We start from the raw sequence: 71180 nt of genomic DNA, 5'->3' as shown, positions 1-71180 counted from the left end.
TCCCCTACTTCATTTTAAGAATAACGGCTTTATTGTGATAACATTCACACACCACATAACTCACCTATTTAAAGCATGCAATTCAATGACTTTTATTATATTCAGACTGTGCAACCAGCGCCACAATGCATTTTAGAGAATTTTAATCACTCCAAAAAGAATGAGCAGTGGATGAGGGGAGAGTATCTCACACAAATAAATCTGAAAACAACACACAAATATTTTAACACAATAAAACCCAGTGAGCCCTGTTTCAAATCGGTAGAGCACTAATCTACGTGAAGAAAGCAGCATAGCATTTCTTTTGACAAATAATGCCATTATCACATTATCATTCTGCTTGGCAATTATCATAAAGCATTCATTATTCTTGATTTAATAATGTTCTTCTGGGAAATACATCTTTAGGAAATCATTCAAACTAGCCAAAACAATTTTTTAAATATATATTTGTATTGAAGGGAGAGGGTGAGATAGAAACATCAAGGATGAGAGAGAATCATGGATCGGCTGCCTCCTGCACATCCCACACTGGGGATGGAGCCTGCAACCTGGGCATGTGCCCTGACCGGCAATCGAACCGTGACCTCATGATTCATAGGTCGACGCTCAACCACTGAGCCATTTTTTTGGGAAGAGTTCTGCTTACGGTTAGGATGTAAAAGACCACGACCGATTTTCACTCCCCCTGACTCATAAGTTACCCAATACACCGGACATTCACACTTTTGTTTAAAACCATCATTTGGGGACAACTCTGTTTCACAGGTACAAGTCCATGGAAAAGAACGAACCTACCCCGAGAGACAGACTCCCAGAGAGATGAATGGAACACTGTTACCGGGTGCAGTTGCTGAGCCTGGGACAAGGCCAGGGGAGGAGCAAACCTCAGGACCAGGACCCTCTTGCTCAAAGGAAGAGAACCCTGCCAGCCTCTGTTGAACCTGTGGGCTGAGGTGCGGCTTTGAGTCTGGGGAAGCCTCATTGAAAAAAATGCTTTCTCCAGCCACGTATTTCACTGAGGAACGGAGCCTCGGGTCAGGCCCAGAGGTGGACAGAGAGAGCTTACCTTGCGACCTCCCGGTTTAGAAGTCTCCTCTCACTGCGCTCTGAGCTCAGACATCCTGCCCTCTCCCAGGCGGAAGCTGCGTGGTCCCCTGGTCCCCAGACTAGACGGCGTGACAGCGTGGACAAGGAGGTGGAGCTGCTGGGATGCTCACGCACTGCTGGTGGTAACAGAAATGGTACAGTCACTTTGGAAAGTGGTGAGCAATTCCCAATAAAATGAGTCACGTCTACCCTCTGGCCAGCAATTCCGCTCCGAAGGAAAACGAAAACTTCTGTCCACAGAGACTTGGTAAGAATGCTGATAACAGTTTTACTCATAACCTCCCACAACTGGAAATAACCCAAATGCCCTTCAACACACGAACGGCTAAGCAAAGTCATGCAGTGAAATATTGCCCAGCCCTAGCCGGTTGGGCTCAGTGGATAGAGTGCCGGCCTGCAGACCGGAGGGCCCCGCGTTCGATTCCGGTCAAGGGCACGTGCCTGGGTTACAGGCTTGATCGCCAGTAGGCGGGGTGCTACAGGCAACCGATCAATGAGTCTCATCATTGATGTTTCTCTCCCTCTCCCTTCCTCTCTGATATCAATAAAAAATATTTTTTTAAAAAAAGAAATACTGCCTAGTGATGAAGAGCAAACTACAGATACGGACAATGTGGATAAATGTAAGAAATATTATGCTGGGCCAAAAAAGCTGGACACAGGAATCCATGCTGCAGGATTAGTTTATAGCTCATTCTGGAACAAACCAAAGTAACGTATGGTGATGAGAAGTGGACCAGTGGCCGTGGGCAGGCAGAGGGGCGGGAGGAAGGTGGGGCTGACGGCAAAGGCGCTCCGGGAACCTGCTCAGGAGATGAACATGTTCTGTGTTTGTATTGGTGACTGTGTGGAAGCGTGCATTTGTCAAGACTCATTGGTCTGTGTAATTAAAATGTGTGCCTTTTATTAGATGTCAATTATAGCTCAATAAAATTGATTTCAAAAGGAAAAATTTACTTACAAGCTTAAATAGATCCTCTAAAGAGTTCTTTGCTGGCCCGAGCTGGTTTGGCTCAGTGCATAGAGCGTCAGCCTGTGGACCGAAGGTTCGATTCAGGTCAAGAGCACGTATCTCGATTGCAGTCTCGCCCTGGCCTGGGCCCAGGTCAGGGTGCGTGCAGGAGGCAACCAATCGATGTGTCTCTCTCACATCGATATTTCTCTCTGTCTTTCCCTCTCTCTTCCACTCTCTCTAAAAAGCAATGGAAAAATGTCCTTGGGTAAGGATTTTTTTTTTTAATTTAAAGAGTTATTTGCTGGGAAATATTCATTTTGGTGTTTCCTAGTACAGCAAAACAAAGAACTGAAACATACTATATAACTAGCAGTTGGGCTATGGCCGTGGTCGGCAAACTGCGGCTCGCGAGCCACATGCGGCTCTTTGGCCCCTTGAGTGTGGCTCTTCCACAAAATACCATGGCCTGGGCGAGTCTATTTTGAAGAAGTGGCGTTAGAAGAAGTTTAAGTTTAAAAAAATTGGCTCTCAAAAGGAATTTCAATCGTTGTCCTGTTGATACTTGGCTCTGTTGACTAATGAGTTTGCCGACCACTGGGCTATGGTGAAGTCAAGTTCAGGTGCCTCAGTGGCGAATAGCACGGGTGCTCAGGGCCGTTACCATTTCTGATCATTAAGACCAAGGAGCCCTGGCCGGGAGCTCAGGGGGTTAGAGCGTGTCCCGACATGCTAAGGCTGCAGGCCCCATCCCTGGTCAGGGCACATTCCAGAATCAACCAATGGACGCATCAATAAGTGGAACAACAAATGGAGGTTTCTTTCTCCCTCCCCCCGCCCTTTCTCTTTAAAAAATTAACAAAATAAAAAATATATTCTCTTTAAAAGGAAGACCATGCAGCAGCATGACAGATGGTTAGGGGATAAACAGGAACACTGAACTGGAAGACTCACGAAGACACTGGCATGTTGTGGAATGTTGGCATCGAGATTAACGGGACTCATAAACCCAAGCTTTACAATCCTGGAAAAAAGTCCCAGTTGTCTGTGATTTTTAGCTGATTCCATACTTCACCAATAATGTGCAAACAAAATAACCATAATAATAAAATTATTCTGCCAGCAGAACGAAGGTAGTCAAGTAGATCTAGCGTAAGTGATTACATTTGTGAAAGTTTATCATCATTTTTTCTCAATATGAGTAATAAAAGCTTTTATGGAAACTTGGCCTACTGAGTAAACTTTTTCATTTCTAGACTTACAAATATTAATATTTGCTAAATGTTTTCCTACTCTACTGTATTACTAACTAAAGCAAGTAGCATAAAATTTACATTCCTGTGCATTATTCTTTACATAAGTATTTTTTTAATGTGTAGCAAACTCTTCAAATCATGTATTTTGTTACTATATCGTTTATTTTCAAGTGTAGCACTAGCCAATATTTGTGAAGAAATGTCTTAATATATTATTACTTCTCAAGTTTTCTTAATATCTAATATCACAATAAAACTTCAGAAAGATTGAGCCAGCATTCTACAACTTGCAGTAAATTCATGTCTGTTATAAACTATTTCTACGTTACAAATCCCCCCAACCAAAACATTTTTAAGAGAAATTTAGAAAATACATGTGAGGTTAAGGTTCCTAGTACTTTATTGTCATAAAACCCAACTTCTTGGTACAAAAACATAAATTCAATATACCAACCTGCACTGTCAGCCTGCTCGCCAGAAAACAAAACAATCAGAAAGACAACAGTAGCGTCTGCGCGGGTTTGGGCCTGGGAAGTGCTCAGCCCAGCTCACCTGCTGAGGGTGTTCGAGTCCCCAGAGCTAGAGCAGACGCTGGGTCCCTCGTTTCTGGACCTGCAGCAGGTACGGTACAGGGACTCTGGGCCGCGCTGAGACGTGGTGCACACGAGTCTGGTTGCATTTGGGGTTCAAGGGCAGAGCTAAAGGCACCGGCTGCGAGCTCCTGTGGGAGCCCCAGCGTGAGGCTCACAGCTCTCCCTTTCGCCGGGAAGGGGCCGCTGGTCCGGCCGGCAGCGGCTGTTAAAGGTGAAGGTGGTTAGAGGGTAATAGAATCAGACGGCAGGTGGCCCCTGCCATGGAGAGAGAGAAAGGTCAAGCTTCCTCCCCCAAACCAGAGCTTTCTCAAACCTGAGGTTGTTTCTAAATGTGGCCATGGATGTATCTAGAACCTTCCCGTTCGGTAAACAGATGGGGCCAGTTGTTCTGTTTCTTCTAATGACACACTCAGGCTCAGCGGAGTCCCACAGCGTCCCCCACGGTGAACGTCTCGGCACGTGAAGGAGCACTGCCTTTGACCCCGGATGCCTTTGACCCCAGATGCCTTTGACCCCGGATGCCTTTAACCCCGGATGCCTTTAACCCCATCCTCAGCTGCCAGTGCGACCTGCGAGGGCCCTGATAACAGAGGTTTCCCACGCCTACATTTACTTCTGAACGTCAAAGCAAAAGGCAGCAGTTAATAACAAGATGTATGGAACCTATATAGATTTATTTTTTTATAGGCAGACTTTCATAAAGAACTGAAGTGTTAAAATTAAGCTTTCAAAGTGGGTGGAGCCCTTATTTCCATTTGTTACCTGTGACTTCATACGCGGTTCCCAGAAAGCAGATGAGGATTTCAGACATGAGTTTGTTTGCATCGGCAGAGTTCCTGTGCGTGCCGCAGTGGGCAGAGAAAGAGTGTTAGTTAATTTGGAGAAATTTAGGTAGGTGCAGCCCAGTGGCTTTTTTTTTTTTCTAATTTAACTTAAAAATTCCAGGGGTGGTGGAGAGCACAGAGCACACGCTCCCGCCGTTTTCAGGAGATTTAACCTGATGCTCCTTGTGAACAGGATGGGGCTCAGACTCACCGTGTAAATTACACGCGATGGGAGTTCTGTTTGCTGGTGATTGTAACATATTTTCCGTCGGCATAACGAAAGCTATAACTGCCGTGCCGCGTATTCATTCAGTTCAGTCAAAACTATTTATTGAGCACCTACTCGATCCCACGTTCACGGCGAGGTTGCGAGGACAACACGGTGACTGGTAAGTGTAATCTACAACGGGGGTTGTTCATTCATCCTCACTCGATGCCAAGCTGTGACAAATGGTACGAAACCCAGCACCGGGACCTCGGTGAGCGTTCATCCAGGCTGGAGGTCTTAGCTGGGAGGGTGGCGGGCACGTTTCAGCAAAAAGCAGGCGACGCAAAGGGGCCGGGGACCTGGGCTTGTGGAGCTTGGAAAGAACTAGAAGATGGCCGCAGGCTGGTGGAGAGGGCTTTGTTACGGTTCTGCTCGGGAAGTTAGCCTTGGGAAGCCATTAGAGGATGTAGGCTGGGAAGTAAAGAAGATTTATATTTTCCAACAACCACGCTAGACACTGTTTGGGAAGACAGCACAGGTGACTTCGATGTCCGAGTAATCTGTGCCAAGGCCTACAGCTCAAGTCTAAGTCCCTGGGAATGCCAAGCTGCTTTTAAGTATGTTGAGTGTTTGATAATACGTTGAGATTGCGAAGTGTTTCAAATGCTTACTGGAGAGTAGTTACAAAAGCATGAAATGAGGAGTCTGTCACAACGTCAGGATCACTCTTTGTTTCAAATTCAAAGGCACCCCATTTGCATGCAAGCATATCTGGTACGTATGTGCTTACAGCGCTAGCCAGCAGCTTCTCCGTCAACAAAAGAGAGAGCCAAGTCCAAGACAGAGGTGCATAATGGCTTCCACATTCGCCACAGGCTTTGTTCTTTTTATTTTATTTACTTATGTATTTATTTATTTAAAATATATTTTATTGATTTCAGAGAGAGGAAGGGAGAGGAGAGAGAGAGAGAGAAACATCCATGATGAGAGAGAATCATTGATCAGCTGCCTCCTGCACAACAGCCCCCATTGGAGATGGAGCCCGCAACCCGGGCAGGTGCCCAGACGAGTCATCGAACCTTGACCTCCTGGTTCATAGGTCGACGCTCAACCTCTGAGCCGTGCCGGCTGGGCCCCCAGGCTTTGTGCTTTCTGTTGAAAACAACCTGGAAGAGGTGAAGTATGATTCTTTCCCACGTGGATTACAAAGCTATCATTTTGTTGACGTTACGATGACATGCGTTCTGAGAGAGAGCCCGAGCAGCTGAAAGAAACCCTGTGATACAATTTAAAGGTTTTATGTGGAATCGCCAGTTCCCCTTCTGTGCTCCCCTTCTTCCTCTTCTCTTTTCTCCCTCCTTTAGCCTCTAGGCATTTTCGTGGCGTAATTTTTCCATCGAGCAAAGCAATGTGGATCCGGCCCGACTTTCAGGACCATGACTCTGTGTGCTTGTGTTTTCCTCTTCCGCCCTGACCACAGCCTCACGTGGAGGCTAGGACCCACAGGACAATGAAGCTCTGTTCGAGGGTGCCGCGTGTGTCCTTGTCCTCACAGATGTCAAGAGAAACCCATTAGGAATAACACCATGATATTGTCAAACAATCACGAATGCATTGTTAGAAAAAATTATTACGGGCAAAAAACAGCAATGCATTCAGAAGTCATACTCATCTGGGAGCAAATCCACACTCTGGATGTACCACAAGTGAAGCTGCTCTACCATCACATCTTTTCATCTGGAGCTCCGAAGGCATTCAATAAATAGGAAGGTAATTTCAATGAATACGCTTTGTAATAGAAAATGACAAAGACTGTGAACAGTTTAAGATCAAAAAGAGTCAATGACACCATTGGAAGAGACTGAATATATTCTAATATATAACCAAAGTACTTCTTTTTATTGCACATTGCAAATGATAACCATTTTCACTGAAAATGAAAACAGGGACATAAACTAAAGCTATATTAGAAAATTTAAAAAGAACTTAATGACTAAGTACCTGCCATTTAAATTTGAACACCTAAAACGTAACAATATTCTCAAGAGAATAAATTAAGCCCTGGCCAGTTTGGCTCAGTGGATAGAGCGCCGGCCTGAGGACTGAGGGGTCACGGGTTCGATTCCCGTCAAGGGCATGTACGTCGGTTGCGGCACATCCCCAGTGGGGGGTGTGCAGGAGGTGGCTGATCGATGTTTCTCATCGATGCTTCTAACTCTATCCCTCTCCCTTCCTCTCTGTAAAAAAATCAATAAAATATATATTTTTTTAAAAGTGAATAAATTAAGATAATTAAGCCATGACAAAATGTTAAAAATTAAAAAACAATTAGAAAACACATGTAGACCAATAATACCTTCATCAGGTGACTTAATGGTAATATCAATTAATAACATTGTTTTGCTATAGAAAATTTAGATTGACTTCAAGGCCAAGTGTCAAAGAAATACGTGCTAAAGAACAGACCTTTCTGTCCCAAATGATCAAGTCGCTGAATCACACAATACATTTTTAAATGTGTGTAAATCTGAGTTGAAAATACAATAAACACAAGCTATGCTGTTTAAATAACTATATACTGTAAACATAAATAAACTATTTATTTTACCTCTTTAAAAATCAACTTCAGTTATATTTGGGATAACAATTGTAGTCTTGATGAGAAAAGGAAACATATTACTTATCATTTGAAGCCAGACAATAGAATATAGATTCTATAGAATAGCATTCTATAGAACAGATTCTATAGACAATAGAATATAGATTCTATAGAATAGGATTCCATAGAACAGATTCTCTAGTCTAGACAATAGAATATAGACCATTTGACAATAGAATATAGATTCTATAGAATAGGATTTCATAGAACAGATTCTATAGACAATAGAATATAGACCATTTGACAATAGAATATAGATTCTATAGAATAGAATTCCATAGAACAGATTCTATAGACAATAGAATATAGACCATTTGACAATAGAATATAGATTTTTTGGCATATATGTGAAGATTTACTTTATATATTATTCATAGTATATTATGTAAAATTCTGGGAAATGTTATGTAAGAAAATGCATTTGAATAAAGTTTGCTTTATTCGATGGTACTGCAAAACCTGCTTTATTTAATTTCTTTTGTTTTGCTTTACTTAGTTATCTCAATTTTCTAAACTACACAGATAGCATTCTTGGCACTGTATGCAGATATGGGAATTTTTTTAAATGAGAAATGCAGTTGGATGGATTCCTAAAATTTTCTAGATGATTCATGCATGACAGTATAAAGGGGGCTAGGTTATGGTAACTTTTTCTCTTCCTGAAAATGACTATAATATTTAAGTGCTGTAAAATGAAACCCTATATTATAATCTAGATGGCAAAGAAAGACAATCTGTCAAAACACATTCAAAATTGTTAGCGATATAAGGTGCTGTGTCTAGCTGAAGGAGATTTAGAACTCCTTAAGCCTTTTTCATTAGAGAAAGAAAAAAGAGCTTAAATTTTAACATCTCAATAGAATGACACAGAAAACAGCCTCTCCACCATTAGGTATCCTTAGGTATCCTCTCCATCCATATCCTTTATCCAATCAAGTTTATACAATTTTAATAGGAAGAAATAAATTTTACTGAGACAGGGTAATAAATTTTACTAATTGAGAAAACTTAAACTAAACAGACCTCAGAAATAAACACTTTGTTTGGATACTATAATTAACAATGATGATAGCAATACATAAAGCAAATTATGAGAGTAAGTGATTTTTCTTCCTGCTTGGCTATAAAAGGTGCTTTTGTAAAGGCACATTGATACCATCCCTTCTCAATGCAGGCTGGGCATCCGCCCGGTGCGAGTGCTAACAGGCCTAAGCCTCCGACAAGGCCCCTCACAGAACCACATCGGTGGTATCGCTGGGGCGAGGGGGGCGGAGGGCAGCCACGCATTCCCAGTGAAACAACAGTCATCATCAGCTCCTTTTATAGAAATCTTTTGGGCGACTTTCACATGCGAGCGATGAGACTATTCACTCAATTGCTCAGGAAAATTGATCCCAAATGAAAGAATTGCATTTGCAATTCAAGAAATTGAATGGAAATGCCAATTAATCACATTTTCTATTTAAGAATCAGTTAGATAGACTTCAAGGTCAAGATGGCAGATGCGTGTACAATTTTGTTAACCAGTGTCACCCCAATAAATTCAATAAAAAAGAAACAAAACCACAGTAATTTTGGAAATAAAATATCACATTGCTAAATAACACATATTGCTAAATAACAATGAAGATTTAATAATGTTTAAAACTGCCAAAACCGGTTTGGCTCAGTGGATAGAGCATCGGCCTGCGGACTGAAAGGTCCCAGGTTCGATTCCGGTCAAGGGCATGTACCTTGGTTGCGGGCACATCCCCAGTAGGGGGTGTGCAGGAGGCAGCTGATCGATGATTCTCTCTCATCGATGTTTCTAACTCTCTATCCCTCTCTCTTCCTCTCTGTAAAAATCAATAAAATATATTTTTTAAAAAAATGTTTAAAACTAATAAACCAAAAAGGCACATTATGTCCCAACTGGTGGTCCTAAATCAATATTTGGATGTAAATGTATAATTTCATATCCATTAATTAAAAGAAAAGGCAAATTGAGAATAAATGAATTTGGCAACTATCTCAAAAAGTTACAAATGTAGCAAGAGATTGTAGAGGAAGAACTACTAAAGGTAAAAGTAGAAATTAATAAAATAGAAAAACCACAAAAGTAACTAAAACAATTATAACCCAAAATCAGAAATAATGATCAACAGAACTAAAAGATAATTCATTGAAAAGAAAAATAAATTAGATATTCCTATAAGCGTAGTAAATAAAACCTGGAGAATGAAGTAAAAAATAGTACAGTATTAGGAATGAAAACAAAGAACCTACATTAGAAACTTTTTAATTTGTAAGAGAACATAATGCACAAATATTTATCAGCAAATTTGCAAGGACAAATGAAATTATAATGTTCTCAAGAGATTCAAGTATGCAAATCAAACCAAGGCTAAAGGAAAAGATAAACAAACAAAATATATAGAAAACCTATCCATTTTCCTCAGAAGCAGACCCCAATACAAGTATTTGGGTGTGAGCAGTTTATTTTTTTATTATTTTTTTTATTGATTTCAGAGAGAGAGAAACACCAATGATAAGAGAGAATCATCAATTAGCTGCCTCCTGCATGCCCCATTGGGGATCGAGCACGCGCGGTGCCAGCGAGTGGTGGGCAGGGCCCCACAGCCTGGGCCGGGCACCCCTCCTGGCTCTTTGGAAACATTTCAGCAGGACCGAGGGAGCCAGGGCGGGGGACCCTCCCCGCAAGGCGGCCTCTGTCTCCCCGAGGCCTGGCGGCCCGACATGAACACTCGGGTCTCCTCTGTGAGTGAGGCTCGGCTGCAGGGACCGTGCTTGCTTTGGGGTCCCCGGATAGACTCTCTGAGGATGTGAAGTATGAGAGGGAGCAGGCACCGGGAGGGCGTGCAGCTAGAGAGGCCCACGGACACGACACGGCCACAGGGGCCAGGAGGGCGTGCAGTTAGAGAGGCCCACGGACAGGACACGGCCACAGGGGCCAGGAGGGCGTGCAGTTAGAGAGGCCCACGGACAGGACACGGCCACAGGGGCCAGGAGGAGGCCAGGGCGTGTTCTGGATTGTGAGTGAGCCGGGCCGACGAGCAAAAGGCTGAATCCGCAGGGGACTGGCCTGGGGAGAAATGCCAGTGGCAGGTGACTTGGAAAGATCTGGACTCCGGCCTTCCCGAAGTCACCCGCCAGCCCTTTTAGGTAAGACAAGAACAAGGAAAAGGGTGTTTGGGAAAGTTTCATCTGGGAGGAAGGTCAGAGGTGGAGCGCAGGGCCGAGAGCCGCAGTGGGTGGGCAGGAATGCAAACCCACAAAGTGACAGCCTCTGTGTGGACGGGCTGCGGTGGGGACGGGAAGAGAGGGACTCATCTGAGAAGTGAATCACAAGGTATTTTAGAATGCCGCCCACTCCCCCACCATCCGACAGAGCAGAGGGGAAGTGTCTTAGCTGATGTCACAGGGCGAGTTAGTAGCTGAGACAGGAATAGATGTTGATCACCAGGCGCCAGGCAAGGGCTATTTTTAAATTCAGAGGCACCTTCTTCCATCGATAAGCAAATGACTGAACTGTGGTCATTACGTTTAGAATTTCCTTTCCCCTTCCAGGCTGGAGGCTGAAGACAGGAAGTCAGAAATAACTGCCAGTCTACTTGTCTTGTCACCAGAAACATTTTTAGAACTTGGTAACTGGTCAGACATGAGCTCTGAAGTCAAATGAGGCCCTGGCCGGTGTGGCCCAGTAGATAGAGCATTGGCCCGCGGACAAAGGGTCCCGGGTACGACTCCAGTCAAGGGCACATGCCCAGGTTGCCGGCTCCATCCCCAGTGGGAGGTGTGCAGGAGGCAACCCATCAATGATTCTCTCTCATCACTGATGTCTCTCTCTCCCTCTCCCTTCCTCTCTGAAATCAATAACAATAGAGTTTTTAAAAGAAAGAAATCAAATGAGGACTGAAAGACAAACGTCTCTCTTCAGGGCTTCCTGATGGAGGACACACACGGATTTTAACTGAGAAAACGAAATGGCTTTTGCAGAGGTGAGAGCAGGCGCCCTCAGTACACGTGGCCGGCATGAAGATGGAACACGTGCTGGGAGGGGCTGACTGCTCAGGTGTCCTGGGATCCCATGAGCGCTTCTGACGGTACTTGTTTCATCAGATTTCCCCTCTTCCCCGAAAGATCGCACATGAACTTCTAACTTTGGACAGTCTGATTCACCTCTGAAACCAGCTGCTACTTGCTAACATCTGGACCACTTCTGTGACTTTACAGACAGTTATTTTTAAAGGGAATTTCACAGGGTGAGATTTGAATGTCTGGAAACTGTATGTTTCAACGATATTGCCAAGTAAGTAATGTACAATCTTTTTTTTTTTTTTTTTTTTTGCCAAGCACAAATTATTCTTTGGGGAATGTTTAATAAGAATATCTTGAAATTATTTTTCAAGTGTGTCTGAACTTCTGCTCTATTAAATTCATTATGAAAAGTATTTTTTTCTTTGAATTATTGTACATCTCTTTTCTTCCTTCCTTCTTTTTTCTTTTCTTTCTCTCTTTTGCTTGTGCTTTTAAAATAAACTTAATTTTTTTAGAGCAGTTTTAAGTTTGCAATAAAATTGAGAGGGCGGTACAGAGGTTGCCCATGAACCACTTACTCTCACACACGCACACCCTCCCCCATTATCAGCACCACTCCCCAGTGCTATTTTCTTCTTTTTTTTTTACTAAGTACGGACCTACATGGCCACACCACCCAAAGTCCATACTTTATCTTAGGGTTCCCTCTGGATGCAGTACATTCTTTGGGCTGGACACTCTCCCAGCATTCTGCTTAATCCAGAAGACAGCTTATAAATTTGGTGTAATTTTCCCCACTTTAAAGATAAGAACACTGAGCCCTAACCGGTTTGGCTCAGTGGATAGAGCGTCAGCCTGTGGACTGAAGGGTCCCAGGTTCGATTCCGGTCAAGGGCATGTACCTTGGTTGCAGACACATCCCCAGTGGGGAGTGTACAGGAGGCAGGTGATCGATGTTTCTCTCTCATCGATGTTTCTAACTCTCTATCCCTCTCCCTTCCTCTCTATAAAAAATCAATAGAATATATTTTTTTTAAAAATAAAAATAAAAAATAAATAGCCGAAACCGGTTTGGCTCAGTGGATAGAGCATCGGCCTGTGGACTGAGGGTCCCAGGTTCAATTCCGGTCAAGGGCATGTACCTTGGTTGCGGGCACATCCCAGTAGAGGGTGTGCAGGAGGCAGCTGATTGATGTTTCTCTCCCATTGATGTTTCTAACTATCCCTCTCCCTTCCTCTCTGTAAAAAATCAATAAAATATATTTTAAAAAATAAATAAATAAATAAATAAAAAATAAATAAATAAAAGGCTACTAATACTAAACATTAAAAAAAAAAAGATAAAGACACTGAGATGCAGAGAGAGAGATGAAGTAATCTGCCCATATTTAAATAATTTCTGAGTGACAGAGCCCCATGTAGACCCAGGCCCTCCTCCACGACACGCTCATAATGAGGAGGGAGGGGAAAACTGATCCTGCAGTTTTGCATGCCAACGCTTGCCTTGGCGCTCACTACCCTTCCCAACACACTCCGACCGGGCTCGCTTTACTACTGGACTGTGTCCACTTCCTCACGGAGCCCCAAATGTAGCCCAAACAGACCATGGACAACCCTGTTTATTTGGAGAATCCTTCAAGGTTAGTTCCAGGGTTGTAAACTTCTGAAAAATGTCAACATTGATACGGAGTCCCCCAAAGCCACGGCGGTACTGTGGCTCCTTGGCATTCCCGTAGTTAACAGTCAACCCTAACCCTAACCCTAACCCTATCCCGAACCCGAACCCTAACCCTATCCCGAGCCCAAACCCTAAACCTATCCCTGACCCTAACCCTAACCTACTCCTAACCCTAACCCTAATCCTAACCCTATCCCTGATCCTGACACTGATTCTGACCCTGACCCTAACCCTAACCTAACCCAAACACTAACCCTAACCCTATTCATAACCCTAACCCTAACCATAACCATAACCCTATCCCTGATCCTGACCCTCTGACCCTGACCCTAACCCTAACATAACCCTAACCCTATCCCTGACCCTAACCCTAACCCTAACCCTAAGCCTGGAGAAGCGTGTGAAGCCTTCCACCCCAGGAATCTCCTGAGGAAGAGGCGAAGAGGAAGCAATCCCAGGGCGCCCCCATCTGGGAGTCGCTGGCAGCTGCCTGGAACTCCCAAGGGAACCACAGGGACTGCTCAGGGATTTCCTGATGAACGTCCTCTGAAGAGCCAGGTAGCCCCAACAAGCCGAGCTAATCGGCTAATCAATCCTCATTCTCTCAATTTCCTCTCGTCTCTCGCTTCTCTCCTCATTCTCGAAATCTCCTTAATCTCATCAACTTAACCCAATTGGCTGAGCTATCCATGTAGTCCAATCGGTGGACCTGACCGACCCAATCTGATCAGGTGGCGACGATGCAGGTGCTTCTCCAAACCAGGCCTGTGATGCAAGCAGTCGGGCAGCACTAAGAGGCCTCCCTAGGGGAGCAAAGGAACCCAATGGTTAGCGACGAGCAGACTAGAACCCCAGCCTCGAGTCCGCAGGCAGCCAGCCCAGAGGCTTCCTGAGTGTCCGACGCGCTCGGAACCTCTCGGTGGAGCGCGGGCAGGAACGGCCTGACGGTCTCTGGTCTGCAGTTTGAGGGTCTCTGGCGACTTTTTCTCTGCAACAGGCGCAAGGACCGTCCATAGCGACAACTTGCTGTGGACAACGGGGCTTAAAACCCGGCTGTCTAGCAAAACTGGGACGTTTTCCTTAGAAGGTCAACAGCTACCGGACAGACGTCCAGGTGACACACACTCCACTTGCTCTCGTCACCAACGGCAGGCAGGGTAACGGGAGGGTCAGCAGGAAAGAAGAAGAAAGAATCTGGGCCTGAACCACAACACAGGCCAAGATGCCTGTGCCTTTAAAGACACAAAACCACCACAACACACGACCTCTCGACGTAGAAATGACAAGTCACAGTTCTTTGGTATTACCCGGGGCTGAGCACTGAGGAACATTCCTACCCCCATCCTAAGAGTTTAAGGACGAGATATATATATATATACAGTGTGTGTGTGTGTGATGGGAGGTTGCAGGAGTGTGTGGAAGGCCCCAGTCACTAGGCCCTGTCCCTGCACGGCGAAGGGGACGGTCCTGGGGGCTCGGTCCCGCTGTCCTGCCAGGGCTGTCTTTCTAGACGCTCCAGAGCCCAGGGGGGCATGGCACAGCGGAGACTCTCCTCCTGCTGAGCGACGCGGACCACAGCCCCCGTGGGGGCCTGGAAAGCAGCTGCAGTCCAGGCCGCCCTGCCCGCCCACCCGCCCGTCCAGGACAGGAAGTGGCACAGGAAGGCACAGGGGCCCCGCCCCTCCGTCCTCCCCCCACCCCCCGCATGGGAAATGCCCCCTCTTCCCGCCCCTCCGTCCTCCCCGCCCTCACCTGGAAGCCAAGGAACAAGAAACTCAGGAGACACGGCCAGGCCCCAGGCCAGGAGCCGTCCTCCCGCGTGGGAAACCGCACAGGGGCCGCTCGTCGGCAGGTCCCAGCCGCTCCGGGAATTAATAAAGTAACAGACCGAACGCGCGGGGACGTGGCGGCAGCCGGGCCCAGGGTCCGGCTTTGTGACCTAAGGAGAGGGGACGTCCCCTGGTCCTGACGAAGGGAAGGGCTGCGGGTGGGAGAGGCCGGAGAAATGGACCTTCTCCCCCACACAGGGGCCAGGCCTCCGTCCAGCGCCTGCCCGGTACCCCCGGTACCCCCCCGGGAAGGAAGAGCGAGGCCTCTCCCTCACGGTGTCCCTGCACCCAGAGCCCTGCCAGCAGAAACACAGCCCTCCTCCCCACAGCCCCAAAGCAGAGGCCGGCATTTCACTTCAGCATTTAAAACTGCTCCTCAGCCGCTCCAACAGGCCTCCTCCCGATCTTACTTTCCGTCATAGTATTTTGTCACCACTTGAAATTTAAATATTTGGTTATTGATTTTCCACCACCTCCAACCAAACACACACACACACATACACACACGCAGAATGTGTGAAAGGAATTGTTCCATGTTTTATCAACCACACTGAGCATGTATTGCTGGTAAATTGTGCTTTAATTTCTGCAATCAGACATGGCGCAGTGAGATACAAGTAAACTTTCATTGTACGCTCAAAAAATAAAACGCACATTTATACAGATTTAGCCCAACAGCTTATTCCCTTAAAAAAAAGTTTTACATGTAATTACAGCTAAGTTATCTTCAGTGTAAAAACTTGGAGGTATAAACAAACTCAGGATATTATACGCGGTAAGTTACTGTACATTTCCAATCGGGCACAGTGCAGCATCTTAAACAAAGCAAATGGTCTCATTTCAGTTTTAACTGTTAAGCATAACCCACATTTCAATTTTGAATAAAAACATCACAATATATAAACCCACTGAGAATTCTGTACACAAATACAAGTTTATAGAAATCTGATTTCAAATATAAATACATAAATTGTCATGACCTTCCATGTTATAACAGTTTATTTTTCTACTGTAATTTTTTTAAAGTCATAGAAAAATATTTCAATGCACATTCAACTGCTATGACAAGGGCCATGACCTTGTGCCTTTAAACCATACTCTGTGAAGTGTAAAGCATCGCACCGGCGCTTCTGGAATGAAAACTGCTAAGATCCTAAGACTGGAGAGGCCACTGTGTAAATACTCAGGCTATAATAAGGGTAACAAAACAGCTCCGTCGGCATTGGGGGCTCCGGGCAGAGAAGTGGCGGTTAGTGGCAGGCCCAGAGCGTGGGCAGGTGGCTATGAGCGAGTGCACTGGCGAAAGCTCCTGCCAGCCGCACCGACCTCGCCGGGAGCCTCTGCAGGCGACCGAGGCCGGGCGCGTGCTTGGCCCCAATGCGGAGCCCGCCCTCCGCCCAGCCTCGGCCGTCTTAACAGACCAGCCCGGCTCCTGGGGGAGTACCCGGCCGTCTCTGGTCCGGACAGAAGACGATTCCGTGCACCCCGAGAAACTGCACGCTTCTCACTGCCCGGGACAAACGGACGTGTTTCCAAACCTGTACTAAGCGGGGGTCTGCACCGGACGGCAAACGTACTTGGAAGGCAACCGCCCTAACCTTAGCCGTTTTCCTGCCCTTCCTTTCGTGGGCTGAACGGGGTTCCGCTGAGAACGAAACGCTGGTCCTAGCGAAGTGTCCTTTCCGCGTGTGAAGCACAGGCCAGTCAGACAGCAGGGGCGAGAAGGCTGCCCAGCAGTCAGGTTTCTCTATGGCTTTTTAAATCGCTGAGGCACAATCGGATAGCCATCGCTCTGATGTTTACGCTTAACTCCTCCTAGGAAAGCCACGGCCAGCGGTGACCCTCACCAGTCTGTCGGGGACAGAGAACGTGGGGGAGCATCTGCAGGCGCCCGGTCACTGACGCTCCGAGGCCTGGGCATGCAGCTGGGAAAAGGCCAAGCAACCCCCCGCACACGCTGCGCCTCCAGAACAGAAGCCTCTGGGCGAACCACAGAGCCCCCAGCGTCACCACCAGCTTAGCAGCACGGAGGGCCCGGGACCACGCCCCGCAGCCGGCAGCACGGAGGGACGGGCGATGGACGGAGCAGCAGACCGGGAGGCCCCGGCACGTGGAAAAGGGTGGCGTGGGTGGCGGGCCCAGCACCCCGCACAAAGTGACCGGCCCTGCAGGAGGGGGCGGCCTGCCACGCAGGATGGTGACCGGGAGGGCCGGCTTCCGCCTCCCAGGGGCCAGCGATGCAGGAAGGAGCGATGCGGGGTGTGCTACGTGAATGCCATACATCTCCGTGCCTCCACCCGAACCCTCCCTGTCGCCACGCACATCCCACGGAGCTGAGCCTGCTCCGGACTGAGACGCGTTAGGGAGCAGTGACCGTGTCCGGTGCCCGGCAAGGTATCTTGGCACCGAGAGGCTCTGAGAGAACCGATCCAGGAATATCTGACCACGGCCCTTCTTAGCAGTAAAGCGGCTGCGGCCGATTCCGGCTGATACTTCTGCGTCGGGAGCAGAGACTGACACTAGAGACGGTTTTCACTGCCTCGTCTCCCAGGACCATGATAGAGAGCCGGCTCTCCTCCTGAGGCCGCTTCCCTCGGGAGCTCGGGCCGCCGGCCTCCCCCCGGCGTGGCTTCCGCGTCACACAGTCCACAGCAGCGTGTGCACGAGCGGCCTCCTGTCCCAGTCTCGCTTCCTCTCCCACAGCCACCGACCCAGGTCACACCTCCCCGAGGTCCACAAACTCATCTTCTCGCCTGGCCAGATCGTCCTCGTCTCCCAGGGCCTTCCAGCCGCTGGTGGGCAGCACGGGCTTGGAGGGGTGCCGCTGCAGCAGCGCGAAGGGGAACAGGGAGGACAGGCGCGCCGAGCTCCGCGGCAGGGCCGGCGCCTCCGCCTGCAGGGCCCTCTGGTGGAGGTGTCTCTCGCTGACCTTCTCTTGTAAGCTCCGCACTTCCTCCATCATCCCCAAGAGCCGGCTGGTCATGGCCACCGTGCCCCCGCCCAGGATCTGGGCTTCCGGAATCCAGCGCAGGTAGCGCTGGGCCCAGACCCTGATCTCGGGCCCCTCGATGTGCGGCAGCAGCAGGCCGTGGTAGTCGGCGGGCTTGCTGTGCCAGCTGTCATAGAACTCTCGAAAGTTGTCTTGCAGCTCATCCGAATAATTAATCAGTTTGCTAATTCTCTTGCCCAGAAGGTTTTTAATTAAATGATCTGTTTCTTCCCTGAAAAATCCTCTTTTGGGAGATGACTTAGCCTGGGTGAGCGGCAGAGAAAGCTGTCGCTGGTGCTTTGGAGAAAACACAAGTAAGTCTCTGGTTAGCCCGACCGCACAGGGCCTTGTTCCCACCACAGAAAGGGCCCCATCCTGGGCCAGCGAGTCACGAGCCCCCAGAACTGCCACGTGCGTGCCAATCCCCGAAAAGCTCTCAGAGGGCGGCGTCGTGGCTACTCCACGGAGCCAATGTGCGCGGCACTGGCCCGTCGGAGCCGTGCCGAAGGCAGCTGTGACGCCGAGGGCAGCCGCCCCCGCCCCACGGTCACGGCCGCCACGGGCACTGGCACCGGGGAAGGGCAGGTCCCCCCACGCCGGTGAGGCTCTGGGAACAAACGCTTCCTCTGACCCCGAGAGGAAGCAGCGCCGACCCCCTGAGGGCCCGCCTCAATGGAGTAGCTGGTCTCCGGGCGCCGGTGGGGGCTTAGGCTCAAGTCAGACAGATGCTTCTGGACCAGGCGGGGGGGGGGGGGGGGGGGCCAAAGACGTGTGAGGACTGGCTGGCCGGCCAGATGCTCTTCCCACAAGCTGCAGGAGGAAAGGTGAGCGCGCTCACCCGTGTTCCTCCCGGTCCTTCTGCCTGCCGCCCAGCAGGTGCTGCGGTGGGGGCTGACAGCCTGGGAAGACGGGGCGTGTCTGACTGTACCGGTTAGTAACTCAGCTCTCGGGGACACGCTAGTGACATGGCATCGCCTGGCTCTGGCTCCCAGCCGGGACTTCTGCCCACAGACCCCACAAAGGGGAGGGCAGTCAGGCCAATCCCCAGTCCCTGCTCATCCCGTCTTCCCCGCCCCCAAAGGCGGGAGCCTGGCTGCTCCGTGTGGGCGGTGGCTCCCTCCTCCAGAGGCCTGTGCCAGGTGAGCCAGGCCAGGACTCACAGCAGGGGCCAGCTGCCAACAACCTCAGCTGCTGCTGGGCCCTCTGGGGGGCCTCCGGCCCAGGCCTCAGCCCAGGGTGGCTGTCCCCTCACCGCTACCCTCTTTCCTGCCAGTGAGCCCACAACTCCCTGAGCTCCGCACGGCGTGGCCAGAGATTAGCTTCTGTTTGCGTGCTGCGCCCCCTGGTGGCGACATGCACACTTCTGGTGATAGCGGAGTTAGGATCACAAACCTGCCCCAGGCCAGTGGGTAAGGGACCTCAGCGATGGCAAGGCCTAACCCTTATTTGATTGGTTGGCTGGTTTGTTTGTTTATTTATTTGTTTAATATATTTTTATTGATTTCGGAGAGGAAGAGAGAGGGGGAGAGAGGGGGAAAGAGAGAGAAACAGCAGTGATGAGAGAATCACTGAGGGCTGCCTCCTGCACGCCCCCCACAGGGGATCCAGCCACCGGTTCCCAGCTCTGCTGACAGTTCCAGCCCCAGGTAACCTTCATCCCTCCACACGCCCGGGGTGCGGGGCCGGGCCCGGGGCCTTACTTTGAGATGCGTTCCTTTCCGCGGGCTTTTGTCCAGCTTGGGCTTCTCCACGTACAGAGGGTTTTGGAACAAGGTCTGGGCTCTGGGTTCGAACTGTACCGACCAGTCCCACACGGTGAGCAGGTGCAGAGGCGCGCCGTGCGCATCCCGGCCTTCCCCGCCCTGCCGAAAAGCACAGGTCAGGCCGCTCCGGCGGACCCAGGCGGCGGGCGCGGGGAGGCTCCTTTGGGGACCAGCACCCACACGCCTCGCTTCCCAGGCTCCTGCTCTAGGCTGTGGGTGGGGGAGGGGAGAGGGCACGTGCCAGTCACTGTCCTGGCACTTCCACAACCACCTGTGAAGTCCGTTATTTTTGCAATTTTACATTTGAGGAAACGGAGGCTCAGAAGACTAAGTGCCTGTCAGGTCACGAAGCTGGGGCGGCAGGGCTGTGCCCACGTCACCGTGGGACCTGGCAAACCCTCCTGGAGGGCCGGCTGGAGGGAACCCGGGGCCGCAGAAGGCTGCCAGAGCTGCACCCCGCGGCATGGCTCAGGACACTGGGAGGCACAGGCCTCGCTGCCTGGCGCTGCCCGGTCTGCGTTCCCCAGAGGGGCTCCCCGCATCGAGCGAGAGGGAGACGGCTCGGTCCGGCCGTGTCACGAAGGACGGCGTTTACTTTGGTTCACTCCCAGCTCCAGCGTGTGCTCCCGCTCCGTCCTCCTGTGCGACGAGGGCGAGCGACGGCTCCTCTCTGTGCCCCCCTCGGGGACCACAGGGACACCAGGTGCCGGGGGCCACACCAACTCCCAGGAGGCGCTCTGTCGTGTGAGTCCGCTTCATTTTTATCACCGACCCTCCCGCAGTCCCCTCGCGAGCCGGTCCCTCCCACGGCGCCCAGGAGGGACTCTTACCACGTTCGCTTCCTTCTGATGAGGCGAGTTGAAGAAGAAGGTGCTGAAGATGGGGATGTACAGGCTGTCGGACAGGACCGTCAGGTACGTCTCCGTGAACTCGAACGCCGGGGGATGCTGGTGCACCAGCTGCCAGACACAGTCCAAGAAAAGCAGGAACACGGGGACCTACGTGAAAACAAGACACGCGTGACTGAGCGGCACGAAGGGGCCGGAGCGGCCGAGCTCAGGGCAGCCCCCCGACGGCTGCGGAGTAACCGCGCTGAGCACCGTCTGCAGGCAACAGGGCTCCGGCCATCGGAGCGGGAGGCGCTCGGCTCAGGCGCAGGCCCGACGGGCTCACCCCGCGGTGCGCCCTGTGGCAAGCGGAGACGCCCTGTGCGGAGCCTCACGTCGCTCAGCGTTGGCGGAGGAGCGTCCGCAGTCATTCTGAGGACGGAAACACTGACTGACCCGATTAAGTGAAACGTTACTTCCCCTGGAAGAATCCCATTCTTCTCCTCAGTCTTAGATTTTATTTAAAAAACTGTATTTAGTTATTTTGAATTTTGAAAATCCCCCTTCTCCACCCCCACAATGAGAACCCAGAAGAGAGAGAACGGGAGAAGGTAGAGGCAGCAAAAAGAGTTTCTAATATTTTTCACAATTACATTTTTTTAACTGACGGCCTCCTTTATTAGCAACTGAGAGGCAAGCCCACTGTTAGCAGAGAGTAGTGTCCAAGGGCCTCGTCACCCACCCGTGCTCATCCTGAGCCCCTGTGCCGCAGGCGGGCAACCAGGCCGTCCACAGCCTCGCCCTCTCGGGGGCTGGCCCACGTCTCTCACAGCTCACGGGAGACGTGCGTGTGGAACCGCTCAGCTCACGGGAGACGTGAGTGTGGACCCGCTCAGCTCACGGGAGACGTGCGTGTGGACCCGCTCAGCTCACGGGAGACGTGCGTGTGGACCCGCTCAGCTCACGGGAGACGTGCGTGTGGACCCGCTCAGCTCACGGGAGACGTGCGTGTGGACCCGCTCAGCTCACGGGAGACGTGAGTGTGGACCCGCTCAGCTCACGGGAGACGTGAGTGTGGAACCACTCAGCTCACGGGAGACGTGCGTGTGGACCCACTCAGCTCACGGGAGACGTGCGTGTGGACCCACTCAGCTCACAGGAGACGTGAGTGTGGACCCGCTCAGCTCACGGGAGACGTGCGTGTGGAACCACTCAGCTCACGGGAGACGTGCGTGTGGAACCACACAGCTCACGGGAGACGTGCGTGTGGACCCGCTCAGCTCACGGGAGACGTGAGTGTGGACCCGCTCAGCTCACGGGAGACGTGCGTGTGGAACCTCTCAGCTCACGGGAGACGTGAGTGTGGAACCACACAGCTCACGGGAGACGTGAGTGTGGACCCGCTCAGCTCACGGGAGACGTGAGTGTGGACCCGCTCAGCTCACGGGAGACGTGCGTGTGGAACCACTCAGCTCACGGGAGACGTGAGTGTGGACCCGCTCAGCTCACAGGAGACGTGAGTGTGGACCCGCTCAGCTCACGGGAGACGTGCGTGTGGACCCGCTCAGCTCACGGGAGATGTGAGTGTGGACCCGCTCAGCTCACGGGAGACGTGAGTGTGGACCCGCTCAGCTCTCGGGAGATGTGAGTGTGGACCCGCTCAGCTCACAGGAGACGTGAGTGTGGACCCGCTCAGCTCACGGGAGACGTGAGTGTGGACCCGCTCAGCTCTCAGGAGACGTGCGTGTGGAATCCAACATCTGAACCCAAGTCCAGTGCTGTGCCATTTATATCACAAACAGACCACCCAGTTTTCCTTTAAAACTTGAATACGTCCACGTTGAGATGCTGAGAAACCATTATATTGCACTTTTATTTCACACCTCATTTTATGCTCCTGACCATTAACCAGATGCAGACTACCTGACCTCGCGTGCGCTCAGGACCTGGGTCAGAAAGCACGGGGACTGCGCCCAGGGCTGCGTGAGCGGATCAGAATTCTCCGGGGCTTTTTCTCCACTGGGCACGGTGCCTGTCGGCCCTCTCTTCTCAGACACGAACACTCTTCCCCCAGTCTCAGCTCTCTTGCCCATCATATTATTTGAGTCCCATAAGCTTTCAAACTAATTTCCCAGAAAGGCAAACTCCACTCCAAGAATGAAGACAGTGATCTCCATTCGGCTCAGTGAGACCCAGCCCAGGCCTGAAAGGAAGGAACTCCGGGCCCAGCGAGAGGCCCGGCCCCCGGGAACAGGCCACGCGCAGACAGACATGCCTGTTATCTGGAGTGAGAAAAACCACGAGGCATGCTACTAGCATCTGGCAGCTCTGCAGGCGATTCAATTCAAGAAAGGACCCGTTTGCATTTTCCTTCCGTAATCGTTAATCATCCCGCCACGGGCCCTGCCCCGCGGCAGCGAGACAAGGAGAACCGAACTCTAACTCTAATGCTGACGCTCCGCACTGCCCTGCACTCCAGCAATTCACAGGGCCAGGGGCAGAGGCGTGGCCACTCACAGACACACCACCAGGGCCCTGGCAGCAGGTGGCGCTAGCGTCACCCTCTGCTTTACTCTGGACAGGTTTACATGCAAGGAAAATGGAACCTGTGTCACGTGTTTTCTATAGGAAGCTTACCCGAGTATCCATCATTTTGCAAAAACTAACTTGGCAGGAATGATAGGAGTCTCTCTCACTGAGCCAACTTTTATGGAAGTCTTACACATCAGTATTCCTCCCACCATGAAATACCTATGCACCCTCGGTGTACACCCTTCAGCGCTGCTAACATTAACACCTCTTTCCTCTGGGAAGGGCTTCAGTGTTGTTTAAGCCTTCAGAGTCACCACACGGCGAGCCACGCACAGCCTTCCCGCTGAGCGGCCCCGTGCGCGTCCGCACACAGCACCCGCCCCGACGGGAACGAGGGCCCCGCGGACACTCACCTCCTCCTTGTCGCTCTGCCGCAGGTGGTTGCAGCGATCCAGGAAGCAGTGGCCGCCCACGACCCACTCCTTCTGGACGAGGCTCTGGAAGCCGGCCCTGGTTCTGCAGTGCGGGTCCATCATCACTTGCACCAGGGAGGAGACGAGGCAGCAGAGGTCGGAAGCGTTCTCCTCTGGGAGCCAGGAAGGAGGGGGCAGTGTTAGCCTCCACAGCACTCGCACTCGCACTCGCACTCGCGTGCAGGAGGTCCCCAACACCCAGGGCCGCCATGGACAGCCCAGCTCTCATGCCTCAGAACAAGGCGACGTTCAGAGAGCCAGAGGGCGGCTTGGCCGGCCAGCAGGGCCCCGCACACACTGGCACTGAGCACGCTGAGCTCGCTGAAGGCGTGGACGCAGCACTGCAGACCCTGGAGCATGCGGGCACCCCGTGTGCCGCCTGGGAGGCTGGATCACACACACAATGGTGACCTGCTGGGCTCTGCAGACCAAGCTCACCACCCGGGGTGCGTGTCCACGTCTCCGTCACTGAACCCACTGCTCCCAGGAGCTGCTCTCGGACCCGCCCCAGAACTCCCTTCCGGCCCCTCCGGCCTCTGCTCGGAGAAAGTGAGTGACTGGACTGCGCCCAGTGCCCCACGCTCGTGTGTCTAAGGGGTGGAGGGCCTGCGCTCCCTGTCTGGCCGGGACAGCTCCCCGTGGCTGAGTCCCCCGGCCCGGCCCTGAAGGGCACTGCACAAAGCCCACTCCATGACAACTCCACGCAAACATGTGCTTACACGCACGGCCCACGGCCAATAGAAACACATCTGCATCTGTGCGTTTGTCTTGGAGTGCTTTAAAATGTTAAAGTCAGGGTCTCACACCCCAGGGTTTCCTCTCCATAAAGAGAAGTGCAGTTCCAGTTGCTGTTTTAAAATGTCCCACGAGGATGATGGCGCTGGCATCAGGGGTCGGAGACAGTAAGAAGGCACCGAGAGCAGAGAGCAGGCTGGCCTGGGACCTGCACCTCAGACCCGCCTCCACCCCACCTCCTTGCCGCCCTCAGGACTGCTCTGTCGCTGTTGGTTAGGTCTTTTTCAGGAACATGCTCCCCAGTGGCTGTAAGCTCCTCGAAGGCAGAAGCATGGAGCTCTGCGCATGGAAGGTGCTCAGTAAATGTATTAGAATCCAGGCCAGCGAGCCAGCGTCACATGGGGTGGAAGCCACAGGCAGACACTTCTCCCAACCGGCCCGTAAACGCTACCGCTCAGCCGCCAGCAGCGGCAGAGAAACGGTAGGAGCTTGAGGGCAGGAAAGCACGAGGCGACCTACGCAATGTGCGACGTAGGCGCTGTGAGAACCCAGCGTTCTCAGCAGCAGACCGTGCGTGGCTCGGGCCTCCCCGGTCCCAGCAAGACGCCGTGTGGCGGCTCACGCCTGCTCTCACACGGTGAATGCCTCGGCCTGTCCTACACACAGCAGGCTGACCCGAGGCACAGGAAATCCTGCGCCACCAAGTTCCTGTGGCAACTGCACAAGGTTGTTGAACAGAAACATATAAAGACGATAATTAAACCTTCCCTGGGTCTCTTTTTATAAAAGGGATTACCCAAAGGTTGTAACTTTACCCAAGACGAGTTAATGTAAAACAAAACCCCAAACATCAGAAAGCGAGCTCTGGGAAAGACCCGGAACGATTCCTTGCTGGGCTGCGAACAGCTCGGCCAAGCTCCGGTGAGGGAGTTCAGTTCAGCTGAACACGGAAGCCAGCGCCCAGGACCGCCAGGCCAGGGGAGAGCGGGCAGATGCCCGCGCTGGTGGTTCCTTCCAGGCGCATGGGCTGTGCCCACAGAACCGAGCCTCAAGGAAGGAACTGAAGGCCAGGCTCATACCTACAAGGAGGACGTTGGTGTTCTGTGCGTCCAGGCACTCTGTGACCTCGATCGCCTTCTTCAGGCAGCGTCTGCGTGAAGAGACGAGAGAGGCATTCGTTCTGGGCTTGGTATGGAAACAGGAAGATTCAGAGACAGTCCACGCTGATCTTCAGTTTCCTGTCTCACTCACTTTTGCTAAAACCTCCGAAAGAAACAGGTCCTGCAAGACACTCGTTTGCCTATTAGAAACGTAAACTTTTCGGAAGGGAATCTCAAGATGGATGTGAAAATGCTCCAGGTGATTTCTAAGCCAGAAATCCTCAGTGAGAACTTGGACAGAGGCTGCTGGAGGGTCCCGGTGAGACCTGCCAGGCCCCCCTCCCCCCCCCCACCCCCGGGGTCAGTGTGCGAAACGCTCCACCACGCCCAGAGGTCTGCGTGTCTCCAGATGCACCACTCCCTCGCGACGGTGGCCGCTGTGGGCAGCTTCGCCTTTACTCATCCCCAGGGCTTCCCGTAGGCCAGTGGTCGGCAAACTGCGGCTCGCGAGCCACATGCGGCTCTTTGGCCCCTTGAGTGTGGCTCTTCCAGAAAATACCACGTGCGGGCGCGCATGTACAGTGCGATTGAAACTTCGTGGCGCATGCGCAGAAGTCGGTTTTCGGCTCTCAAAAGAAATTTCAGCCGTTGTACTGTTGATATTTGGCTCTGTTGACTGATGAGTTTGCCGACCACTGCCGGAGGCGGTCCCCTGCCCAGCGGCACCGCCCCACCCCGCCCTTCATCTGCTGGCGGACACGCACCCTCCCCTGTCCACAGAAAGAGGGGCCTTGCTGCACGTATCGCTGCCGGCAGGAACACACGCCAAGTCCGAGACACGCAGCCCGCGCTTCGGACCGTGTCTGTTAGAGCGTGGGGAGGAGGCTCCGCCCACAATGCCGTGGCCCGGCTGAGAGTGAAACGGTGGCTCTTCCCCACGCTAAGCCCGGGATCAGAGCAAGGTGTGCAGGGCACAATCAGCACCCCTCCCTGCCCACCCCACCCCCGGAGGCCGGCACTGCCGCCGCCGCAGGATTCTGGCTGCCTCGCCCCGTCGCTTCTCTCAAGGCCGAGTCCACAGTCGAGAGTCTGCCTCCTGGGGAGCAGGTAGCATGTCTGTACATTCTGATCCAATGTGCACAGATATAACGAATAACAAGTGTAAAACGTTTAACTGTGAAATATAAAACACGTAAACTACCTGTCAATTTGCTTTACGACAGTTAGAAAACTATCAAAGTCACGAGCAAAACAATGGCTTCAAATACCTGATTATGTCGAGCCAGCTGCTACTTTCCAGCAGAGAAAACCATTTGATATCTGTGTCCCAAAATTCAGCGCTGTTATCTGGGGAGAGGAGAGAAGTCAGGTGGCTCACTCACGCCGGCCACAGAGCCTACGCGGCTCCCACGCTGCTCGCGGCGCCCAGGCACCGGTCTCCGTGTCCCAACGGCGCCCCCAGGCCTCAGCTGGGGCTCTGGAGCGTGTGGCAGTCCAACCGGGCGCAGTGCCGAAGGAGAAGGTGCCGGCCATACCCAGAGCCACGCCCGCCGGCGCGCAGGAAGGAGCGCGGCTTGCTCTGGTGGACACGGCTGATGCCTGGGGAGGTGTCCTCCCACTTCCCCTCACCTACGACCGGGGAAGCACCACAGGCTGCTGCTCCTAGAGGCGGGTACATCCTGGTGCCAGGAGGGCCCAACGGGGAGACCTGGCCTCCACTGGAACCCTGAACACACCCACACGGTCACCTCGCACACCACTAGCCCGTGCCCAGCCCACCTGACTAGAGCCCCGCATTCCACAGGCGTCTACTGCGTCAAAGCTGCAAATGCAATCACAGGCTGAGGCCCGGCAGGTCCCGGACGGGTAAACTCTACTGGACACTCGCAGTCCTGCATCGGCGAGGGCAGGGGCCCCGGGACAAGGCAGCACCTCCCACCTGACCCGCTGGGTGTCTTTCCTCCGGGACAGACACCTTTCCCAGCATGCCGCTCACCTATCAGAAACAGCTGTTTAAACTTGGAGTACGCAGTCTGGATGTCCGGCAGGGACAGGAAGTTGCTTGACAGGTCTTCAGTTTTGACCATTTCGTAGGGTGGCCTGTGGATGACCCTGTAAACTCTAGGTGTCAAAAGGAATGTGTGATCAGAAAGGCAGACATGGACTAGAAGGGGCGGATGTGTCCGGGCACTGACTCCGGCCGAGACCTGTGAGAGAGCTCTGCAGGTGCCCTCCCACGTGACCCTCACCTGCGAGCGAGGCAGGCGCCCAGGCCCCAGTGCCAGGCAGTGCGCGCAGAAATGAGGTGTGTGCGGGCAGCTTCCGGCCCGGGACTATGCCTTTAGACACTGATCGAGCCATGGTATGAACTAAGGCCATTTAACTCCCAAGTCTATGCCTTTTCTGCGTTGTTTTGTTTTTCCGCTTTATTGAGATATAACTGACACACAACACTGTCTGAGGAGTACAGAACCTGACCTACAGCTACTATGAAATGACTACACGATAACGTCCATTATCTCAAAACGTTCTTTTTTCTTTCCATTGTGTTTTGTATTGGTTTCAGGTGTACAGCTTAGTGGTCAGACAATCATATACTCTACATAATGTTCCTCTTGATATTTCCAATATTCACCTGGAACCACATAGATGTACTGCAATATTATTGACTATATTCCCTCTGCCTTACCTATGTCAACGTGACTATTCTGTAACTATCCATTTGTGCTTCTTAATCCATGTACTTTGGGTTTTAACTTTTTATTTTGAAAATTTCAAACACGCAGCACAGTGACGTGCGGTGTGACCTCAACTGGACAGCTGTGAAGAGCAGACACCCCGCCACTGCCCCCTAGTGCTCAGCGTGCGTCATTAAGACGGCCACTGAGGTTGCACCCGGCAGCGCCACGCTCTCTGAGGTAAACAGATGTGGAGACACTGCTAGGAACTGTCCCTTGCCTCTCGGAAAACAAGAAGAGAGCTGAACAATCACAAAATGCTGAGCAGCACTCACCCGTCCAGGAAGCTCCTGTGGGTTTGCAGAATGCCATCGTCCTGTTCCTTGGGCAGCGCTGACATTTTCAAAAGGGCACATCCATTGTGGTAGGACCAGCACCATATCTGCAGAGGGAAGTGAAGGTTTTCTAAAATCATACACACGACCAACAGGGAACAGGTAAGCTTAGCCTTTAAATTCAGTCAGGGAAAAATGTATAAGTTCAATACGAAATGGCTGGATATATCCAACTTTGCTAAGTTAAGGAAGAGCTACAATGAAAAAGACTGACTGGCTTAGAAAACAAGAAGGTCCAGGTGGACACGCGCAGACCTGCTGTGGTCTGACACACGCCTTCCGACAGGGCCTTCGCGCTGGGAGCTAGAGGATGGCGACACCATCGCTGCGATTACTGCGGTGCGGCTCCTGCTGGAGCGAGCTGGCTGCCAGGACGGCACCTGAGTCAGCACACTCAGTCCTCGCACTGGGGCAGGTAGGACTCTACATGATCAGCTCAGTCCTGGCACTGGGGCAGATAGGACTCTCCATGATCAGCTCAGTCCTGGCACTGGGGCAGGGAGGACTCTACATGATCAGCTCAGTCCTCGCACCGGGGCAGGGAGGACTCTACATGATCAGCTCAGTCCTCGCACTGGGGCAGGGAGGACTCTACATGATCAGCTCAGTCCTCTCACTGGGGCAGGTAGGACTCTCCATGATCAGCTCAGTCCTGGCACTGGGGCAGATAGGACTCTACATGATCAGCTCAGTCCTGGCACTGGGGCAGGTAGGACTCTACATGATCAGCTCAGTCCTGGCACTGGGGCAGGGAGGACTCTACATGATCAGCTCAGTCCTGGCACTGGGGCAGGTAGGACTCTACATGATCAGCTCAGTCCTCTCACTGGGGCAGGTAGGACTCTACATGATCAGCTCAGTCCTGGCACTGGGGCAGGGAGGACTCTACATGATCAGCTCAGTCCTGGCACCGGGGCAGGTAGGACTCTCCATGATCAGCTCAGTCCTGGCACTGGGGCAGGTAGGACTCTACATGATCAGCTCAGTCCTGGCACCGGGGCAGGTAGGACTCTCCATGATCAGCTCAGTCCTGGCACCGGGGCTGGTCTGATTATCATCCCCGTTAACAAGAAGAAACTGAGGCTTGCAGACCAACTAACTTCCCAAAGTCGCACGGACGGCCACAGCAGCCTGGCTGTGAGGGGTGTGCTCTGGCAGGAGGGGCAGCTGCTGTCAGCAGAGAAAGCTCGCACTAGAGAGAATGGCAAGTTGGCCATTGAACAGACATGGATACGAGACCTGCATGTGCAAGACACGGACTGAAGTTGCGAGAGGATGCACAGGGGCTGAGACACTGGCTACCAGCACGGAGCTCACCCTCTACAGCAGGGGTCCTCAAACGTTTTAAACAGGGGCCAGTTCACTGTCCCTCAGACCGTTGCAGGGCCGGACTACAGTTTAAAAAAAACAACTATGAACAAATTCCTATGCACACTGCACATATCTTATTTTGAAGTAAAAAAACAAAACGGCAAAAACACCCGGCGGGCCAGATAAATGTCCTCGGCGGGCCACATGTGGCCCACGGGCCGTAGTTTGAGGGCGCCTGCTCCAAAGGGACAGGAGGGGGAGATCCAAGATGGCGGCGTAGGTAAACATCTGGGCTGCTGCTGTCCACAACAATTTCCAAAACTACAACTAAAAGACAGAACATCCATCACCCAGAACCACGGGAGAGCTGGCTGAGTGGAAGCTCTACAACTAGACCGAAAGAGACAGGCGCAATCAGGGCACAAACTGAAAAACTGAGGTACAGGGGAGGGCGCGCGTGCGATACGGGCTGGCGGCGGAACCCAGCTGGCGGTGGGCATTGCTTTCTTCAATCCGAAGAGAGACAAGCTCCCGATCTCTCTGAAATCCAGTTTCTGGGGAGAGACTGGGCTGTCTGCCATCGGGTCGGAGTGAGGGTGGCTTGCTAGCAGAGCTGCGTGGAGGTAGAATTGTTGGCTGCGCTGGGGCGCAAGACGCGGGGACGCGGTTGGAGGCGGCTCACTGCCAGTCATCGCTGTTTGCCACGCCCTAGCCTAGTGACGCCCTGAGACTCCACCCCACACAATCTACAAACACACCCAAGCTCCTAGCAGCGGTTTTTGCATATGAATGGCCTTCTCTATTGCAGTTTAAACTAGTAAACTTGCAACCCGGTGCAGACAGCTCCAAAGCCTCCAAACTCCAAGCAGGGAAAAGAGGAAAGCAGTTCTCGCTGTAGCTCCTGCAGGGTGGCCTCAGACAGTAGCTGAGATGCACCCCATTGGAGATCCAGAAGCCAGTATACCTAGTGGTCAGTGTGAGACACCAGATTTCAACTCCTCACATCCATAAGTGACACATTCGGGAGGCGGACTCAGTGAGCACCAAAGCCCCACTGAAACAAGTCCTGCACCATAAGCGTGTCTCCAGTGCAGCAGTGCTTCCATTATAGACACAGCAGGTCCTCACAGCCAATTGGCCTGGAGGTCAATTCCTCCCAGTGTACCAACAGCAATCAAGGCTTAACTACACCAAGACTTTGCACTCAGCCCACAAAGGGGTGCACCAAGAGCAACCACCTAGGGCAGTGATGGGCAACCTTTTGAGCTTGTTGTGTCAAACTTAGCCAAAAAACTGAGCATAACTCGGGTAGTGTGTCACTTTGAGGAAAAAACTAACTCCAAAACTCTAGTCGCAAATGTTTCATCCTCAGGAACAGCAAATGTTTCATCCTCGGCATGCAGCCGCGTGTCATCAGAAATGGCTACGCGTGTCAGTGCTGACAAGCGTGTCATAGGTTCGCCATCACTGACCTAGGGTGATTGGGGAAGCTGAGCTACCAGCCCCTATAGGTCACTGACCACACAAAGCCACTCCATCAACACAGGGAGGCAACCAAAATGCGGAGACACTGAAGCATGTCACGAATAGGAGAGATGGAGGAAAGTAAACTACTGGATGACACAGTATTCAGAACCACATTTATAAGGTTACTCAAGAATCTTCTAAAAACCGCTGAGAAACTTGAAGAGACCTCCGAGTAACTTAGTGAAACCTTCAAGGACCTTAATGAGAATGCCAAAAAAATGGAAAAGGACCAGTCAGAAATTAAGCATACCCTGTCTGAAATAAAGAATATACAGACACTCAACTGTAGACCACCGTACCCCAAGAGTCAAACCAAAGATCTGGAATATGAGGAAGCAAAAAACACCCAACCAGAGAGGCAGAAAGAAAGAAGAATCCAAAAGTGTGAGGATAGCGTAAGGAGCCTCTGGGATGGCTTTAAGCATACCAACATCCGAATTTTTGGGGTGCCAGAAGAAGAGAGAGAGCAAGATACTGAAAACCTATTTAAAGAAATAATGACAGAAAACTTCCCCCACCTGGTGAAAGAAATAGACTTACAAGTTCAGGAAGCGCACAGAACCCCAAACAAGAGGAATCCAAAGAGGACCACACCAAGACACATCATAATTAAAATACCAAGGGCAGAAGACAAAGAGAGAATCTTGAAAGCAGCAAGAGAAAAACAGTTAGTTACCTACAAAGGAGTACCCATATGACTGTCAGCTGACTTCTCAACAGAAACTATGCAGGCCAGACAGGAATGGCAAGAAATATTCAAAGTGATGAACAGCAAGAACCTACAACCAAGATTACTCTACCCAGCAAAGTTATCATTCAGAATTGAAGGTCAGACGAAGAGCTTCACAGACAAGAAAAAGCTAAAGGAGTTCATCACCACCAAACCAGGATTACATGAAATGCTGAAGGGTATTCTTTAAGAAGAGGAAGAAGAAGAAAAAGGTAAAGGTAAAAATTATGAACAACAAAAAGACATCAAATACCTACCTACCAACAAGTAATCTAAACATCAAGTGAATAAAAAATCTGAAGAACAGAATGGACTGGTGAATATAATAGAATCAGGGACATAGAAAGGGAGGGGACGGACAATTCTCAGGGGGTAGGGGGTCTGAGGGGTGCAGGAAGAGATTGGACAAAAATCTTACACCTATGGATGAAGACAGTGGTGGGGGGTAAGGGCATGGGGTGGGGTGGGGAATCAGGTGGAGGGGAGCTATGGGGGGGGAGAGAGAGGAACACCTGTAATAATCTGAACAATAAAGATTTATTATAAAAAATTAAAAAATAAATAAATAAAGGGACAGGAGTTTACCAACGTAAGGTAGGATGCAGTCACCCCAGGAGAGAACGCCAGGACCAACAAAGGAAGGGAGAGCAGGGAGGGAGAAGCCCTGTGAGCAACCAGGGACAGTCTCCTGTTGCTCTGGACACGCCACCATTCTCCTTGGCTGGTTGGTCTGCTGTTTTGCAGGAGCAAAAGCAGATCAGCAGTGCTCGGGGCACTGATCTGCCAGGAGGGCCTGGGAGGGAGGCAGGCGAGGCTGGTTGGGGCCACTGAGTCCATGCATGGGCTTTGTGCCTGGTACACAGCCTGGCTCAGGGTTCGAAGTGGCTAAAGCCCAACCTCTGCTCTGCTGCCCGGCATCGGGCCCGGGCTCACGGGTAGGCCTGGAGGGTTCCAGCTGCCACTCCTCTGTGACACTCTAGGCATGCCTGGTGACGGGTCTAAGGAACCGAGTGCTTTGCGTCCTCTTCCTCTCCTCTCCTGCAGCAGAAAGGCTGGCTCCCGGCGAGTCACCGTCCCTCGTTTTCTGCTGGGGCACAACCACGCTCTAGCTCAGCTGAGGCGCTAAGACGCAATTCCCTGACTCTCCTCTACTCGAAACAGTAAATGAAAACAAGCATATTCCTGGACAGAGCAACTTCTCAGGAATTTAGCAAAAAAGCACGCCCTCCCCTACTGTAATGTGTATATTTCTGTCTGGGAAAGGGCTACAGGGTTCTTAGTGTGAATGACTTGTTAATCCTGTTTGCCTAAAAAAAGGAAGGGGAAATTCTTATTTCATACATCTTACAGGGGCTCTCTTAGCAGGGCCAAACCAGAGTTTTAGGGGCACAGTCGGAGGCCAGAAAGCAGGGTAAGGAAGGAAGGGAACTACTGAGGAGGTAAGAGGACCACACAGCATGGTGTTCCCTGAGCCAAGGCAGGAATTTAACAGGGAGACGTACGCAGCGCCCACGCTGCCGAGAGGGCGTGGGGCCCGGGGCAGGGCACGTGCCTTCCAGGGGTGAGTGGCAGTGCGGGCAGCAGGGACAGGGGTGAGTGGCAGTGCGGGAGCAGGGAGGCAGCAGGGAGTGAGCTCAGACTCGCCCTCTGCTGGCAGCCGTGGAAGGAGAGTGGGACAGGAGCCTGGCTCTGCAGGAAGAGCCGCTGCGGGTGGGGAGGGCCAGGAGGCCTCACTGAGAGCAGGCACCGCGGAAGGGTTACGGGACGGGAAGACTGGGGCGCAGGTCCCAGCCGAGCCAGGGCAGGAGACCCAGAGCCCAGGCAGAGGCCTGGGTTCGAGATGAAGGAAACGAGCACAGAGAAGCAGGAGCGGGAGAGAAGGAAGCTGAGGGAGGTGTGGTGATTGCTGTCCAAGAGCCTGCTGAAGGAGGGCAGCGTCTCCGAGAGTCAGAGTCAGAATGTGTCGTACACTCAGAGGATGAAACACACTGACCGCAGCCCAGGCAAGAGTGCAGGCCCCAGGAGGAGTTAATCGACAGACTAGACGGCTGAGCAGAACGAGGACCCATCCAAGGCAAGGCGAGTTCTCCTGTATCCCATCGAGTGCTGTGCTGTTGGCTGTGAATGATCTATAGCCCACAGGAAAAAAAAAAAAAGGAAATACTCTGGTTGGAGGCCAGACTCCAGAATGGCGGCAAGAGAATGACTGAGATACAAACCATGGAGGCCCCCCTGAGAGGAGGGAAGTCAGGGAGAGCCAGCGGAACGGGATGGTGGTGATGGTTATAGCGAGTGTGAACATACTAAGTGTCCCCATGGTACAGTTCCTGTTCCGTGTACTGAGCGCTGTGTCCCCCGATTACAGGTGTAAATTCCATCTGGGTCATGTTCTGCTGTCCATTCGTGCTCTCAGGATGGCGGCCTGCTGGCACTGGCACTGCTGGCGAGTGAGGCTGCCGGTGCCCGGCACCAGGGGAGGCCTGGCCCCAAAGGCCCTGCCCCTCAGCTCGTCACTGCCGCGTGCTGGCAGAGCACACTCGGTTTCCCGGACAGCGTCCTTGATGAGGGACGAAAGTCATTAACGTGAGAGGGAATACGAGGCCAGCACCACAGTCGATGCCCGTCGCAAGGAAAAGCGCTTAAGCAACTGAGCCGAGAGCCCAGCGAGCTGCTTTTCCATGGAATGAAAGAACGTCTGACTGGCCAACCAGGGGGGTTCAGGCTTTGGTGACGGGCAGACAGCCATTCTTTTAAAAATGAATAAATAAATAAATAAAGGGGGTTCATCACTTGAGGGGAAATAACAGACAACTTGTCGCCGATGGTTAAAAACTGAACTTTCAAGTAAAAATTAGGATTCTGGACAAACTAGTCTCTGCCTTTTTAGCTGGGCAGCTTCCAATAGTTAAAGATTTTGCTGATGAAATGGGGTGATGTTAATGAGTGTGGTTTTTATAGTCTATAAGAAAACGTCACTAGCCGGACAATCTATATTACCTAGTGAGCCAACATTTCCCAGATGAACAAGATTCATTCCAAGTACAAGACAGACCAATGGGTTTTAATTTAGAGAATGAAAAGTTTGATTATGTTTTCATCAGATTCCTTATTGCAATTAACCTTTATGAAACTACCACTGATCATTCTTTGGTGTACCATCAAAGAACAATATTCTCAATTATGAGAAAAGGCTATTAACTTCGCCTCCCTTTTCCAAATACAGATGTACTAGGCTGGATTTTCCTTCATGTCCTTCAACCACAGCCTCACATGCACAGCAGACTAAATGAAAGGAGCATACGGAAGAACACGGCTGTCTTCTGTTTTCTTTTTCTTTTTCTAATATGTTTTTATGGGTTTCAGACAGAGGGAGGGAGACAGGTCTCCCTATTGGAGACCCAGCCGCAACCTGGGCATGTGCCCTGATTGGGAATCGAACCTTTACCTCCTGGTTCGTAGGTCGATGCTCCACTGCTGAGCCACGCTGGCCAGGCTTCTATTTTCAAAAATGTAAAACTGCTTTTTTAAATTTTGGACAATATCGCTATTTTTTCATAGAAATGTGTTATTTCCATTAGCAGATAATGAGTTTATTACTAACACAATAATGTTATTGTGGTTTTTAAAAATATATTTTTATTGATTTCAGAGAGAAAGGGAAAGGGAGAGGGAGAGAGAGAAACATCGATAGGAGAGAGACACATTAATCGGTTGCCTCCTGCATGCCCCCTACTGGGGATCGAGCCCGCAACCCGGGCATGTGCCCCTTGACTGGAATGGAATCCGGGACCCTTCAGTCTATCCAATGAGCCATACCAGCTAGGACAACAATGTTTTAATGTTTCAGTTTTCTATTTTTAAAAATATGTTACTGATTTTAGAAAGAGAGGAAAGGAGAGGGAAAGAGAGAGAAGCATCAATGGGAGAGAGAAACATCGACTGGTTGCCTCCCATATGCACATCCAACAGGATCAAAACTGCAACCTGGGTGTGTTCCTCGACTGGAAATCAAACCAGCAACCTTTCGGTGCGTGGGACGATGCCCAAACAACTGAGACCCCTGGCCTGGGCGTTTTAGTCTTCAGTATGGCAAATATCAGTACATACAACCACAGAAACCAAGACTTTTTTGAGATCCTCAATAATTTTTAAGAGTGTAAAAAGTCCCAAGACCAGGAAGTTTGAGAATTGCTTCTCTAAATTGAAGGTTGCAAATTGGTGGGACATGAACCAACTCGGGCCCAAAGACAAGTTTTTTAAGCCTTCGAGTCAGACGCATACAGTTAGAAATCAGGAAAACGCACACAGAAATCCCCACCTGCGCTTTCTCCTGAGGAGTCAGAGCACCGGCAACGCCAGGCCCTACTCCCCCCGCACAGCCCGGCTCGCACGAGCAGCACCCTGGCCCACGGTCAGGCCACGCTCGTGACGCCCGGCCTGCACGTGCCTCTGGGCCGGGCAGCCCAGCGTCCACACCCACCTCCTCCACAGGCGTGAGTGGCCTTTCTGGTGAGGCAGCCATGCACACAGCAGAGCACTCACTTGCAATTCTCATTCCTCACAAATTCCTGCAGGCCTGGCAACTCCCCACCGCCCATTAGAAACTAGAGTCACTGCCAGAGTCTGGCTTTCTCTGATCAGTGAGACATTACATATGGCTCCCATCCCAGTCGTGGTGAACGCTCAGTAAGCTCTTCACGTTGTCTCTGGGGAAAAGACGCCCCGCCCGTCAGGATGAGGGTGGGAGCCCAGGAGGATCTCAGACCCTCCAGCCTCAGGTGACTTAGGTGTCACATCAGGCCGTCCCTCGTAGCGCTTCCTTTACAGCCCTAAGAGCTTTCGAAGGCGTCTGCTGAGCAGCCGTGCAGCTGTGAGGACTGCAGAACCCCGTCCCGGGAGCCTCAGGCCTAAGACACTGCCCTAGGGAGTCGCTAAGCTATCTTTGGATCACTCTTGGACTGAAGACAAACTCCTCAGTACTAAAGCCAGAGGCTTCAGACGAACAATCTGCCAAGACGGCCCGATGAGCAACCCCCGGCCGTCAGGGTTCCCAGATGCACTTACCGGGACGCCGTGGCCCTGGAAGCGCGACACGCTCTCTTCAGGAAGAGGGGCGGGGACAACGAAGTACGCGGGCAGCCTGGGGGGAGACGGCATCGGTGTTAGTGCTGAGTTAGTCCCCACATCTGAAAGCTCCACTTCAATGAGCACAGGAGGCTAGGCTGAGAGGTAGGAAATGGGTCCTATTTCCCCGTGAACAATCAGCGCGGATGAACTCTCCCGTCAGATCCGTCAGGAACCTAAGTTCAAAGCCGAGCTCTGCCCGAGTCTGTCACCACAGGTCAATGACCCACCTTCTGGGCCCGAGTCTGTGTCATCGCAGGTCAATGACCCACCTTCTGGGCCCGAGTCTGTGTCACCACAGGTCAATGACCCACCTTCTGGGCCCGAGTCTGTGTCACCACAGGTCAATGACCCACCTTCTGGGCCCGAGTCTGTGTCACCGCAGGTCAATGACCCACCTTCTGGGCCCGAGTCTGTGTCACCGCAGGTCAATGACCCACCTTCTGGGCCCGAGTCTGTGTCACCGCAGGTCAATGACCCACCTTCTGGGCCCGAGTCTGTGTCATCGCAGGTCAATGACCCACCTTCTGGGCCCGAGTCTGTGTCATCGCAGGTCAATGACCCACCTTCTGGGCCCGAGTCTGTGTCACTGCAGGTCAGTCTGTGTCACCGCAGGTCAATGACCCACCTTCTGGGCCCGAGTCTGTGTCACTGCAGGTCAGTCTGTGTCACCGCAGGTCAATGACCCACCTCTGGGCCCAAGTCTGTGTCACTGCAGGTCAATGACCCACCTTCTGGGCCCGAGTCTGTGTCACCGCAGGTCAATGACCCACCTTCTGGGCCCGAGTCTGTGTCACCGCAGGTCAATGACCCACCTCTGGGCCCAAGTCTGTGTCACCGCAGGTCAATGACCCACCTTCTGGGCCCGAGTCTGTGTCACCGCAGGTCAATGACCCACCTTCTGGGCCCAAGTCTGTGTCACCGCAGGTCAATGACCCACCTTCTGGGCCCGAGTCTGTGTCACTGCAGGTCAATGACCCACCTTCTGGGCCCGAGTCTGTGTCACTGCAGGTCAGTCTGTGTCACTGCAGGTCAATGACCCACCTTCTGGGCCCGAGTCTGTGTCACTGCAGGTCAGTCTGTGTCACCGCAGGTCAATGACCCACCTCTGGGCCCAAGTCTGTGTCACTGCAGGTCAATGACCCACCTTCTGGGCTTGAGTCTGTGTCACCGCAGGTCAATGACCCACCTTCTGGGCCCGAGTCTGTGTCACCGCAGGTCAATGACCCACCTCTGGGCCCGAGTCTGTGTCACCGCAGGTCAATGACCCACCTTCTGGGCCCGAGTCTGTCACCGCAGGTCAATGACCCACCTTCTGGGCCCGAGTCTGTGTCATCGCAGGTCAATGACCCACCTTCTGGGCCCGAGTCTGTGTCACTGCAGGTCAGTCTGTGTCACTGCAGGTCAATGACCCACCTTCTGGGCCCGAGTCTGTGTCACTGCAGGTCAGTCTGTGTCACCGCAGGTCAATGACCCACCTCTGGGCCCAAGTCTGTGTCACCGCAGGTCAATGACCCACCTTCTGGGCCTGAGTCTGTGTCACTGCAAGTCAATGACCCACCTTCTGGGCCCGAGTCTGTGTCACTGCAGGTCAATGACCCACCTTCTGGGCCCGAGTCTGTGTCACCGCAGGTCAATGACCCACCTTCTGGGCCCGAGTCTGTGTCACTGCAGGTCAATGACCCACCTTCTGGGCCCGAGTCTGTGTCACTGCAGGTCAATGACCCACCTTCTGGGCCTGAGTCTGTGTCACTGCAGGTCAATGACCCACCTTTGGGCCAGTTCTCACCCACAGAATGAGGGACTGGAATTTGTGATCTCTACAAGTGCACAAATGCCAAAATTGGGAGTGATCTCTGTCATCACATTCTGACAATATAGGCAATTATGTTGCTTTCAGTCAGATTAATATGAAACCAGCAATTACGATGACTACTGCCCATTTTACCAAGGGCTCTCACAACACCTAAGTGCTTACCCTGTGCCAGGCTCTCTTCTAATTACCGAACATGAATTATTTATTTCATCTTCCCAATAGCACGATGAGGCATGTACTATGGTTATTTCCATTTGGCAGATAAAGAAACAGACAGCACGGCTAGGGCCTTCCCAGGCTACACAGAAGCGAGCATCAGCGGAGCAAGGACCTGACCCCAGCACCATGACTCCCGTTTCCACAGGAGAAAGTCTACAACTAACACACCTGCTAGGAAGGGGCGTGGGAAAGAGGGTGCAGAGGGGCAGAGCGCAGAGCTCCACGGGCTCCAGGCCTCCCGTCAGCGGGGGCAGCTTCTTCTAACGAGGCTGCCCACGGGCTATGACCCACGGGCTATGACCCACGGGCTACGACCCTCGGGCTACGACCCACGGGCTACGACCCTCGGGCTATGACCCACGGGCTACGACCCACGGGCTACGACCCTCGGGCTATGACCCACGGGCTACGACCCACGGGGCTACGACCCACGGGCTACGACCCACGGGCTACGACCCTCGGGCTATGACCCACGGGCTACGACCCACGGGCTACGACCCACGGGGCTATGACCCATGGGCTACGACCCACGGGCTACGACCCACGGGCTACGACCCTCGGGCTATGACCCACGGGCTACGACCCACGGGGCTACGACCCACGGGCTACGACCCACGGGCTACGACCCACGGGCTCTAACCCACGGGCTCTGACCCACGGGCTCTGACCCACGGGCTACGACCCACGGGCTACGATCCACGGGCTCTGACCCACGGGCTCTGACCCACGGGCTACGACCCACGGGCTACGATCCACGGGCTCTGACCCACGGGATCTGACCCACGGGCTACGACCCACGGGCTATGACCCACGGGCTATGACCCACGGGCTATGACCCTCGGGCTACGACCCACGGGCTACGACCCACGGGGCTATGACCCACGGGCTACAACCCTCGGGCTATGACCCACGGGCTATGACCCACGGGCTATGACCCACGGGCTACGATCCACGGGCTATGACCCACGGGCTATGACCCACGGGCTACGACCCACGGGCTATGACCCTCGGGCTATGACCCACGGGCTACGACCCACGGGGCTACGACCCACAGGGCTATGACCCACGGGCTATGACCCTCGGGCTATGGCCATGGAGCTGGAAGCTCTTTCGCTCAGAGAGCTGGAGAGAAAGCCTCCCGGGGGCAGGCAGGCTGGGGGGAGGGACCCAGGGCGACACCCCAGAGCAGCCGTGTGGCCCTGGGCCGTCTGTTCCCAGGCTCCTGCTCTACGTGTCCTCCGGGGCCAAGGCCTGCCGACACCCTCCTGGGAGGGGGACGAGAAAGCTCGGAGGGGAAGCAGCAGCCTGCGGTGCTGGAACAGCCAGCTCTGACCGTGGGGGGGACGAGAACCCAGTCTCTCCCTCTTCTCCAGACTGACGGAGTCCCTCTCACTACCGGGGTACCCCTGTCTCCCACCTCCGCAGGCCCCCTTCGAGCCAGGCCCTGCACGGGCTCCGGGGATGCGGGTGGGGCAGAGGCAGGCCACGCGGTTCTCCCTGGGATCGTCCCGCACTGCGCGCTCCTTCTCGCTAAGGGAGCCTTGACCTTCTCTGCACTTCTGCCCGGCGGCATCACCGCTCCGCACTGAGGCCATGTTTGAGCAGGAGAAGGGGCACTGGGACTCCCCGACAGGCAGTCTGAGAACCAAGATGGCTGTGAGGGGCAGGGGCGCCTGCGGCACGGGCACGCGGGACAGGGGCGGCGTGAGTCACATCCTGGGTGGGACGCGGTCGAACAGCATGCGGTTCCTTCATGCTGCTCAGAACAGCACCCGACTTCACTCTTGTGAATTGTTTATTTCTGGAATTTTCCACGTAATGTTTTGGCCTGCAGTTGACCACAGGTCACTAAAACCATGGAAAGCAAAACTGTGGGTGAGGGGAGACCACTGAACCAATTTTATGCAACTGTCAGCAGAGCGCTGGGCGCTACGTTCCAAAATGATAAGATTCAAGTTTCTAAGAGAGAGTTATGCAGAGTCACCCTTTAAATGTAGGTCAGAGCACATCCCGCCTCTGCTCAGACTCCTCCCCACTGAACTACAAGCCCTCTGAAGCCTCCCGGGCAGTCCCCTCCAGCCGCTCCCTCCTCCCGACCTCACCTCCTGCTACTCTGGCCCTGCTCACTCCTCCCCAGCCCCAGGCCCTCGCTGTTCCTCACACAGCGGACCAGAGTCTCCCGCAGGCCTTGGTTCCTGCTGACCGCCCTCCCTGCCCACCTCCAGCGCTCCCTCACCTGCCCTGCCCTCCTTTTCCCCTCGCACGGGCTGCCTTTCAGCTCCCTGCAAACGCCCGCCCACTCCGGCACCTCTCCTCCCCGCAATGGCAGCTCCCGAGGCGGGGTCTTTAGCCGCTCCCTGCTGTCTTCAGGGACCAGGACACTGCCTGGCACAGAGGAGGCACTCAGAGTTTTTACTGAGTGAATAAATAAATTGAAATGTTTGGTAAGAGGAAAGCAAATACACAATATAAATTTAGAGATGCCTCTAAAACTTTTACACTTCGATTACAGATACAATAATGGGGAAAAAGACACAAATTTGCGTTTGAATGTTTTAAGGGACACTTCAAGGGTATTAGTGTGGAGAAAGGGGAACCCTTTGATGGGAATGTAAAATGGAGTAGGCGCTGTGGAAAACAGAGTGGCAGTTCCTCAAAAACGTAAACTTAGAGTCGCTACCTGGCCTAGCAATTCCACTCCCAGGTATTTACCCAAGAGGATGGAAATATACATCCACACAAAACCTTGGACTCCAATGTTCACTGCAGCATTATTCATAACTAGAGGCCCGATGCACGAAATTGGTGCAAGGGGCTTGGCCCCCACCACCATGGCTTCATCGAGAAGGTCATCTGGAAGGATGTCAGAAGGACATCCGGTCTAATTAGCATATTCTGCTTTTATTATTATAGATAGCCAAAGAGTGAAAATAACCCAAATGCCCATCCACTAATGAATGGGTAAATAAAACGTGGTTTACACATCCATTCCATGAAACACTATTCAGCAATAAAAAAGCATGACATACTAATACATGCTACAACATGGATGAGCCGTAATAACATTATGCCAAGTGAAAGAAGCCAGGCATGAAGACCACGTGTTACATGATTCCATTATATGAAATGTCCAGAGCAGGCAAGTCTGTAGAGACAGCGAGTAGCTGAGTGGCTGCCTGGGGCCGGAGGTGTGGAGAGGATGTGGGGAGAGAGTCCTAATGAGGATGGAGTTTCCTGGGGACCGATGAAAACTGACTGGAGTCATGGATGCACAACTTGTGAATATGTCTGAAGACACTGTATGTTTCAAACAGGTGAACTGTGTGGCATGTGAATTAAACCCCCAAAAGCTGTTTCTCAAAAGCACGGCACTGAATGCTTACCTCTCACTGACTTTGTAGCCTTCGTTGACACTCACTGCCTTGTACTTCATGTTGCCTTTGGTCCGCTCCAGTTCCCAGCACCAGTCCTCCCGTGTGTCGAACATTACAGTATGGTTTTGGGGATTGGTGGCTAACAAAATAAATTTAAAAGACAATGCACTCTTAGCATGAAGCACTAGTACGGTAATGATGTGAAAGTGAATCCCAATCTCAGGTCCCAATTTCCTCTACTGCGCCCATTATTATCCAAGCAGAATGGTGCACTGCTTAATCCTAACCTTGTTCCTCCTTTTTGTCATTGTTCCAAAATGATGACTGAGGCTTTTTTTTAATCCTCATCTGAGGATATGCTTAGAGAGATGAAGGGAGAGAAAGGAAGGGTGTGGGAGAGAGAGAGAGAGAGAGAGAGAGGGGAGAGGGGGGGGGGGAGGGAGAAACACTGATGTGAGAAACACAGATGGGTTGCCTTCCGTACTTGCGCCCCAACTGGGGATCAAACCTGCAACCCAGGCATGCGCTCTGACCGGAAATCGAACTGGCAACCCTTCAGTGCATGCCGTCAATCAACTGAGCCATTCCAGCCGGGTGAGGCTCTCTGTCTTTTTATACTGTAACGAAGGACTTGTTCTCATTCCTTTCCTTGCCAAAGTCATTATAGCTCCATTTTCAGTCATCTGACCGTGAGATAATTTATGTGACATAAAAAGATCCTGAGAGACGGGCGTAGCACAAATGCTAAAATAGTGTCTTTAGCCCTACCAACATGTGCACAGGATGCAAACTCATCTGATAGCATGCCAGATTCCTGGGTGTAAATCCTCCTTCACTTTGAAGACACCTCGCTCCTGAAGGCTACGAACAACTCAGCCAGGGCGGGCCTGCCAGCAACGCGCTGGTCCTGTCCAGGTGACGACACCTCCGCCCCTGCCCTGCCCTGCCCTGCGACCACCTGCGGGAAGGCACGCCCAGGAGCACTGCCTCTGTAGCTCAGCCCCGTGTCCCTGGCCCCGCCCAGGCCACAGCACTGCTGGTTGGGGTGAAATGCACTACAACAGTTTGGGGTATTTACACAATCGGTTAGTTTAAGCCTTTACACATCTAAAAAACAAGCATTCTGGGGAAAATAAAGTGTTTGATAAAACTCCCACCTGCTCTTTTTAATAAAACCAGATCATTGTACAAAGGATAACAAGAAAAATGATTTTAAAAACACAGTGGTTAAGTATATAGCACTTGTATGTGCTAGGCACTGTTGTGAGCATGCTACATGAATGAACTAAATGCTAATAACCTACAAGTTAGGTGATACTATTTCTTCCGTTTACAGATGCAGCACAGAAAGGTCAAATAACTTGTCCAAGGTCACAGAGCCAGGCAATGGAGGAACTGTAACTGAAACCTAGGCAAATACTTTTTAAAGTCCATAAAATAATAAATGCAAAAAAATTTCCCCATGGACATAAATAATAACAGTCCAATTCAAGCATAACAGATCATTTCCTCCACAATATAGATCGGTCCTCCCCCAAAATGCCATCATAAGAATTTAGGAGTACCTTCCAGCCAAGCACACTGATGAATTCTTCAGCCTGAGAATAGTTAACGGTGTTCAGATTGCAAAGCAGCCAGCTCTCCACACCCCTACTCAGTGAAAAGGCTAACTGGTCAAGTCCCAATTATCTGTTATCATCTTTACTTATCAAAAATGTGGGGTTAGAAGGAGGAGAAAAGAAGCTGGAATTAAAATAGAGTAAAAGAGGCCTCGTACCCTGGGCCTCTGGCACAAGTCACCACAAGGTAACGAAACTGCCAGGGGCGTCAGCACACAGCTGGCATACGCTCGCCAGCTGAGAAACTGCCCTGCGCTAGGTCCGGACCAAGAGTCAGGTATAAGGAAGAAGCAAAACTCCTAAAAACAGAGGAGGATTTTTCACGTGTAAACCCAATACAGGTTTATTTAAATTATAGTAATCAACAATACCTTATATTGCAACAAGCAGTTGTAAGCCAGCACCTAATCAGCACTGTACATACATCTAAAGTGAAAAGATGGCCCCAGCTGGTTTGGCTCAGTGGATAGAGCGTCAGCCTGAGGACTGAAGGGTCCTGGGTTCCATTTCTGGTCAGGGCACATGTCCAGGGTGCGGGCTCCATCCCCAGTAGGGGGCACGCACGAGGCAGCTGTTCAATGATTCTCTCTCATCATTGATGTTCCTCTTGCTCTCTCCCTTCCTCTCTAAGATCAATTTTAAAAATGTTTTTTAAAAAGTGAAAAGATGAACTTATTGAATGAAGAAAAATTCTATGTTCAGCTAATAGTCATGCTAACTACATTTTATGTCAACGTAGTTCTCTGAACATAACCCGTCCTGTGTAACATGCATTATACTCTCAATGAGCCCTCCTTTAATCACCGCCCCCTGTGCCGCACATTTAATAATCTATAATCTCACAACACTTCAAAGGAAGCGTTAACACTACTGGTTTTTAAAACAGCCGAAACCGGTTTGGCTCAGTGGATAGAGTGTCGGCCTGCGGACTCAAAGGTACTGGGTTCGATTCCAGTCAAGGGCATGTACCTTGGTTGCGGGCACATCCCCAGTAGGGGGTGTGCAAGAGGCAGCTGATCGATGTTTCTCTCTCATCAATGTTTCTAACTCTCTATCCCTCTCTCTTCCTCTCTGTAAAAAATCAATAAAATAAAAAAAATAAAATAATAAAATGAGAAAACAGAGCCCCAGGCCGCACAGCTACTAAGCAGCTGAGCAAGGATGTGAGCTCGAGTGGGACAGACCCCGAGAGTCATGCCTTTCTACTGCATCACCAGAGTTCCCTCAGCGCCACCTGCTCTCCCAGCCACGTCCTCCCCGTCAGCTCAGGCACACCTGCGGCCTCTGGCAGCCTCCCCTCCGCCCTCCCCAGGTGGCCGGGCGTCCTCCTGCTCCTCAGCCCCTTCCAACAGAGGCCACACCCTCAGCTGCTCCCGGCGCGATGCTCTTGGGGCCAGGGGCTTAGTCCTGTTCACCCCCAGAGCCCCTTGCCTGCCCCTCAGCAAGCACTGCACAAGTGCTGGCTGAACGAGCAGCAAGTGACAAGCACTCTGCGTTCCAGAAAGCCTGAGACGGCGTTAAGCTAACATGCCTCTCCCCTGACGAGAAGCACGGAGCACGGGGACCACCAAACATCCGTTTCCCGTTAGGAGCAATGGGCGGAGCAAGGGCACCGCCGGAGGGAGAGCCCGGGGGCAGGAAGACAGACGTGTGGGAACCACGACAGCGCGGGGCCTTACTAATAGCTAACTCAGACGACCCGACTTTCTGAGTTAAACGGCCGCTCTCTTTTCCAGGGAGCTGAATGGAAAGTATTTGCACTCTTTAAGTTTTCTAACCAAGCTGGTTTTCTGGTGTGTTCTTTTAATAATCAACTGCAAAGCTTCTGAGTACTTCACCTATATTCCCTAACTTAATCTTCCACACATCTCAGTGAGGTAGATACTATTATTATCTCCATTTTACAGATGAAGAAACTGAGACACAGAAAATGTAAGTAATTTGCTCAAGATCACACAGCTAGCAACTGGTGGACTTGGGATTCAAACCCAGGCATCTGGCACCGATGTCGATACTGCCTCTCAAGCTATTCCATGAACCTTCTGGTTGTCGTGTGATGTGTTCTTTTATGTACAGCTGTCCCACCCCCCTCAGGTATCTGCTATCAAGCATGTTCTGGTTGTTTAAAACGTTCAAGCTCTGGCTAGTGTGGCTCAGTTGGTGTGCCTACCACATCGACCAAAAGGTGGTGGGTTCGGTTCCCGGCCATGGTGTATACCCAGGTTGCAAGTTCAGTCCCTGGTTGGGGCACTTTTAGGAGACAACCAATCAATGTTTCTTTCTCTTTCTCTCTCCCTTCCTCTCTAAAGTCAATAAAGACATATCCTCAGGTAAGGATTAAAAAATATAAATATTTAAAAAAACTCTCTAGAATGCAAGGCATCCTCTAGAGTCTTGTCAAATGAAACCAAGTGTATTAAAGTGGAAAAAAGAATCCAGGGACAAACAGGACAATTTTAAACTTGTCTCAATTTTCTTTCTCCATAGTCTCACATCCCCAGTTATAATATATTGATTTTATCTTTCATAAGAAACAATCAAACCAATAATCCATCACAAAAAAACAGCAAACCTAAAAGATGAGTTAAAGCAACAAAGATCACAGGGAAAAAACAGAAACTTGTTTTATTTAAAGAATCCTGCAAGTGTCATCCCAGCAAAGGTGACCAATTGCTAGAGCAGAGGAGAAAATGCCCCACGGATGGGTTTGCTCCCACCGGTTTCAGGCAGAAACTGGAAGCTCCGCCCCCTACAAACTACAGCCCACAAGACACTCACGTGTGTTGCTGTGCACAGCGGCTGCATAGGAGAAGAGAAACAATCGCTTCAGCAGTTTAGGAGCCAGGGTGTGATGGATGATGCCACTGACAATCTGGAAAAGAAGCAAGCAATGGAGGCAGTCATGTCTCTGGCAGAAAGCAGAGTTATCTAAGTTTTCAGTCCCGCTAATAGGCTCCTCGGGCAGCATGCGACAACGTGCTGAGGTCTGCTTCCAGGATGCTATCCTACCTAATAAGGAGGGAATATGCTAATTGACCGTCATGCCCTCACAAGATGGCAGTGCCCACAGCCAATAAAGAAGGAATCTGCTAATTGACTACCACACCCTCACAAGATGGCGGCACCCACAGCAACAAGATGGCGGTGCCCAGTCCCCTCAGCCCTGCCTCATCCAGCCAGAGTCCCCCAGTCCTCTCAGCCCCACAGGGGAAGGCAGTTGGGGGTGATCGGACCGGCAGCGGAGGGCAGTTGGGAACGATCATGCTGGCAGGGGAGCAGTTAGGCGTCAATCAGGCCAGCAGGGGAGCAGTTAGGGGGCAATCAGGCAAGCAGGCAAGTGGTTAGGAGCCAGCAGTCCCGGGATTAGGTCTAAACCAGCAGTCGGACATCCCCCAAGGGGTCCCAGATTGGAGAGGGTGCAGGCTGGGCTGAGGGACAGCCCCCTGTGCACGAATTTCGTGCACCGGGCCTCTAGGCTCTTATAATAACACCCAACAAACAAAAGCTAACCATTCTTTTTTCTTTTCTTTTTTTTTAATATATTGTATTGATTCTTTACAGAGAGGAAGGGAGAGGAGAGGGATAGAGACCTAGAAACATCGATGAGAGAGAAACATCGACCAGCTGCCTCCTGCACACCCCCTACCAGGGATGTGCCCGCAACCAATGTACATGCCCTTGACCGGAATTGAACCTGGGACCCTCCAGTCCGCAGACCAACGCTCTATCCACTGAGCCAAACCGGTTTCGGCAAAAGCTAACCATTCTTTCAGGTTTTCTAAGAGCTTTGAATTTCTAGGGAAATTTTTTAACCTTTTGCACTTGGATGTCGAGTGTGACTCGACACGGTTAGCATCGGTAGCAGGAATCGAGAAAAAAGCAAGCGAGTGCAAAGGGTTAAACACAGTCAAATTTCTCAAAAACTAAGTGCTAAGAAACCTCAAGGGCCATATTTAGATACTCTAAAAATCTGACATTAACAACACACGGCTGATATCAGATAATAACCAACACACGGAGTTATCCTGACCCATTGCTGGCCTTTAGGACTTCTTTCTAGAACAGGGGTCGGCAAACTCATTAGTCAACAGAGCCAAATATCAACAGTACAACGACTGAAATTTCTTTGGAGAGCCAAATTTTTTAAACTTAAACCTCTTCTAACGCCACTTCTTCAAAATAGACTCGCCCAGGCCATGGTATTTTGTGGAAGAGCCACACTCAAGGGGCCAAAGAGCCGCATGTGGCTCGCGAGCTGCGGTTTGCCGACCACTGTTCTAGAAGATCAGAAGACATCAAACAATTGTGCTTTTTTGTTCGAGGTTCCCAGCCAAAGTAAGTTTGGGTAGATGATTAAATCATCGTTCAGAGCCAGTTTCGGCTTCTCAGGGAACTTTCTGTGTCTACACCACTCTTCTGCTCGGAGAGATCCTGGGCCGTTCTCTAGTCTGACCGAGAGACTATCAAGGACTTGGCTGTCAGTGTGCTAACTCAGGGGCCAGAGACAAAGATGCACTGGGTCCCGCCTGGCTGCCCTGGGGCACGTGGTCAGGAGTGGCAAGTCTGACCCCTTCAATATCGCAGTAAGAGAGAGCTCAGAAGTCACAATGACCACGGTAACCAGCTGACCCCGTTATTCACCTTATTTTGCTGTGGCAACTAGATGGAGTCTACTACAGCGTCCCAAAGCACAGGGTCACCCGGTGACTCGGCTTTGCTCACCTGACCTGTGGCCTCCTCCTCCTTCCCAGATCGACGCTCATCTACCCAGGAGCTGGGGTCCCTGCTACTGCCTCCCAGAAGGCTGTCGGGGGCCAGGTAAGAGGGCTGCTTTAGCTGTTCCCCTTCCCTTTCCCTGACCGCCTCCTGACCCCTGCAGAGGCTCCAGGAATAAAAACATTATGGACTAAAGAACTGAAGGTGGCATGTGCCAGGATAAGACACGGGCACGTTTTACCAAATGCCTCTCAATTCTGATCAAAGCCTATGGCATTATAACCAAGTTCAACTTCGCAGAGTAAAAGGCGCCCCCCAACCTTCATGCAACGTGAGCAACAGGAGTGGGAAAACCTGGTGGGAAATACAGCCTGGAACACAGGCAGCTAGTTACCCTTTTGACTTCCTCTTCCTTTGTGTACCTCAGACAGAAGTGGAATACCCGGAGGTCTTTGCAGTGGATGATGAGCTTCTCAGGGTATTTCTTCAGTTGTCCAAAGAGGGTTTTTTTTTTCTCATCAAACACTGCACATATGATAAATCAGGAAGGGAAATGATGTTATAAGGCAACAAGCTAATGCCAAAGAAACAAGATGTACTACTGACTTTTTGAGTAGCAGCCAGCAGGGTCCCCCACCCGCACCCCCGCAGGGCCTGGCTCTGAGACGCTCAGGGTCTCTCATTCCTCTGGAGGGAGCACTAGACTCAAGGGACCGGCCACTGTCGGGAGAGCGGCCTCCACCGACCAGCAGAAAACCCAGCTCCGAAAGCTGAGATTACAAACGACGGACAGGAGGCCCTAGCAACATGGTTTCAGGACAGTCAACTCCTGGTTTGTGGCTGGGGCCCTTCTGCCGCCTCCCTGCCTGTCCCAGAGTTTGACTGCGCAGCTCCTACTGGTGTCAGAAGCATCACAAATGACTGCTGCATGGTTTCTGGAAAAGCCCTGCTCACAGAAATAGAGGAGTGGAGCCGAGAGGCTTGACAGCCACACGCAGGACACGGCCCTTCCCCAGATTCCCCTTTACAGTAAAACCTACGCTAACGGCGACAGCCAAAACCTACACAGTGGCACTGTGGGTACTGGAAAGATCGGGTTCTAAGGTCAAGTCCGAGCTCCTCCAGCTAAGTGACCCCAAACAACCACTTCATATCTCAATTTTATCAACCACAGCACTGATTTAAACAAGATAAACATGTGAAGAAATTTTAGTAAACTATAGATGACCATAAAAACATTATCAGCTACATTTTCAGAAGCCGGCAATCCCCCGGGGAAAACGGATACTTACCTCCATAAATCTGATCAACACAGTGGAGTGTAATGTCATTTTCTCCTATGATCTTATTCTTAAATTGGGTTTCCTAAAGGATTCAAAAGGGAACAACTGTGACTCCTTTCTATGCACTGCTAGCCATTAACATGGAGCGACTCGCTGTTCTCCATGTGCACGTTAAGAAACACAGGGAATGCAGCCACATGCCTGGGAAGGGGACAATAAGACGCGTGAGAAGAGCTGCGATCCCTGGTTTGTCAGACCCCGGCCGCACGTGCCACTCCTGGGCCGCTCCTGGGCAGGCGCACAGGAGCACCGTGAGCGGCGCTGGGAAGTGGCTCACAGGTCACGATCGGTCCACAAAGTGCAAGCAGGTGAGAGAGCTGCACAGGACGGAAACATGGCAGGCTCTTTCTGTAAATGCTCCTTCACAGGACGGGGGACCGGCGCCAGCGGACGGCACCGACCACCTGCGATGGCCACGGAGCCGCTGCTTACGCAGAGGGCGGCCGGGACGGTGTGGCGCCCTCCGAGTGGCGTGGCCGGTCCTCTCACTGCGCTGCTCATTCAAGACACCACCCCTCGGTGCAGAGTCAGCCCAAACCCAGGGCTGCCCTGGGCATGTTTCATAAGTGAGCTTAGTCCCGAACTTAAGGAAGAGCTCAGTGAGGGGGGGGGACCGCATATTTGGGGAGACGGGATTCCGGTGAGCTGTTCACTGCGGTGACATAGAGAAGAAAGTGAGAGAGAGCGTCAGCCTCCGGAGTCAAACGCAAGCCCGCGTGCAGGAGGCCCGAGCGGGAGGTCCAGGAGGGCCTCCCCCAGGGGGACACCTGAAGGACAGAGAGCAGAGAGGTGAGCAGGGCCCTGGCCCTGTGTTGTACGTGCTGGGGGTGCAGGGGCTGGGGAGCCGGGAACAAAGACTTTGGGGCCACGACTGCACTGCCCCCCTCAGCCAAAGGCGGCTCGGACATACATCACTCTCCAACGCAGACTCGTCGTCGCCCAGGAACGCGATCTTGAAGTCCGTGCAGACGAGCCTCCCATAGACGCCTCGCTGGCAGGAGTCTTCCTGGACGTACTTCAGGACCGTGCTGGCTTCGCAGAGCAGCTGCTCCCCTGGGGACACCAGAACCCGTCCTCTTAGTCCCCGGGAGCATCCAGCTCGCCGGCAGCCAGCGCTCCCGGCCTGCCCTTTAGAGACCAGCACTCGCACCCGCAGCCCTCACACGCCTACCCTCCGACAGCAGCTGCCCAACGGGAAGCAGACGAGGCCGAGGGGGGGGCCCTGAGGAGTGAGCTAAACGCTCAGACACCCCTTCACACAGGCGCCCCCCTGTCTTCTATGAATCCTGGACGTTTCCCCGGGGGAGGGATGACCTCAGCTACACTCGCAAGCTAAGGTCTCGGTGTTTCATTGCTTGGCCCGAGCAGAGGTTCCCAGGAGCAACACCCTCCTGAGCGACGGCAGTGAGGCGTGCCCCCCGCGGCCCCCGCTCCACTCGGACGCAGACCCCGGGCCAGGGGGCTGCTGCTCGCTCCGGAGCTGCGACAAGGAGTGGGCGCCTCCCTGGCCGCAGGCTTGCCGGCAGCTTCCTCGGCTGCAGCAGGACCGCACTCAGCCTGGCCCCGCAGCCCAGGATGGGAGGAAAAGGGAGGTCAGAGGTTTGTGGGAAAGAACGGTTTCCTCTCTTTCTTCGCAGAGATTACTTCCTCCCAGTGTGTCACCTTTCCTGCTCTATCTGCGGGCACCGCCCGCCGGGAAAGCTGCACTTCCTGGAGCCAGAGCGGTTCTGACAGTCAGAGGTGAGGGGGTAGGGGTAACAGTCTCTGCTCCCAGAGAAGCCCATCAGGGCTGGGTGTCTGGCTGAGGGCAGGACAAGGGAAGGTTATGGGGGAATGAAGTGTAAACACTTTGCAACAAAAAGGAGAAGGAAATTCTTCTCCCCCATCAGTAACCCCCAGAATCGCCCTCTGGCTACTTCCTTCAATGCCTTGAAATGTACTGTTTGGCTCGAAATTCATTTAGCCTAACCTTCAACCTGTGAACGGACAAGTTACAGACACTGAGGCGATCAAGGGACTCACTGGTATGGCTTTCGCCTTCCAGGGGCTAATTACTAAGGAGACATGGAAGATGGCTCAGTGAGGTCCGCCTCCAGCCAGACCACAGAGCTTGAAGAAAACAATGAAGTCAGGGCCGTTAGGGTTTAAATACTCCCAGAAAAGAGTGCCTCCGTAAGTCCGCGGTGGAAGACCTGTGAGCAAGGCTTCCTGAGCTCTCAGCTCCTGGGGTGGGCCTCCCCCAGACCAGGCGCCACAGCCTGCCGTCGTGCACTGGAGACTGGACACTGGACGAGTGGCCGGCAGCACCGGTGAGGCTGAGCAAGAGCGGCACGCGGCGCGGCGCCACCGTGACAGCCTGTGCGTGCGGAGGGTCTCGGAGGGTGGGAGCTGGACAGGATCTTAGTCTAGTCTCAGAAACGGGCTCAGAGCAGGCAGCTGTGAGCTCTCAGCCGCACACCCAGAAGAGACCAGCAGGTAAGCAGGGGATGGGAGAATGCATGTAACACTCAGCTTAAAAATAAAATATTTTCAGAACCTACAATCCAAGAAAAGGAAAGACTATAGGGTATATGGATTAAGATTTAGGCCATTATTATGGGAAAAAGCCTTTGAAACTTAAAAGCATTTTTTTAAAAAGTTATAAAATTCCAACATATTTACCAAATAAGGCAGACCAGCCAGAAACCTGTGCGCACTCACATACTCCCAATAAAATGGAATATAATAAAAAGTACCAGAACAAGCCCCTATTGTTTTGGGAAAATGCACCTTTAAACACTTATTTTAAAAAGCTATTTGGGGTTTAAAAAAGAAAGCGGAAGAACTGAATGCACAGCTTACTGGGCAGCCCACGTATGAAGAGGACACGCCATCAAGTAGCTTCTGGTTCTGAATTCAGAACTGACGAAAGCTTGACTCAAGTTACAGAGTCCCTCTCCCTATCTCAAAAATACCCACCAGCCCTGGCAATGTGGCTCAGTGGTTGGAGCACCGGCCCATGCACTGAAGGGTCCCAGGTTTGATTCACATTCCTCAGCTTTGGGCTCGATCCCTGGCCCTGGTCGGGGCACATGCAGGAGGCAACCAATCGATGTGTCTCTCTCACCTATTTTTCTCTCTGTGTGTCTCTCCCCCTCCCTTCCACTCTCTCTGAAAATCAATGGAAAAATATCCTTGGGTGAGGATTAGCAACAACAAAAAATACCCAAGCAGCCAAAGCTGGTTTGGCTCAGTGGATAGAGCGTCGGCCTGGGGACTGAAAGGTCCCAGGTTCGATTCCGGTCAAGGACTTGTACCTTGGTTGCAGGCACATCCCCAGTGGGGGGTGTGCAGGAGGCAGCTGATCGATGTTTCTCTCTCATCGATGTTTCTAACTATCTCTCTCCCTTTCTCTCTGTAAAAAATCAATAAAATATATTAAAAAAAAAAAATACCCAACCAACCCACGCTCCTTGGTGATGACCAGAGGCAAGTCCTGGTAGCCCTGGTGGCCTGGGAGGGCGCTGGTAAGCCACAGCACACCTGGCACTGGTGCTCAGATGACCAAGCAGAGACAACAGGTGAGGCACTCACCAACGCCTGCCTGGGGAAGCCCCGGCAGCTGCACTCGGTAAGGGCAGCGACACATGGGCAGCAGGCAGAGGGTGGGCAGTAGGGCTTTGTGGGGGACCAGGACTGCGCTGACCGAGGACCAGAATACTGGATGGGCCCAGTGAGGCGACCTGACAAAGGCCCCCTGTGCCTGTGGAGAGATGAGAACTTCCAGGTTACCTTTATCTGCATGGGGGGGGGGGGGGGGGAAGAAAACCTTTACACTGCTGTAATACTCACACCCAGGTGAGTAACTACGGAACTAAAGACCCTGATGTTTTGTCCAGCTCACAGCTGTTACATTGTGTCTGGACGGAAACAAAGGTACAGATGGTGACAGAAGGAATGACATGACTTGTCACTGGCTTTGAGCTGTACATGATGCTAACATGACTGTTACCTGGCAACAAGTGAAGCGTTACTTCCTTCTCTGCTGCTTCCTTTTCGTTTGTGTGAATTTCCTAAAGACAAGAGCAAAGGGTAATATTTTTATTTGTTTAGGGCTCAAAATGAGTAACTTAAAGCCATGCTTTCAGAAAATTCATGAAAACATATACCCGCAGGAGTTTTTTGTTTATTTGACAAGCTAATTATTTTTTTAAAGTATTTTATAACTAAAGGATGACAGAAAATTCCAACAAATTAGTTCAATGCATTAAAATCATTATTTAGGACTGACAACTATTCGTTACCCAGAGCGAGCGAGCGGAGCGGAGGGACGGGCAGGGGCATTCGCCATCTAAGGATCAAATGTCCCACAGAAAGCAAGGCAGCCCCGCGTTAGAGAGGGAAGGGAAGGCATCCCACAGAATGACCCCTCCCTCCAGGGAGAAGCAAGGGTGAAGGGCAAACGATGGCTGTCCTAGAGGGCTTAACGGTAAGAACAGGAAAATCGGAATGTGTCAAGTCAATACTCCGACTGTAAAAAAATAAGACAGTAAAACTCAGACAAGCAATGTTAATGCAGCTGCCCTGTGGCCCCGCAGGACCAGGAGAGACAGCTGGGGACGCCAGTGGCCCTTCTAGTTACCCAGACCCCAGACAGTGCCACCGAGTTAAGGAATTAAGGCCGGGCTGTGTCACTGTTTCTCAATGAAAACGTCTTCAAATGCCTCCCTGTTGGGCTGTTTATTGAAAATTCCAAGATAATCAGCAATCCTTTATGAATTAACGGACCAAAGCAACAGTCATACATGGCTGTTACCTAACAAGAGAGGCCTGGGGGGCCGCCTAATGCAGCCTCCCACACCACCCACGAAGCAGTCCTGCCAAACAGCTCGTCTCTGTCTGCGTGAGCATCTACGTTAACCCACCCACTCAAAAGAAACACGGGGGCAGAGAAACGTGATCAATGACAGCACACGGATGCCGTCAGTCAAATCCTGACTCTGAAAAGTTCTGCGACACACAACCAGTCTGTCAGCAAATACAACTGGAATTGGTTTCGTTTCGTTTTGTTTTTTGACAGAGGCTCTGGGTAGTTTTCTGAAGGTGTTAATCCCGATTGAATTAGAAGAAACTTGGTACAGCTGAGGCAGGGAGAGGCGAGACAGCCCACTGAGGCTCAAGTAGGAAATCGTGGCTGTCTCAGAGAACCCATTTTGAGCAGCTAATTACTTTTGTTGGTCTGATCGTAAACAGAGGTTAAGCCCTGGCCGTGTGGCTCGGTTGGTTGGCAACGTCCTGAGCACCGACAGGCTGCCCGTTTGACTCCGGTCAGGGCCCATGTCCAGAGTGTGGGCTCCATCCCCACTGGGGGCCTTGCAATGCTTCACTCTCACATCATGCTTCTCTCTCTTCCTCCCTTTCCGTTCCTCTCTCTCTAAAAATCAATTTTAAAATCCTTTAAAAAGCCCTAGCCAGTTTTGCTCAGTGGATAGAGCATCAGCCTGTGGACTAAAGGGTCCCAGGTTCGATCCTTGTCAAGGGCAAGTACCTTGGTTGTGGGCACATTCCCAGGAGGGGGTGTGCAGGAGGCAGCTAATCAATGTTTCTCTCTCATCGATGTTTCTAACTCTCTATTCCTCTCCCTTCTTCTCTGTAAAAAAATCAATAAAATATATTTTTAAAAATCCTTTAAAAAAAAAAAAAAAGAGGACAAGCCCTGGCAGGGTAGTTCAGTTGGTTGGAGCACTGCCCTGATATGCCAGGGCTGTGGGTTCAATCCCTGGTCAGGGCACATACAAGACTCAACCAATGAATCCTATCTAATAAAAGGGTAATATGCAAATTGACTGTCACTCCAACACACAAGATGGCTGCCCCCATGTGGTCAAAGATGGCCACCACAAGATGGCCAGCAGGGGAGGGCAGTTGGGAGGGACCAGGCCTGCAAGGGAGGGCAGTTGGGAAGGACCAGGCCTGTAAGGGAGGGCAGTTGGGAAGGACCAGGCCTGTAAGGGAGGGCAGTTGGGGGCGATCAAGCCTGCAGGGGAGGGCAGTTAGGGGTGACCAGGCCTGCAGGGGAGGGCAGTTAGGGGCAATCAGGCTGGCAGGGGAGCAGTTAGGCATCAATCAGGCTGGCAGGGGAGTGGTTAGGGGGTGATCAGACTGGCAGACAGAAGCGGTTAGGTGCAATCAGGAAGGCAGGCAGGCAAGCAGTCCTGGATTGTGAGAGGGATCCCAGATTGAAGAGGGTGCAAGCTGGGCTGAGGGACACACACCCCCGTGCATGAATTTCGTCCACCGGGCCTCTAGTACATAAATAAGTGGAACAGCAAAGCAATGTGTCTCTCTTTCTCTCTCTCTCACTCTACTTCTCTCTCTCAACTCATAAGTAAAATAATTTAAAGAGGATAAGGGCATGAGAAACAAGTCCTCCAGATTCCACGTTTTACCTCACAGATCACAAGGAGCAACAGCTCTTCCTGCTCCCACTGCTAATATCAACAATCCCCAGGGCCCCACAGCTGCCACGGCCACCCATTATCTAAGAATCTCACCCAAAGGCTATGCCTGACAAGAGGTGAGACTGTCACGCGTTCCTCAGCAAGCTTATGGCCAACGGAGACCACTCCTGGGACCACCTCCCACAGCTGGCCCAGCCTTACAAGCTGCTGATCGGCTGGCTCCTCGGAAATAGGGTTCTGAGAAAGGGTGTGCCCACAGCACAGGGCTCCTATGAACCCGAGGAGCGAAACCCATGAGTCAACACTCAAGCTGTATGTTTGGTTACTCACAGCTGACCCATCTCTAATAGAGACCAATTCATTCCAGCAAACAGCTCCCGACTCCCCTAAATATCAAATGCTGAGGATAAAAAGACGGTAAGAAGTGACTTCTGCCCTCAAGAAGTGCAGACATACAAAAAATAATTGGAACACTGGGTGATCAGGCACTAACTACTGGAGCCTGCAAAAGGTGACTTCTCGACTCATCATCTCATTTAGTCCTCAAAACCTTAACTGCCATCACTGTCCTCCTTCTAGAGACGAGGAGATGAAGCTGGCCCTGGTTAAGTGAAGTGGGACTCGAGCCTCAGTTTACCTGGCCGGTCATACTCTTGACTACCACACAACCGGCCTGTCCCTGCTGGCCACATCCTCCCCAGGCGCTGGCCCCTCCTCCTTGGCCTTCACACTGAACTGTCACTGCACATGCACCCGCTAACCCGGCACTGCAGGCCCAGGAGGGAGCAAAGCACAGAGCTGCGCCTCCCCGAGTGCCCGGAGCCACCCAGGGCGAGCGCTGATGAAGACCGGGCCACGCGCTCTGCCCGCGGAAGGCCAGGCTCTGATGGGAACGCAGCATCGCGGAGCTGCAGTCAGAGGGCAGGGAAGGCTGCCCCTCAGGAGGGTCACTCACCCTGAGACTTGAAAATCAGCAGAAATGAGCGACAGGCCAAACAACAGACACTCTGCAGCTGCTCTCCTCAAGTGTCTTTCTGGCGGGTCTGGCTCCCGGTGAGCTCTCCCACTCACAGCACTGCCAACAACAGACACTGATGACCCCGAACGGCCCTTCCCTCCAGATCTCTCCTCAGAGACCTGGACATCCAAACAGCCTCCAGGCCACCTGCACGGGAATGTCCCTCAGATCCTCCCAAGCCAGCTGTCACTTCCCCCTGGACCTCACCAAACCAGTTCATCCTCCTGGACTCTGGCTCAGTAGATGGCCCCGCCGTCCACCCAGTTAGCCACACAAACACCCAAGAGTCATCCTAACCACTAGTACTTTCTGCCCTTCACATTCTGTTTGCTCCGCTTTCTTAACAGCTCAGAACTCATCCGCATCTGCCCATCCCTCTTGCTGCTCTTACTTCAGGCTACCGTTAGCTCTACCTTGCGTGCTTCGTGATTACGGCTGCACTGCGCCCATCTAGCCCCCAGTGCACCTCTGGGGCCACCAGTCCACTGTCCCCCAGCCTGTCCTGGCAGATAGGAAACTGTCAATAAAGGTCTACTGAAAGCATGAATGAATGAAAGCACGCAGAGAGACAAACAATGTCTGATCCTGGTGCTGTTCTTCAATCCTAACAGTCAAGACAGGAACAACTGTATTACCTAAGTGTATGGTGAGTGCCAGGTGTTCCGGAACTTCTGTAGACCTCATTTGGCTTCTGAAATGCCCTCTAGCCCAGCGGTCGCCAACCTTTCGGACCTCATGGACCCCCGGTTGGTGACCGCTGCTCTAGTCTCACCAAGAGGGTAGGGGCATTCTCAAAGCCAGACTCCAAATCTGAAGCCTTAGCACTGAGGACAGGGACTAGGGACTCAGGGACTCTATCACTGTCCAGGTCCAGGAAGCCAGAAATCAGAACAGGATCTGTCTCCTGGAACTGACTCCTGGGCCGAGGGCTTCGCTCCCTTCCCAGCCGGCATGACCAGCAGGCTCACACCCCTCTGAGAGCATGACCAGCTCACCTCAACGCGACCCTGGGCACTGGCTCTGGCAATTACTGCGACAGTTACTTTGCCGATAAACAAGCAAACGGCATCTGAAGCCAGGGAAGCAGACATGCAGTCCGAGGCGAACTGAACCCTGTCTGCACTCCGGGTGCCAGGCCACAGCCTGCGCTTGAAGGACTCTATTTGCCCAGCACGCAAACCAGTTCTCAGCCACCGCAAGTGCTCATTTCACAGGGAGCTCGCACGAGCATTTGGGACTAAGCATTTATTATCCATAAAAACGTATGTCTAACTTCAACACGCAAATGTGTAATCTGCTGGAGGCTTTACTGTGTCCGCTTTCACAGGCCCTATGTCTTTACCTTGACAGCAATCCTGTAAGGTATTCCCACCCCACCCCACCCCCCTTTCCAGGTAAGGCCAACGGAGCTCCATGAGGGTAAGCAATGGGCCTGGGCTCACACAGCTACACACGTGGTGACCAAGTTCAGTGCTCTCGATGCCAGCTTCGTTTCTGTACCAGTTTATTAAGACATACTAGTAGTTCGCATAAGACACAAGTCACCTAACGTGTACAATTCAATGGTTTAGTATATTCCCAGAGTTGTAACACCATGACCACAATCAATCTTAGAACATTTCATCATGCCTAAGAGAAACCCTATACCCAGCCTTGGGCGGTGGCTCAGTTGGCTGGAGCATTGACCAGTACACCAAAAGGTTGCAGGTTCGATTCTAGTCGTGTGCGTACAGGAGACAACCCGATCAATGTTTCTCTCTCTCTCTCTCCCTCTCCCTCTCTCCCTCTCTCTCTCTCTCAAACAACAACAAAAGAAACCCTGTACCCATTAGCATTCATCCCCTCATTCTGCTTATGCCCACCCACCGCCCCAGCCCCTAGCCCTAGGCAACTACCAATCATAAACTTGGTTCCCATTAGAACACCACACCGTGGCGTGTCCTTTCAGCTGGAACCAGGCTTCGGCAGAGGAGCAGGCAGCACCCTTTGATGGCGCTACCCTAGCAGCCGAGCAATACCTACTCGCGTGTCCGTTTTTCACATTTAGACTGCTTCTCCCCTTATCTCAGATCCTTTCTCTTTTTTAAGGAAGGAAGGAACTGCTCACTAAGACCCAAACTAGAGCCCTCACCGTTCTGACAGCTCAGCACTACTGAGGGCAGTGAAAGTATTACTCACTCAAGCTTCTTAGCGAGGATCGCTCTTACCAGACATCCCCTGGCCTTGAACAATCCAGACGCTTTATCTCACTCTCCCTAGGAAGACACTCAGCTACAGAAGAAATGTGAAGACCCAAATGCCAGTGGAGCCTCCGAACCACAGATCTGACCTCACCGAACAGATAGCCGGCTCGATTCCAACTCAGAGGGCTGCTCACCCGGCGGACTGGGAAGCCGGCTGAGGAGCAGGCAGAAGCGGGCACCACAGAGAACAACGGGGCTTCAGGCATCCAGGCCAAGTCCCGGGCTTAACACGCTACAAGCCCTGGTGACAGCGAAAAGGAGTGTTTTAGGGCGAAGCACCTCATGCCAAAGCCGACGCTTGGGGCGGAAAGACAGAGCAGTCAGCAATCACACGGAGGCCTCATACAGCTCTGAACCCCAGCCTCCGAATCACGGCGGAGACACTTGAGAAGACCTCTGAGTGATGCTCTCATCAGCCACCTCCGAGCCCCCCGGGACGGCCCAGGATGCAGGTCCCTCTGCCGCCACCTGAGCCCCCCCAAGCCCCACTGACCGGCACCCCGGCCCTGCCCGAGCAACCAGAGCACAGGCTCAGAGCAGTCACACACCAAGGGCGAGAGAAGGCGCTGCGCCACCGAAGCCAGAGCTGCCGCGGCCTGCCACACCGGCCCGGGCACAGACAGGGGGGGTGTCGGTGAGTTAAGACGAGAATGAAAGAGGCTGTGACAAGGGCTTTCGAGACTGCCTGGCCAGTGCTTTTCAAACTAAACCCGCACCCTTTCTCCTCTTTCCTCTCTCTGTTCTTGGGGTTCCGCTGATTCCACGGGAACAGCCGTCTCAACAAGGACGGGGATCACGGCGCCCGGAGGAGAGGCAGAGTCCCACCGCAGGGCCCCTCCCGCCCTAAGGCATCCGCGAAGCCCTAAAGCAGGACGGGGAACAGTGTGGTTTTAAAAGGTCCCCCACACAACCATGTTGTTTAAAAATAAAATAAAACAGAAGTTCCTTGCACAAAGCAGGTTTAAAAACACTCCCCTGATCCAACTCCATAATTCAGGAAGTGAGAGCCACACAGAAAAGGAAGGGCCGCAGGCCGGGCCTCCCTAAGCCAAACTCCCGCTCTCAACAAGGCGGGAGGCAGTCTGCAGGGAGCCTGCGAGTGGGCTCAGACTGAGGCCGGGGAAGGGCCGGAGTGAGACGGGACTCGGGGCGCCGCAGAAGGGAGTGCGGTGTGCGGTCCCAGGCACAGAGGAGATGCCAGCAGAGGATGGCGATGGGCATGAAGACAGACCCCCGCCCAAAGGGCCCCCTGGGACCACGCCTGGTGTGGGGCGCAGCGCCGGGGGGAGGGGCCCTTAGACAGGAGACAACATGGTTTCCGGAGGGCAGAGGAGGGACCCAGGAAACGGCGGGAAGAGGCCCTCCGGGTAGATGGATGGGTGCCTGTGGCATGGCAGAGTCCCACAACGGACAGCACCCCAGCTCCAGACACAGCCTCTGCGAGCGCCAGGGAGAACAGGGCTGGAAGGGACTTTAGAATTTAGGTCCAGTCTTGCCTCTATTGGGACCTGCACTGGTGGCCCAAAGAACATGTGAACATAGACACACACACACACACACACACACACACACACACACACACACACGGCTGCAGCTTCTGGGAGGAGAGTAACAGCCACTACAGCTCACGATTAGTAAGTGTTTACTGCGTGCCAGGTACTGTGAGAACAACTGCCCCAGGACTGCCTTACTGAACTAACAACCATCTTAAGGGCTAGATACGATTATTTTCATTCCCATTTCACAGGTCAGGAAACGGAGGCTCAGAGAGTTAAACGCCCAGCCCAAACCCCAGCTGGCCAGTAGCAGAGCTCTAACTCCAAAGCCACGCTCTCAGCCACGTTAGTTAAGAGGCAGCGCTGGGCTGTGAACAGTGCCCAGGGAAAGGGGGCAGGCGGCAGCGATGGGCGGTCAGGGTCCCACCATTTCAGCTGACTGATGGACCAACAGCAGCTGCAGAAACACATGGCCTTGCCTTGTGCCCGCCCTGCCCCTCCAGGACGGCTCCAGAAGGCTCCAGAAGCCCTACGTCAGCTGGAGAGCTGTGGGGAGCTAAGCCTTGCAGCAGGAGCCTGTCCAAGGGCTCGGCACGAGAGGAGCCGGGGGCCAAGAGGAGCCTCGGCTCCCGAGGGGCCGGGCCGGGGCCGGGCCGACCGAATGGGAAGCAGCCTCCAGAGAGAGGAAGAGACGGTCTGCCCGTCCTCGCGGCGGCGCCCGGATTCCACTCTCCAGGACTTCTCTCCCTTGCACCCCACGCACGTGCCTTACGTAGGGGAGGAGGACAGATGCTCCAGCCACCTGGGCCCAATGCGCCGACGAGCCTTCCAAGTCGTCCCTCCGGCCTGCCAGCTACAGCAGCCCCCTCCCCCCACAGCCCCCTCTAAGGCCGCCCTTTCCGAGTCCTTCCTACACAGCCTGCAGCTGAGGCTGTGCTGCAGCCGGCCCTCCGGTGCTCCGCGGTCCCCTCCCCCGCCCCAGCAGGCAGCACCCACTCCGAGACACAGCCACTGGCAGAGCAGAGCCACCTGCTGACTGGCCGTCTCTTCCACAGAACGTGAACGTGCTGTGCTCAGGCTGGTTTCTGCCTTCCTAATCCTAACTCAGCGCTTAGCAAATGGCAGGCATGCAATCAGGAATTCTTCCGACGCGTCATTCTTAATAACCACAGCATCTAGCCTGTGTGGAGTGTCCACCGTATGTCAGGTCCTGAGCCGGGTAGACAGGGTATTTCTTCTCATGCTCCCAATACGCCTGCAGGGCAGACGGCCACCCAAGGTTACAGGTGAGGAAAGGAAGTCAGAAAGCCCAAGTCACCATGGGAAATGGATCTCATGGGACGGAAGCAGAACAGGAATTCAATTTTACGTCTGGAGAAAAGGTGGGAACAGTGGACTTTTCCTCTGAAACGCTGGGCTCCTTTCCTTCGAGGCTCTCTCAGGAATTTTAAAACTCTCCTAGCAAAAACAAAAGCCCTCCCAGCAGCGCAGGGCCATTGTCTGGAGCAGGGCTGGCATTCTGTCACCGGGGAGCGGCAGGCTCCAACATCTCACCACTGCGGCCTGGGCTTCCAGACACGTCTGGCTCTTCTGCGGCTGCCACCTCTCCGTTCCCCACAAGCACAGGCGTGAGGCCGTGAGGCCGTGGGGCCGCCGCGGAAAGGCTGCCCACCAGCCGGGTCTGCAAGCAACGAGGACAGGGGGGGAGTGACGGTATTATTTTAGGAGAAGCATTTACGTATGAAATCAGAACAGCACGGTCTAGCAACTGCCTGTGAAATGGTTATTAGTCCCAGAGGTCACTGATTTTACTTACCCAGATCTTATGTGAACCACTGACCGGACGTGATAAATGGACAGAATCTGCCTGTGACAGACAGACTGAGAAGCGAGGAGAACGAGAGAGAAATGAGCACACGGACTGAAACTAGCAAAATGCCAAAGGCCAAATGTGAACAATGGAAAAAGTCAACTACTAAGTGTTCCCACTCGGTTGGAATTTTAGATGTAATCACACCATTCTCAAATATGAAGGAACAAAGAAAAGAGGAAAAGGAACTCTTAGAGATAGTGAAAAATACTGTACGAGTTACCACACAGTGGACTTTCCTGGCAGGATGCCATGGCAACCACCACCACAACCAACACTCGGCTTTCATTAGGACCTTAGCTGGGGAAGAGTTCTGTGTCCTGAGATGAATGGTCAAGCACTTTCTGAAACCATCCAGGTGGCTCTGACCCACAGCTCCTGAGCAGCAGCTATGACAGCCCACAGCCACTGAAGGCTGACCACGCGCCTGGACCCTGCGAAGGGCTCTCCCTGCAAATCACACTTACTATTCATAAACACTCACACACACTTCGGGTAAGAGGTGTTATTATGATTCCCGTGTTTCATGTAGCGATGCAACTGAGGCACAGAGAGCGAGCACGGGAGAGCGGCTGGCTGCTGGCTTCCTGGAGCTGCGCACGCCAGGCAGGCAGGCAGGCAGGCAGGCAGGCAGGGGGACTCCAGGGCAGGCAGGCAGGCAGGCAGGCAGGCAGGCAGGCAGGGGGACTCCAGGGCCGGCCGACCATGCAGCCCTTCCTGCAGCTTCACTCCCTCCTCCTGCTCCACCCCACCCTCACCTCCTCTCCTCCTCCCCCAAAACAACAGAGGATTAGAGGTTACCTAAGAATTAGTCCAGTTCCATCCTACTTCCCAACCTATCTTACGAAGTGTTTTTAAACGATTCATTAAACTGCAAACCCACTGGCCTTATGGTCTTAGAAAACAGCACATGAGAAGTCAGGGGCGGAATGTGAAGAGAAACTGAGGTGTTTTCCTGCTGAGAAACAACTCCCAGTATAAGCTCTCCTGACACAGACCAGCAGTACCATGGTCAAACGTGACAACCACACGCAGGTTATAATTTGTACACATATGATCGCAACCATGTAAGATAGACACAAACAAAGCCTGGGCATGCTAGAAAACAAGTGCTTTCGTTAGGGTAGCATAACTAAGGGTGACTTTACTTTTCTAACTCGTAAAGTCTGCAACTTTATTACACTGTCTTTACCATAAAAATAGGGTGTACATCTCTTATAGTGATAAAAACATTGTGGCCCCCAAAAACCTAGGTTTCTCTAAAGTACGCTACCATACAGGATGGTTTAATGTGGAAGTAGCCCAAGACCATTAAACGTCCTGTTGAGGATATTGAGAGAAAAATCTAGAACTTCAGATTTCTAAGCCCGGGTTCCCCAGAGCCCACGACTCTGATGGCAGTCAGAGCCGGAAGGCGGTCCGGAGGCGTGTCTGGCTCTGGCGGCGGCTGTCCGGGTGGCCGCCGGTGGGCAGGAAGCGCTGCCTGGCACAGGCTCAGGACACGTCCTGGCGCTCCCTCCGCAGAGGCCCAGGCAGAGTCCGCAGGAAGCACATGCAGGAGGGAAAAAGCGGAAGCCTGGGCCAGATCATCAGGCTAAAGCCTCAGCTAAGAAAGTGATCATTTCAGGAAGAACTGGTAATGTCCTTTAGTGGCCTGTTAAACCATTAGCAATGACCTCTATAAAAGGAAAAAATTCTGCCATTAACAAAGTCATTTGGAAAAAGAAAAAGTTATAATCTTTAAAAAAAAAAGGTAATGGATCTAGATTTTGCTTTTAACGGTAATTTTATTGCTAGGACTGGGGAAGTAGAGCTATTTTAGGATAAAACAATCTCTTCTTGTCATCGATCCATCAGAGTCATTAAAATTAGTGGTCCGATACAGTAGTATTTTACCATGAAATAATCTCAAATATTTCATCTGTTTGTATCCCCAGTATTTAGAATAGTGCCTGGTACTAGAAGGTGCTGAGTAAATACCTGATGAACAAATTAATTGTGTCTCCATGGAGCCTGTACCCACTGTCACCTGGTGGGTAACCTAACAAAAGCCAAGAAAGACACTGCTACTGAGAACACGCGTGAGAAAGCACTCAGTGTGTGTGCGTGCTTCCCGGACAACATGCCCCGCGTTCACAAACAGAAGGCTGAAGAACGGCCCGCCACCCTTCGCCAGCTGGGACCCTGACGACTCAGCTTCTCTGGGCCTGACTTTCCGCCTCTAAACACAAAAAGGGAGGGAACAGTAGCCGGTGTCCACTACCGAAGACAGTGGGAAGGAGGAAACGAGGCAAGTGCAGTTCCGGGAACACAGAAGTACCTGATACCTATCAGTAATTACTGGGTTTTTTAACTTTGATCTATACCCACAGTCCCATCTCTGGGAAGAATACAGGACCACAGGTTTACCTCTCCCCACCAAAAGAAATCACCTTAAATGAGGACTAAGCAATGCAATGGATTCTCTTCCCTAAGGGATAAATGGGGGGGGAGGTCAGCTCTTGAGTCTGGATTTTTGTTCTGACCCTCCCGTCTCCCTCTCTCTTCCTGCCTTTTCTCCCCACGCCTTCCTACAGCCTTCCCTGCGCCCCTGTGGCCCTGGCCTGGCCACTGCCACTGCCGGCTTAGGCGACAGTGCCTAGCGCTGTTCCGCAATAGTGCTGCGGCTGCAGGGCGGACGCTGAACCCCGCCCGCGGGCCTCACTCACACATCTGGGTAACAGGGGCACCGGCACCAACCAGATGATCTTCAAATTCCCTTCCAAATCCACATCTCCACAAAGACGACGATGAAAACTATTATTATTGGTGCACTCAAGTCAAACACTGGCCTAAATTCTACTGGAAAGCACATTTTGGCTGTATCTGGAATATTGCACAAATATGGGCACAAGTACAGCAAACTCTAAACACACAAGTCCCCGAAGTTTCTAGTCCACTTCCTTACCGCAATGGAACGGACTATTATTAAATCCCGACTTTCTCTTAGGACCTCTTAATGCTCCTTTACTTATAAGCTTCTGGTTACAGACACTAAGATTTCTTTTTTTTTTTTTAATTACATGTATATTTTTTTAAATATATTTTTATTAATTTCAGAGAGGAAGGGAGAGAGAGAGAATAGAAACATCAATGATGAGAATCATTGACCAGCTGCCTCCTGCACGCCCCCCACTGGGGATTGAGCCTGCAACCTGGGCACATGCCCTGACGGGGAACTGAACTGTGACCTCCTGGTTCATAGGTCGAAGCTCAACCACTGAGCTACACCGGCCGGGCAAGCATTTCTAATCACTAGAAATTACCAAACCAGTGTTTATAATTTCAAGGTAACTGAGCAGAAAGCTGACAGTTTTGAAGAATCAGAATTGTCACTCAGCACCAGAGAAGGTGACTAAGTAGAAAAACACTTAACAATCATATTACGTTCTTGGTTCTTTGTGCTGCCTAACATCTCCCCAAGACACTCTATGTCTCTGTTGAGGAAAAGGGGTCAAATTAAAATGAGGTTAACAAGTGACATGGAGCCCTAACCAGTTTGGCTCAGTGGACAGAGCGTCGGCTTGCGGACGCAAGGGTCCCAGGTTCGATTCCGGTCAAGGGCATGTACATTGGTTGCGGGCACATAACCAGTAGGGGGTGTGCAAGAGGCAGGTGATCGATGTTTCTCTCTCATCGATGTTTCTAACTCTCTATCCCTCTCCCTTCCTCTCTGTAAAAAAAAACAACAATAAAATATCTTTTTTTTAAAAAAAAGACATGGAAAGACATTTACAATATACAGTATATTTCTTGTGAAAAAGGCAGATTACAAAGTAATATAATCAACAATATCAATCCCATTTTAGTAAAAAAATATATATATGCATACACCTACACACATCCAAATAGGATACACTCCAAGTTATTAATAAGCTTATAACTTTTCTGTAAAATGTTTGCGTATCTATATTTTCTTATTATTTTTTTAAAATGTATTTTTATTGATTTCAGAGAGGAAAGGAGAAGGAGAGATAGAAACATCGATGAGAGAGAATAATTGATCGGCTGCCTCCTGCACGCCCCACACTGGGTATCAAGCCTGCAAACCCCGGCACGTGCCCTGACCGGGAATCGAACCGTGACCTAGTTCATAGGTCGATGTTCAATCAGAGCCTCGCCGGCCGAACAATTTTCTTATTTTCCTACAATGAACACTTATACCTCCTGAAATAATTCAAACATTTTATGTAACAAGAAAAATGGATCTGGCACCCAATCAACAGATGCCTTCCTGAAGCACAGCTCAGGGGGTGCCGTACAGGGAGAGGCCCAGCATCCTTTGCACATTGTCCCGGGGCTAAGCTGGGGTGGGGGCGCGGAGATATTTTAGGTACCAGCCATCAAGTACCACCAAGATAGGCCCAGATCTCTCCTTCCTGCTCACCTCGATTCCAGAGCCATCGGCTTCCCCTCGAAAGCTTCACTGATTGTCACCCTCTGGGCAGAGCTCACCAAACTGACCAAAGGTCCTAAATGACAGTTCAGGATTCTAACTTTCACCCTCATTGGTTTAAGAGGATCAATAACAGAAGAACACAAGTTACTCTGGCAGAGATCCAGTTTTAGAAGTTGGAGCTAATCTCTACCCCTCATGTTAAGCTGGCCAATGCCAAGCCTTTTTTTTTTTTTCTTAAAATATGTTTTTATTATTTCAGAGAAGAAGGGAAGGGGGAGAGAGAGGTAGAAACATCAATGATGAGTATTATTGATCAGCTGCCTCCTGGGGATGGGATTGAGCCTTAGCCTGGAATCGAACCATGACCTCCTGGTTCACAGGTCAACACTCAACCATGAGCCAGGCCGGCTGGGCCAATCCTTTCTGATAAGAATAAAAAATAAGCCATGATGTTGAAAAGCATCATCGTCAAATACATTATCCAGTTAAACACTTCTGCTTTTAACAGAGAGTGCTGACTCCTAATAGATTGCTTGGCATTTCAAAAGCAGCCACCGCTGAATCTCCCAAGGCCTGATCGGCCGAGAACAAGTTCATCACCAGGCTCAGGTATCACTGTATCAGGAGGCGCGCAGGTTGTCCTGGCAGCTCAGACCTCCCAGCAAACCCAGGATCTCCCGGCTAACAAGAGGAACGTGCTTACAAAGAAGGGCTAGGAAGACAGCCATCACAGGCAGCAAAGGTGAAGGCAGCCTAAGGGAAAGGAGGAGAGACAGCCGGATGCCCATCTTCAGACAAGTGTCTGAGTGAGCCAGAGAATGCCACCAGACCCAACGCTCTCCCAGGCACCCACGCTGGGCCTCAAAGCTGCTCTCATGCATCTCCAATGTGGTATCTGGCAGAAGCTACACACACACTTCAAAACCAACTGTCTCCTCACCCCCTCACTCGCGTTATCTCTTAAAAACCATCCACAATTTACATCAGAGCCTTACCCTCTGTCACAAAACATTTCTGGAGACTGCTTACAACAAAAAAAAAGGGTAGAGTCTACACAGCACTATTTTCTTGCAAGAAAACAAAACTGCCAACTATAAGGATCTGAAAAAAACTGCCAACTATGGGGATCTGATCACTTCAGGCTCCTTTCGGTCTGAACCACTCCCCTCCCCTGGCCACCCCTCCGTAGAAATGGGACCGGCGCTGCGGGCACAGGGAAAACAAACCTCATTACAACATGTGCCCTCGGCGGGTGAAAAAATCTGAGCATTCTTGAACTCTGGCCACATTTCAGAAGAGTTCCCACTTGCAGTTTGACCTCACTCAGAAGGAAAGGTTAAAGATCAGTTGTACTTCAACCAGGGCGCAATAAAAAAAATCAAAAGACGCCCAGAGAAACAGCGGACCCCGGGATGGCCCAGGACACGACAAGGGAAGCCAGCTGGAAACTCAAAGTGACCCTGACTCCTTATCAAGCATTTACAGAGGAAGAGGAAGTGGTTTTCACTTTATTTTTAAAATTAGGTCTAACCAGAAGACCCAGGGCAGGAGCGGGCTCCTCCGGAGACACCACACGTCTTGAAACTGAAGATAGAGATGCAAAGGCCCGGGGGTCTCGCCGCCCACCTGCCCTTCCCCTGCCGCAGGCGCTGCAGACAGAGCTGGGCAGGGCCTCCGCAGGCTGCTGATGACAGTGCCCAGGAGACGTCTGGAATCCCAAAGGAGGGGTGGCGAGCTACTGCCCCAGAGGCCCTCAGCACCCACAAGCTGCCACCTCGCCAAGCCCCTCTCTAGGACCCTGCCCCTCAGACTCCAGGCCGGCTCCCTGGGTGCTCCCCCCACACCCAGGCCTGTCCCCCCACCCCAAGCACCCTTCAGGCCTCTGCTCAGATGCCACGGCTGCAAGGAGGACAACGGGGGGCGCTCTCCCCGAGACCCCGGCCACCTGCGGCCACACCACGTGACTCCCGGCCGTCCGGCCCACCGCTCACTCCTCTCGGACACGCTTCGGCAGAACCCAGGTGTCCTTCTGTCCACGGATGAGGTCCCAGCCGCTCAGGGCAGGGCCTGGCACGGGGCAGGAGCTCAAGAAACAGGTTCTGAATGAATGAATGAACTTGACCGGCACACTCCGGGAGGACAGCACGCGGGTGGACAGGTGCCGGGGCGTGGGGGAAGTTGGGGGCGGGGGGGCGATGGGTGAAGTTGGGGGGTGGGGGGCGGGCAGCGAGGACAGAGGGGATTCCCCGGGGAGAGGCAGGCTGGCGGGGCCAGGCCCGCAGAGTTCCGCCCGCAGAGCTCATGGGAGGCGGGAGGCGGGAGGCGCGCACCGGGTCCGCCGGCGGCACCGAGTGGCGCTTCGGAGCGGCGGCGGCGAAGGAGCGCCGGGGACGCAGGGGAAACCCCGGGGCAGGGCCGGCCCCGCGGGCCCGGGACCCCCCGCCGGCCCCTCCCTCGGAGCCCCGAAGCCAGCTCCTCCCCGACGTGCCCAGGGGCGCCCGGGCCGCAGGACCTCTGGGCTCCGGCCCTTCACCTGGTCCACCGCGAGCCGGGCCCTGCGCTCGGGCACCTGCCTGCCCGCCCCGGGGGTCCCCGCCCCGGGCCCCGGAGACCCCGACGCGCCCCTGCGGGCGTCACCCCGCCCGGCTCCCCTCCGGACACGCCGGCCGCCCTCTCGGCCGCGGGGAAGGGGCTGCCGGCGCCCCTCGCCGCGGCCGCCCCAGCCCGACGCCCGCCCGCCCGCCCGCGCGGCGCCCGCTCACCTCGGGGCGCACGTAGGACACGAAGGAGGGTTTCGGCGCCCGGGGGCCGCCGCCACCGCCGACCACCCCTTTGCCCAGCATCCCCCCGCCCTGGGAAGCAGCGACGCGCGGGAAGAGGCGGCGGCTCGGGCTCCCGGAGCGGCGGCGGCCACCAGCACAGGCGGCCGGGGCTCCGCCCATCCCCAGGGCCGCGAGGGCCGCAGCGCCGCCCGCATCCGGCTCCGCCGCTCACTCCACCCGCCCCGCCCCGGCCCGCGGGCCCCGCCCACTCCCCCGCCGGCGGGGAGGCCTCGCCCAATGGCCACGCCCCCTCCGCGCGCGGCCGGCGTGTCTAACCGGCGGAGATTCGCCGTCTGAGATTGGCTCTGTTTCGCCCTCCAGCGGAAAAGCCCGCCCTCCTGCTCCTCTGATTGGCCAGAGACGCTCTCGGCCCACCCCCTGCGCCAGGCCCCTTTTTGAATGCACCCGGAGAGATGTTTCCTCTGACCAATCCAG

General features: G+C 52.4%; 1 protein-coding gene across 2 annotated transcripts; it reads right to left on the bottom strand.

Moving 5' to 3' along the window:
• Positions 1–15708: 15708 nt before the first annotated feature.
• Positions 15709–70885, bottom strand: MTMR12 (myotubularin related protein 12). Of its 2 annotated transcripts, XM_054715343.1 has the most exons (16): positions 70686–70885; positions 54410–54470; positions 51329–51471; positions 50368–50440; positions 49470–49600; positions 47138–47231; positions 42750–42879; positions 37272–37347; positions 28580–28686; positions 27563–27687; positions 26835–26913; positions 25546–25616; positions 23672–23844; positions 20730–20897; positions 19837–19998; positions 15709–18433 (listed from the first exon to the last, which is right to left on the bottom strand). In XM_054715343.1, exons 1-16 carry the CDS (start codon positions 70863–70865, stop codon positions 17864–17866), a joined length of 2343 nt encoding a protein of 780 aa, XP_054571318.1. In that variant the 5' UTR covers positions 70866–70885; the 3' UTR covers positions 15709–17863. The 2 variants fall into 2 exon arrangements, with proteins under 2 accessions (XP_054571318.1, XP_054571319.1); XM_054715344.1 differs by lacking the exons at positions 49470–49600; positions 50368–50440.
• Positions 70886–71180: the final 295 nt, after the last annotated feature.

Source organism: Eptesicus fuscus, chromosome 4, assembly GCF_027574615.1.
Source record: "Eptesicus fuscus isolate TK198812 chromosome 4, DD_ASM_mEF_20220401, whole genome shotgun sequence".
Classification (NCBI taxonomy): Eukaryota; Metazoa; Chordata; class Mammalia; order Chiroptera; family Vespertilionidae; genus Eptesicus; species Eptesicus fuscus.
This window is presented reverse-complemented; position numbering and strand designations above follow the sequence as displayed.

Excerpts from the sequence above, each read along its gene's own strand:
- MTMR12 (XM_054715343.1), bottom strand. The coding sequence starts at position 70,865 with ATGGGCGGAGCCCCGGCCGCCTGTGCTGGTGGCCGCCGCCGCTCCGGG. Across the intron at positions 47,232-49,469 it reads AGGAAGAGGAAGTCAAAAGG|ATTGTCAGTGGCATCATCCA; the intron begins GTAACTAGCTGC and ends CTTCTTTTCCAG. Across the intron at positions 42,880-47,137 it reads CGCTGTGCACAGCAACACAC|CCACCAATCCCCAAAACCAT; the intron begins GTGAGTGTCTTG and ends TTATTTTGTTAG.